Source organism: Saccostrea echinata, unplaced genomic scaffold (assembly GCF_033153115.1).
Source record: "Saccostrea echinata isolate AGI-Se365-2 ecotype Australia unplaced genomic scaffold, CSIRO_AGI_Sech_v1 ptg000012l, whole genome shotgun sequence".
Lineage (NCBI taxonomy): Eukaryota > Metazoa > Mollusca > Bivalvia > Ostreida > Ostreidae > Saccostrea > Saccostrea echinata.
In genome coordinates this window covers 16,023,642-16,095,730 of record NW_026889761.1, presented here as the reverse complement: position 1 = coordinate 16,095,730, position 72,089 = coordinate 16,023,642, and the positions used below count along the sequence as shown (strand labels likewise).

The 72,089-nt window shown below is 31.9% G+C and overlaps 2 protein-coding genes across 2 annotated transcripts; both read right to left on the bottom strand.

Moving 5' to 3' along the window:
• Positions 1-15,457: 15,457 nt before the first annotated feature.
• On the bottom strand, positions 15,458-37,814 carry LOC133186023 (uncharacterized). The gene is made up of 3 exons (XM_061321303.1): positions 37,518-37,814; positions 20,006-20,066; positions 15,458-15,731 (listed from the first exon to the last, which is right to left on the bottom strand). Exons 1-3 carry the CDS (start codon positions 37,609-37,611, stop codon positions 15,569-15,571), a joined length of 318 nt encoding a protein of 105 aa, XP_061177287.1. The 5' UTR covers positions 37,612-37,814; the 3' UTR covers positions 15,458-15,568.
• Positions 37,815-56,100: 18,286 nt separating this feature from the next.
• On the bottom strand, positions 56,101-64,253 carry LOC133186022 (retinol dehydrogenase 14-like). The gene is made up of 8 exons (XM_061321302.1): positions 64,116-64,253; positions 61,412-61,497; positions 61,092-61,299; positions 60,949-60,983; positions 60,616-60,816; positions 60,112-60,262; positions 59,590-59,716; positions 56,101-56,556 (listed from the first exon to the last, which is right to left on the bottom strand). The coding sequence occupies exons 1-8, from the start codon at positions 64,189-64,191 to the stop codon at positions 56,460-56,462; spliced, it is 981 nt and encodes a 326-aa protein (XP_061177286.1). The 5' UTR covers positions 64,192-64,253; the 3' UTR covers positions 56,101-56,459.
• Positions 64,254-72,089: the final 7,836 nt, after the last annotated feature.

The window sequence follows — 72,089 nt, the reverse complement described above, 5'->3', positions numbered from 1 at the left end:
CCTAGCGAAAAAGGCGAGACTCCTTTAAGCGTGTCATTCCTATGCACAAAACACAGCATAATGAATTTAGTACACTCTCTCGATGAAAATCAAATAATGGCATTAAACAAAGGTTTCGAATAGGTATTAATGGTATATGAAACATCAGTAAATAATATTCTGTTTGATGATAAAATGCATTTTTCACTGTCAAAAAATTACCTGATCCGCTTCTCGCCTCAACGTCGACAAATGCATTGCCAACAGTTGTGTGATAGAATACAAATAAGGTGGTAAGTTTTGTCTCTATTTTTTCTTAAAATTCTCCATGCTTAATTTATATTTCAATTTTTTAACAAGTACCCTTGCCACCTTTGAATCTTTTGTCATAAAGGTTTACCTCAGTCTAAACTTATCCTTCCTGCTAGGTCATTTTTCTTACGACAAATGTTGAGCATTTAAATACCCATACGGTTTTAAACTGTAAATTATTTCATTTTATGGCAATATGAAGAATTGTTATTTTTGTGTGTGGTGTTACAGTAAAATTAACATTTTCAGTATAAAATTAGACCCCTCCTCCTTTATCAAGCCTTAACGTACTGCGAACAATTATCTTCCAAAATATCTCTGTGAATCTTGAAGTTACAAAACAGATAAGACAAGAGATCGATACTCCAAGATATAAAACGATTTTAATATTTCTTCACTACAGCTGCCACTTTTTACATCACTGGGGTCATTATTACTTTGTTTTTCGTTATTAAAAATTAGTCATTCTTAATTGTGTTTAAAAAATCCACATTTTTTTCTTCAGTGTCATTTGGTCAATATCAACCAACGCTGTCTTAAAGCATTGTTGATTAAGTGAAGATTTATTGAAATGAGGAGCCACAAAATATCAAACAATTAAGGGGATACCAAGGATGAGTTGTCTTTTAAAATCTCATTTCTTTGGCTTGAATAAGTAAGAATAAAGAGCATTTTGATGCCTTACTCTGATAATGGAATTAATAATTTATTCCTATTCTTGGACCTCTAACATATATATTACGGATAAAACTTTTTTTTTTAAATTGGAATAACCCCGAAATATGCAATTATAATTTTGCTATAGAAATTTCTAAAGCAGTTTATGCATGCTTAATCATCAATGAATCATGTTTATCACGAGATTTCACTAGCCTTATTCTTTCATTTTTTCCATATCAATACTTTCAAATCTATATTGAAATTCAATTCAAAAACATGAAAAAAATAAAATTATCGAAAATAAATACAAATAAACTCTAATTTTTCCATTTCAGAAATTAATCTAAACCTGAAAACGACAAATAATAAAGTTATTGTCAAATCCCCACTTCCCCCGGATTTTTTTTTTTTTTTGGAGGGGGGATCCTATGACCATAAATTACAATATTTAAACACGTCAAAGAATTGGCACATTTGTAAAGAAAGAGGAAGCTAACCTTTATATATTTTCCATCCATATTCGTCTTCTTCTACCATATTATTTAGATGGGAAAATAATATGCAAGTTCTTGTTACGCTATTGAAAGCGAAATACTGACACGTTCCAAGGCACATTCCACCACAAAGAGATTTGGAACTTGTGTTGTAAATGCCAAGATTTTCACCATTTAAAAATTTGTTTGTGTAAGAAGAATTTTCAGTATAATTTGTTAATTCACAAGTAGCCAGAATGGTACGAAAACAACACAAAAGTACTATTTTCCTCTGCATTGCTTTCACCTATTTGAATGTAATGAAAAGCGAAATCCTGGAGACTTTCGTAAGTGTCGCTAATTGGCATCTCATCTACCATAGCAAACAGGCTATAAAGGAGAGATGGAACATGATTTTTCATTGTTTACATAAATTAGATTCTTAAATGTGCAAAACCGAAGCTTAAAAAAGTATAAATATTTTATTGGCTTCGATTTTCTTAACATACATTAAACACTTGATCAAGCTATTAAGAATTGCGTTTTTCTTTGTTTATTAGTTGACGTACTTATGATGGAAACATTGTTTAGAGGAACAATGAAACAAAAGTTCTGTAATGATCTCATGTTGACTGAGTAAAGATAAAGATACAACGATGCGAGAATCCGCGTGATTATATTATTTCATAAATATTCCATGGCTAGTGTTTAGTGACATTAAAAAGCCGAACACTAGCCATTGAATATTTATGAAATAATATAATCACGCGGATTCTCGCATCGTTGTATCTTTATCTTTACTCAGTCAACATGAGATCATTACAGAACTTTTGTTTCATTGTTCCTCTAAACAATGTTTCCATCATAAGTAGGTCAACTAATAACAACAATCTCGTTTAAAGTCAGCATTCCGTAAATTCTATGGTCGTTATGACTATACGACATGACCAGAAAACCTAAGCATACTCATCTTTAGGGATGCCTTAAAGGCACTGATGAATAGCACTTTCCATGATATACCTGAAATTGTAAAGTCTTCCTTTGATTGCTTTCATGTGTTTTTGAAAGAAAAGAATCTCATAAAGGCGAATATGGCGGATGTCTAAGCTCTGTAAACTTCCCTTTCTTCAAAATTTTATTTATTTCTCTATGCTTATTTGCAGCAGCTTTGTCAGGTAATGTAGGGACCGGTATTTGGGCTTGCTTTGCAGGAAATCTGCTTAACTTTCCTGAGTGAATTTTTAACATAAAAGTTACCATTGATAGTTCTTCCTTTGGCTCTATGTACATGTCTTACTGGACCTCTTGAATAAAAAGAAAATTAATAAAACCTATTTGGAGTCCTTGCTTATCTTTTCTATAATAGGTCGACAGCTTTCTCTTTGATTCCACATTTTATTCTTGAACTTCCTTTTCGGCTATACAAAGTTTCGTCATCCATCACTCAAGTTTATCAATTCTTCTTTTTTTTGTAAAAATATTTATTTTTAAATAGACCATTGGCACATTTTTTATGGCGTGTTTTCTCTTGGGCATTAATAAGGGAACAAGGCACCCATCTGATAGAATTATTGCTAGTTTTTTTTTATTTGTCAGAACTCTACATATAAACTGTTGTGACGATGAAATGTTTCGTGTCTTAGCAATTTCTATCAATGTAAATCTGGTGCTTTCAGATATCATGTGGCTGACAGCATCGATATTTTTGGTGCCCCTACAGATTTCCATCGACCAATTGACTGCAATCTTTTAATTTAAATCATATACGGTACCAATTTTGATGTTGTACTATTTTACTTTTGAATTTCCGAATCCATTTGAAAACTATACAGCGTGAAATACTAGTCTTTCCACATATCAACATAATTTCTTTAATATGGGTTCTTCAGCTATTTATGTAATGAAGCACAGTTTTCACATACGCCCCCATTTTCAACTTCTTGGCAAAGATCGTTTTTAAACTGTAGTGACCATGCTTAATTTGAAAGTGAATTCCTTTGCGACAAGAATAGGACGAAGCATGGGGTTTTCTGTGATTAGGAGTTCTTTGATAGAACTTTTAAACTGTTAAAAAAGAAAATTAAATATTTCTACATTTATAATGATAAACTGTATGTTGCATTACTTATTGAATGACCCTTAGTAAGTAAAACATCCCAATATGAAAGAGACAAACTCTGTGGTGTCTTTTATCTGGGATATATCGAGTTGACATATGAATGGAAGTAACTATATTTGTTAATTGATAATACGTCATCTATCTATCTAAACGTCCACCAGCCAAAAAGTGATTTCTTCTTCTCATGTAGAAGTTTCTGAATAAATTCTGCTTCATAGGAATATAAAAACAGGTCGGCTAATAAAAGAGCATGATCAGTATCTATCGAAATTCCCACAGTTTGTTAAAAGACTAGTCTCCGAAGACTACTAGTACATAGATGTTGTCAATGAGGAACTCCAGTATCCTCTTGATTTTAACTTCAGATCTAGAGTACTTATGTGTAGAATCAGAGTGATTTTTAACTAAGTAATTTTGTTGGTGACCAATCACAAGATACGAAAATTTCCGACTTCCACTTTTATTGAAGAAGCAGTAAATGATATGAAAAAGCCTAGTTTTTTTATTTATCGTGAGGAATGGTTGTGTAATAAGAAAGCCTATTAGGATCAATCTATGGAGAAATTTTTTTAAAGGAGTTATTACGTCTTTCTAAAAGACGTTATTATGCCTTTCTAAAAAAGCGTTACTACGCCTTTTCAAAAGGCGTTATTACGCTTTTCCAAAAGGCATTATTAGGTCTTTCGAAAAGGCGTTATTATGCCTTTTGAATAGCCATTATTCTGCCTTTGACAGGCCCGTGCTTGTGAAACGGGGGGGGGGGGGTCCCAAAAAATTGATAAGCAAACAAAAAAAAACCCAAGAAACACCACCCTCCCCGAAAGAAAATCTTTTTTTTAAATGCAATAATTTGCCAGAGTTTGACCCTACTGCAACAAAAAGTTCAGGGACCAAGAAGCCAATAAATGAATTTTTATATTTAAACTAAGCAAGACTATTCTCCCAAAAAGCGGGGTGTGGGAGTCCCCCCCCCCCCTCCCCCACTCGCACTCGTACTACCGGCCTGTTTGAAAAGGCGTTATATCCAAAAATGGATTTAGATGTTATTCTATTTTAATAAATATATGAAAGATTGAATCAAAGCCTTCTTTATTTATGCAATATTTAAAAGTATTTTCTATATACCTGCACATCTCACAGACAAATGTTTGCATGCATATTAAGAAAAGTCAACGCTCTATTTGTGAAAATCCAGGATCTAGTCAGATGCAGCTTAGGCTTAGCTGGCCATGTTTTTAAAAATTCATGTCAAATTTGAAAATATTTTTCTCTCCTCTAGGAAAAAAAAGCAGGCAAACTATTTGCATGGGTATAATAAGCAATTAGATTCAACCAAATTTGTGAAATCCTTGACCCTTGGTAGAGGTGTCTGGCATCAGAGAGAAGACTAAGTTGGTTTAACATTGAAAATATATACATTTAAAAATCTTTTTTCCTGGAAATCTAACTACAAAATGTTTAAATTATTTTTTTGAGAAAATAGCCCTATATTTAGTTGTGAAATTCATGCCGCGAGGGTAAGATTTCAGCCACCGATGTGGGCTAAGTTACTGGGAGTATAGTCATGTATTGAATATAAAAGGCGTATTAATGCCTTTAGAAAGGCGTACATGTAATAACGCCTTTTGAAAAGACATAATAACGCCCTTTTTTTCAGTTATTACGCCTTTTTCGATTTACCCGGTATTACGCCTTCCGAAAAAGCGTTATAACGCCTTTTAAATTTCTTTTCTCCATAGATTGATCCTAACAGGCTTTCATAGTATAAAGTGTAGGAAAGGTGTACGTTTGTTTTTACCGACTTCTTGAAAAAAAAAAATGTGATTTTATATTTTCTAAATGTTCATTTGAGTTCTTGAGAATCCATGTCTTATTTACACAACTTCTAGAATATGCTGTAGGACACTGCGTCTGGAGTTTCTCCTTTACAGGAGTTAATATTTTTGCAAGGAGTAAAGATAGGGGATTGGTAGAGCAATGAGCATGGAAGAGGGCGTGTATGTGCCATTTCAATTTGCAAAATATACAAATAAATAAAATTGTATGTACGATTTAGTCTTGGCCTAAGTCGCGTATTCTTATAAAACGCAACTTTGTCCGATTTTCAGGTTTAGTCACTGATCTAGTCCGGACTAAGCTTATGCCTGGTCGTCTGCCTTTTTGAGAAACGTACCACAGCAGCTTAAATGTCAAAAGGTCACTAGACAGGTACGTGGTCACCTAAGTGGTAATCAATCAAGCTTATTTCCTTCAGAGAGAAAAGACAGTGCGTTCTGATCTAGCTCTTCACATATATATGTAGGTATACAGGAAGATGTAGATAGGGCTAGCATTTGTTTACCCCCTCTCCCCACAACCACCCCACCCCACCCCCTCAAAATAGAAAGAAAAAGGATAAAGGCGAGAAGTAAATAATTTCGATGAATTAATTGAATTTACTCATAGTACCATACTCTACGGTATATGCACAAGATTATTGAAAGATTTCTTTTTTATTCTTAATATTGTGTAAAAGTCTTCGAGTCTATTGCATTCTGTACTTTGATAGGACTTAAATACAACCTTACAAACTAACATTTAGCTATCGCATGCTATGAATATTGCTCTACTTCATCTTTTTTGTATTAAATTGATGCCAAAGAACCTAATTGAAATTTACATTCATTCAGTAAATGACAGTTATTGTGGAAATAATGAAAGTGAGATTTACCTTGCTTAAGTAACAAACGTATTTTCTTTTGAACTCGAAGGAGAAACTTTGAAAATCCTTTGAACTTTGTTAAATCATTGCTTTATGATTAAAATAGCCAAATATATTTTCCTTTCGATTTAATCCAATTAGAAATTGTTTTCGATGCGTATTGGATTGCATACCGCGTAAATCGTCCTTCTTCAAATGAGCATCTGCGTGCTATATGATACTGGATTGTCATAAAAATTCTCCCAAGAATGTGCTGCTGACGTTAGTTGGATTGCCATTTCGGTACAATAAGACGATTTGTTGTTCCATTCACGCATTTTCTCAGAGAGAGAGAGAGGTGGGGGGGGGGGGGGGGGGGGGAGAGCAACGTGTACTATTGACTGTGCACCTAATGTTAAAAAGTACTCTTTAATTTATAAAACAATGAAGTTCTCAGCGATAAATGTACCTCGCCTTGATCAGAGTTGTGTTTCTTCCACTGTCATTTCCACTTAGAACTATTAACCGAAGGAAATTTGAAAATCGGATACAAAGGATAAAGACATTTATGGTAATGCCTTCAACAAGATTTTAAATACCATTGATTTTTCTGTTTTTCCAGCCAATAATCATATTTAATGGAGGGTTGATACGATAAGGAGGATAAATGTGTTTCTGTGGGTTCCATAGCATTCCTGTATGGACAGTGATTCAAGTCAAAAGAGTTCTTTATTTTTATAGAGAAAGCAATTGTCTTCAAACGAGTGGTTTTTGACAAGTATTTGTCTGATATTAATCAAACCTGGTCCCATCTTCTTTGCCATGTTAGGTCATTTATCAATTATTAAATACAAACTGTTCATAATAATGATTGTTATCTATTATATATTACTTTAAATTTAATATAAATGTATTTCTTTTGTTGTTTACACTTTTTGATTATGTTGGTTTTGGTAACATACCGGTATATTATTCGACAACAGTAAGGCTTTTATTTTCAATGGCAATTGTTAGAAATGCTCATCTTCAACACAATGTAACTTTTTCCTTTGGCAGAGAGAGAGAGAGAGAGAGAGAGAGAGAGAGAGAGAGAGAGAGAGAGGCTCTTGTAGAGGAAAAGCAAAGGACATGGTATATTTAGAAAAAGCACAGACGATTGCAAAATGTATATTTAGTTAGAAAGCTTGAAATAAGCTTTCTTTTTTTTTTCTTTTCGACATTCGTCAAAGAGGTGTAGAAATCCGCAGTTATGCGCACCAATCTCTTTATGATTGGAATTAAAATATATACTGTTTATCACAAAATTTTCGCGTCCTGTTATTTTTCCCGGTATAGTCATATTGTAATTGTAAGCGAGACAAAATTATGGCAAATTCTGGTATTGGTTCTACATATTTTGTGTGAAAACCATCTATTCTTCTGTGTTCAATAATTCAGAAGTGAAAAAAGAATTAAATAAAATACACGACCAGTATGTACTGGTCCCAGTTACAAAAGCAGGTAACAACATTGTCTTTGTTTGTAAGGCTTAGAAATCCTCATCTTAAGAATTAGATAGAATACACGATCAGTATGTACTGGTCCCAGCTGACAAAGCAGGTAACAACATTGTCTTTGTTTGTAAGGCTAATTATTATACCCACACTTTCTAAAGAAAACTCCTCTTTTTATTTAAACAACCAATAAATCTTTTGGAATATGATAGGCGGAGTCCTGTAGATGTGCAATAAAGTTTTGGAATTTTAAATATTACCCCAGGAGCAAAACGGGGGCCAAAAATGACGTTCTTTTTCTACAAAAACCTGGTTCCCAGAACTCCTCTTTTATTTTACGCAGTAGCCTTTTCACATTTGGAAGATGATTGGTGGTGTCCTTTAGATGTGCAATAAGGTTTGACTTAATTATGACTTTTTTAAATACTGTACAAAAACACCCTGGTTCCCAGAACTATTACATTTTACACAATAGCCTAATCATCTTTTGAAAGATGATTGATGGTGTCATTAAGGTTTCGGAATTTTCATTTTCAAAATTAGGGTCGAAAATGATGTTTTTAATACCAAATGCCCTGGTTCTCAGAACTCCATGGAAATCAAAAACTGATAACAGGGATGGGGTAATCGTAATCGATTGTAATGATTACCTTTTTCCAAGTAATCGACAGTAATCTGTAATCGAAGAGATTTTCGATTACTTGTAATCGTAATTTAATCGATTACAGCTAAAATTTTCAATGTAATTATAATTACTTTTTCGATTACTTTCGATTATTTAATACATAAATGGATGTTATTTTGGAGAATTATTTCCAGTCAGTCCAAATAAATATCAAATTTAAACCACCTAGTGTAATGTTTGGATTTCCTAACTTTTATTATCATAAGTTTAATAATGTTCTCAGTAAAATTTGCATTACAGACCTTCTGGTCTAGTATTAAATAATTCAGGAGTGTATTTCAACCATTTATTAATAAAATATACAGATTTTTTGTGTGCATTTTACATTTGACCCACTGTCCTCTTGCTGCATGTCCTTTTTCATATTTCAGATATTGAAAAACTTTGTCTTATAATAGAAAATTATAAATAGCAAAAACAGATTTAAGTGCTGTATTAAATATAAATAATTTGGTAAATAAACTACATTGTACTCAGAAAAAAAAGAAGATGGAAATTCTTATTCAATTTCATATCTGAAAATGTTTAAACAACTTCAAACTTGTGTTTTAGTAACTTTAAAATTTGCAAAATCCTTCTCATGTTTTCATTCAAAATTGTAAGGTTACTTTTATATCAGTGAGAGGTTATAAGTGTCTGTAAGAGAGGGAGTAAATGTCACTGTGTTTGCTTATCTTGGCTAATTAATTGACTGAGACATCCCTGACTTGCAGATAATGAGGTGTAAACTGTGAACTACCTAGTGTTTAACTTTCATTCCATGGAAATCAAAAATATTATTAAAACAATTAATAGCTCTCAAAACACTTATTTCAATACAGAATGAAATTGTGCTATTAGTTTAATTACTTGAAGACACATTTAATTTACATGTTTATTACTAAGAGTTCTAATTTACTTTTCTTTTCTTTTTTTTTTTTGAAAAAGACACATACAGGAATGTTTAATGTGTACTGTCAACATACGGGCAGCCCAATTACTTCTAATGAAGTAATTCACAATAAAATATTAAAATAATTTTTGCAACAAGTCAATAAATATGGAGGTTCAGATCCAAGGTTGAAAGGAATAATTAATTCCTTGGCATATTTTATTGTAGGAATCATGTCTCCACTTTCCATGGTAGAGAATCCTTCATTTAGACATTTAGTGAGAATATTAGCCAGAATAAAAACCTTAAAAGAATCTGCACTGAAACTGCAGGAACACATTCAAACTTCAGTGAATATCATCAACATTTACCATTTAAATATTGCTTTGATATTTGAAGGGATAAAAACTTGAAAGTAATCGATTATTAATCGATTACATCTTCCAAAGTAATCGATTGCAATCGATTACAGGACAAAAATGAGTGTAATCGATTAATAATCGATTACACAAAATTCCTCTAAGTAATCGATTATTAATCGATTACATTTTTCAGTAATCGTGCCCATCCCTGACTGATAAACATTGAATTATGTACATTTTTAAAGGTGGTTCGACTTCAGAGTCATTGCAGTCGAATCAAAACTCTAGGTGGAGTAGCGGTTTGGATGAACTTTACAAAAAAATCTTCTTTTTTTTACTAACAAAGGCTACAGTGTTCAAGGAAATAAAAACCCGACAAACAGAGTTACGTATCTTAGTATTGTCTACTTGTGCTCCAAGTATTTATGAAATCAAGGGCCAAAGCTGTAGGAGGAGTAGAGTTGTGAAACACAAATTTGATTCTAAACTATGTTATGAAGTTTTCACATAAGTTTATTTTTTTCTTGCGAAGTGGTTCCTGAGAAGATTTTTGAAGATTTTTTCCTATATATTCCCATGTAAAAGTTTGATCCCCTATTGTGGCCCTACCCTACCCATAGAGGTCATGATTTGGACAAATTTGAATTAACACTATGTGTTGAAGTTTCACATAAATTAAAACGTTTTGTAGAGGCCCATGTATGATAATTATAAACTGGCTGTCTCAAAGAATCAGTTGAGGGTCCAGTGAGTTGTTTTCAAATCATTAAACATTCCGGTAATTTAATTCATTTTTGCATACTCTGAAGACAGTCATGCGTTTTCTAAGGGATTTAAATGAAGAACTTACATGTTCTAGAGTAAAAGGAGTTCCATATGACATTTTTTAGAAATCATGAAAAAAGACTTCTGGCTGTTTCTGGCTGTGTTCTTTTGTAATAAGATGTAGATAAAAGACACAATTGTGAGTAAACTTATTTCTTTAAATATCTGGAAGGGATATCATTCTAGTTTGCAATATGAATAACATGTAGTATAAAATCTTAAAAAGTTGATAATTGAGAAAAAACCTTTTTTTAATGTTATTTCATTTTAATTCTTGGCCTAAGTAGATGTCCGAAAGAGAGAAAGAAAAGGAGAGAGAGAGAAATACCCCAGGTTTATTGCAAAACTATATGCAAAACTAAAAACTTATGATCGCAAGTGCTAGGAAAGAGCTACAATAATTAAAAAACAATTTTTCATGCATTGTTTTCAGAATAGTTCAAAGCCGCAAATGTATTCCATGTCACCAAGTATGACTTTTATCTATGTTGAAAAAACAGCATATTTTAGAGAACAGTATGATTATGAATAGCTAATCAAGGTATTTTGATTACAAAAATCAAGCTATACCAGTATAGCGAATTCAACCACAGAGCTTAATCAATTTTAAGATGCAACACCTGTTCAACTCTTAATCATTTTCAAAATATTTATATCATAATTCCAGATCTAGATTCAAGGGAGAACTTGGAATATGACCAAAAGTCTATATTTATTGACTAATAAACATATACAAGAGTAAATAATGATGACAGGTCAGATGTGGGGTTAATATTCACAAATTGTAGGAGTTTTCAACAATTAAGACATGCAGAGATAACTCCTTTCCTTTCCTCCCTTCCAAGCCCCCCGTTTGTTCATGTATGCAAATTAATACTTTGTTTTGACATAAAAAAAAAATTGTGAAAATATACAAAAATGTGCACAAACTTTAATAGTGTGTCTTTCATTCCTAATTCTAGGAGGACGGGTTGACCCAAAATCATGAATGGAATGTCAATCATTGATGCACTTTTGAATTTGATGCAGGTCATATTGTGAACATTTCCAGTTCAACAGCTCTTCAACGGGGTGGGGATGACCTCCAGGGGTTCATAACATTAATACCATTAGACACATAATGACACAAGAAACAAAATCATACATGGTCAAGGGGGAAAGTTTTCAACCATTTTGAGTTGTCATTTTAGGGAGAGGGGATGGCCAGGAGAACCTCTGGCGTGTCATGACCCCTTATACCATTTAATCTGTCATTATACAAAGACGGCTTTGGGATTTCCGATTTTATTTAAAGCTATTGATTGTTTTCATACCCAGGGAATGGGAATGATCACGAGGGACTTCGTTCAAAGTAAAACTTGCATGTGGAATCCGATAATATTTTACCCTTTTTAAACTATAACCTAACCATTTGCATTTCACCATTCTATACTTAAACCCGTAATTACCGCCTGTCATAGGTACTTTCAACGTCATTAAATATAATCCAATTAAAACACACAATGAATTAGTTCCTACTGATATAATGATGTGTACAGCATGTGCAATCCAATAATGATAATGGTAAAAATAGTTCTAGGGTGACGCAAGTCCAATGTGAGGCGCGGGTCTAGAAATTTAAAAAAAGGTGCACTCATGGTACATGTAAAAATTTTATTTTATAATTACAAAGGATGTTAAACATAGCTTTGTGCTATCTATTTCCAAAAACAGGCAAATTAATATTGTGGGGAGGGATGGTTTTGACAGAATTGATTGGGTGTTGGTTTTGGAGATGGCTTTTGCCTACCCAAATACTGAAAAAAAGGTTTGCACAATTTGATCAATTCTGAAAGTTGGCATCTAACTTTTTTTTGAGTTCATCAAAAACGCTTTGCACTAAAAATAACAATATTTGTTGATTTGAAAATAAATTTAAAAATTTCCAATTATGGGCCAAAATTTACATCCCCGGTCTTTTTTTAAAAACATAATTTACATCAACAATTAAATTCTGTAATTTCAGACTGGTAATGAATTTAGTATATGAAATACTTACATAAGAGGCTCATGGGCTACACGTTCACCCGTGTATTTTATGCTCGATTTGACAAATACATATACTGTGTAAATTAGATATCATTGTGGCTTTTTCCTTGGTTACCCAAATATGAAGGAGTGGGCATTTATAGGCAAACACCTCAGTGCGGGTATTACTGTCTTATGACAGCATCTAGTTTTAATTGCATTTTAGAGGAACTGGGATTTAATTCTACAAGTCGCAGGTAGGTTAAGGCTTCCCGTAGAATATCACAGTGCACTCTGTGCATTCACTTCACTGAACTACCAAAATATGACGTCATAATGGAAAATGGCGTCAAGTCACTGCCAACTTGAGGTGTTATGACGGGGAGAGTGTCATGAACTTCACACTTTATTTCAAAAGATAGCTATTGCAAAATTAACGGATCGTTAAAGGTTTTTTAAGTCTTATATGTCCGAATATTTTTAAAATACACCGCTCATCTACCCTTGATTGAAATTCAGCATGTTCAAAATGCTTATGAAAAATATACTTTTGAAATGTACTCTGTTTTATACCCGTGGTTGGGGGTAGAATTTATTTTGTGTGTATAAAAGAGTCTGGCGCAGGTGATTAATGAGGATTAATCTGAGAATTTTTGTGAAAATCTGTAAGAAGAGGTTGTTCTCTAACTGAATCTAGCTTGGGAAATATGTGTGTTGGCTTTGTTTTAATACAGATTACGATATTGTGTGGAAAATACCTTCAAATTTGTAGGTAAGTTGATTTTCTCACGAAATATTTTATACCCAAGTAATACTGTGACTTTTCCTTAGCACATTTCGGGTAAACAAGGACACGATGAGTTTATTTATATAACAATATGTTAATAATTATTGTGTTAATCAGCTGCGCCAAAGCGATTTATATGAAACACTTCAAAACATTATAAATGACCGTCACGTGATCAACAAAGTCATGTGATATCATAACAAATATGTTGATATATAGCTGAGGAAACCCTCTATATAAATTGGAAGTACTAAAGTTCAATACTTATAAATTAAAACCAAAACCGTCCTTGCAATGACATATTATGTTTTGAGCGCATTTTAAAGCTTCGGGAAACCTTAACATAGCTGCGGTGGTAATCCAACTTATACACATTGCTCCCTTTCTAAGGAAGAAATTCTCAAAATTATATGTCAGTTTTGAATATCCTGAATATTCCCAGCAACCAAAATGAATTTGTATTACCATACCTATACTGGATTCCGAAAGTTCTTAAAAACCCTTACAAACAAAGATACATTGCGGGTGCAAGTAAATGTTCCACCAAGCCACTTTCCTTATTCTCACTAAAATATTAGCAGCAGGAGAAGGAGAAACTTTTGGAGTACTGTGCAATAAAATATTGGAGAAGTGGTATAAATCAGATGTGGATACTTAAAAATTCAAAGGAACTTTTGAAAAGGTTGAATTCTATAAATTTTACCAAAATCAATAATATCAAAATTTTTCAACTCTATATACAACCATTTCTCGTCGTCCGCGTGGCGTAGTGGTAGAGCGTCCGCTCTAGAGTTGAGGAGTAAGGAATTGATCCTTACGTAGCGGGTTCGAATCCTACTGTTGGACGTGGAGACCGGTCTTTCGGATAAACCAAGATCCCGTGTCACAGTAGGTGCTGGCACGAAAAAGATCCCTCACTGCTCAATGGCCCTCAGTGCCGAGTATAGGTCAAAATTTGCAGCCCTCCACCGGCAAGTGGTGGCGTCTCCATATGAGTGAAAAATTCTCGAGAGGGACTTTAAACACTACACAAACAAACAAGCAAACAACCATTTCTCAAGATAAATTAAAGTCCAAGTTTTTTGACATCAACATCAGCTGCTTTTTCAATAAAAATGGTACTCATAAATATACTTACTTTGCCATTGGTAATTTGCAAAATCATTTTGTCATTTTGTTAAAAAAACATTCTGATTGTACACGCAAGGACTCTGAAGTTGATATTAAAAAGATGCTTTGAGTTTCTGATTGACAATATATATGTGATTTTTGGAGACCACATCTTCCAACAATCTGTCGGAATATCTATGGGTACCAATTGCACCCGTTTAATAGCGGACCTATTTTTGTATTCATATGAAGCATGATTTATTCAAAATCTTATACACGAGAAGAAGAAAACACTTGCTGTGGCCTTCAAATTGACATTTAAATAGATATATGGCGATGGATTATCACTTAATAATAGTTATTTCCATTCATATGTCGAAAGATATATCCGAGTGAACTTGAAATAAAAGATACCACAGAGTCTGGCACATATGTTTCATATTTGAATATTTTACTAGAAAAAGACGTTAAAGACGTTTAATGGTATCCTAACAACAAAGCTTTATGATAAACGTGATGACTTCAACTTTTCAATCGTCAACTTCCCTAACTTATGTAGTAATATACCATTATCACCTGCATAGGAGTTTATATCTCTCAGTTGCTTCGATATGCAAGAGCATGCTCTACGTACGAACAATTTCTAAAACGAGGTAAGTTATTTAAAAACAAGTTGAGGAAACAAGAATATCAAGAGTCTCGTTTAAAGTCATCATTTTGCTAGTTTTATGGTCGATACAATGACTTTGTCAGCATATACAATATATCATTAAGTCAAATGCTGACTGACGTTTTTCATACTAATTGTTAGGCCATTATCTAAGCAATGAATTGTCTACGGATTTTTCTGTTATTTCCCGATAATGACAAGGAGCAGACGGCGGGTGTGACTGGTCGGCAGGGGATGCTCACTCTTCCATGGCACCTGATCCCATCTCTGATGTTTTAGAGGTCCGTATTTGCAAATCCACACAAGTATTCAAATAATAAAATATAACAGAACGCCGATTAAAACTCTACCGGTTTCAATTATATCATCAGGAAATGTTTAACGTTCTAAACTTCAAATAATGATGACAAAAATAATGAACGTATTGGTTATAATATTTATTCTTGAGCATGAAGAATTCTGAAACGAAATCCATTTAAACCGTAATATCATAAGCATATTTGTCTAACATGATTATGTGCCAAGGCTTAGTCGGTCATCGACCCCACAGCTTCGTCGTGCACCTGCAGTTCTGTCCCCACAGATTACACTTGCAAGAAAGTCCGCTACAGCAACTATGCTGGACCTGGGATGACCAAGGTAAACAGTGGTTATTCCATCCATTGCACGTGGGTTGTCGCAGTTGGTAATAATTTCGCCTACACAATAAACAAAATGTAATGATCTCAGTCAAGAATAAATATTCATTAATAATAATTATTTTATAATACCATTATATATATTTTTCCAGAAGGGTACATGAATGTTTCTAGAAAAATGATAATAAGGATGTTATATGCACTGGACTTGTTTGTGCCCCCTCAATAATTTTACTAGTTTATACTATGCAATAGAAAACATGGCTTATTTTATTGTGATATTGTTGTACCTCCTTAATAGTAACAACTCATGACCTTTTTGTATTTTTTTTTTTTTTTTTTTTTTTTTTTTTTTTTTTTTTTTTTGCTTTTCAAGAAATATCTGTAAGGCGGTCATCCCCCTTTAAAAAGTATCCGTTTGATATTGTCTGCATCGTATTGTCATCCGGATGTTTGATAGGCAATATTCCTCACTCTCATGCAAGTGGAAATGAATAATGTAATAGGAATGAATGATAATGGCTTGGTCAAATCAATTTCTCTGCATAAACATTGTAAATGATGAACAACTTGAGGGTTGATGTTTAATTTGGATGAGAACATTTTATATTCTTTGAATTTGATAATCAAAAGTATCAGGTTTTAAGGGCCATGAAAACTCTTTTTCAACAACCATAGATAGAAAATTTCAAGTATTAATTTTTAGCAACTTGCTTTGTTGTACTGAATAGCTCATGCAAATAGTGCATGAAAAAAGCATTTTGATTTCATTCTAGATTAATAGATGTACAATTGTTCTAGAAAAAAAAACAATTTATTGAATTTATTCAAAATTCTTAATACAAGTACCTTGAACAATGTCTTTTTTATTGTTGGAAACAATCGCACGATACAAACCCATAAGTATACACAAGCAATTAGATAGGCACTATGAAACGTGACTAATTGCAATTTTTCACTTGATAATGAACTCTTCATAACGTCTTTCTCTTGTTTGCTTTTTTAAAAGAATGAAATTGTTTGCCTCAAAATACAATTGTACTACCGGTAATTTCGTACAGTGAATAACCATAATTATCGTATTTGTCCTCAATAGGACGTTTACTAGAAAAGATTTAATCAAGGGACGTTTTTCTCAGGATACAATAAGGGTCACTGAACTTGACATATCCAGTTTTTCATATACCCTTTTTTAAAATGAACAATTTTACGAGGGATGTTTTCTTTTTTTCTGAAACGAGCACTTGCTACCTCCATATATAATAACTGTGACACTAATACGACAGATTAACCAGCAACTAGAAATTTATTGGGCTTCCAGGCAGACTTCATTTTCCGGTGCTCAATTTATATTCAACGACAAGGGCCTTTAATGATGAATGCATACAAGTGACGTCAAGTTTTGAGTAATGAGAGATTCGGAAAAAGTCAATATAGTACAGTTCTTGGAAGATGTTGTCGATATAAAGCGATGAAATATTTAAAACAATAAATGCTTTGTTTTTTTTTTCTTGTGTGTATGTCAATTGTACACTCTAGATAAACAGAATATTTTTAAAAACAAATTTAATTTTTAAATATATATATATGAAGCGATAGCGCTCTTGATAAATATACTGCATTGTAGTTCATGTACCTCATGAATTTTCAAAAATTAAATTCATATCTTATATTTACATCATTTTTACGATGAGTTGCCGCAAATTATGCTATTCAATTGTCATTTTTAAAATAGAACAGTTTGCATTATAGTTTTGACGTCAAATACTGTATAGTGACGTAGCAATAGGTCACATGAGTGTAACACAACACTATAAATGTTCCACAGAAGTATAAAATAAAGCATAAAATCTGATAGATGAAGATATGTTGCCCAAAAACTAGAGAAATCAGACAATCATGGATCAACAAAATAATTAGTTTAGCTAAATAATTAGCTCAGTGACAAATGTTAAAGTACAGTAGATCTATTGACTTGTCTGTACTTAACCCCCTCCCCCTTTTGTCGCCATCAACATAGACTAAACAAAATAACAGTGCTTGGGCGTATTAGTAAACCCATCTCTCTCTCTCTCTCTCTCTCTCTCTCTCTCTCTCTCTTAGTGACACATTTTTAGAGAAATTATGAATTTTCACTATAGATTCAACACAACAACATCCTGACACTAGAACCCCGACGCAGTGGCAATGAAATTCACAATTATAGAAGGAGCACACTAGCTCATCAAAACCATGAACTTGGTTTATCTGCTAAATATCAAGGAGCAGAGAAGACTTTTTCAATTTTCAAAGAATTAATGCCTTTTTACTATACAATGTATAATCAATAAAGCCCCTCCCTAACACCAGAACCCCTAACCAAGGGCCATGAAATTCATAATTTTCGAAGAGGCACCCTTATTCATCATAACTATGCATTTACTTTGTTTGCATAGTATACATGTACGGGAGCAGAGAAGAGTATTTTCAAAGAATAATGCATTTTCACTATGTAATCAACAGTGCCCCCCTCCCTGAGTCCCTGCTCAAGGGGGCCACAAATTTCACAATTTTGAAAAATGCACCCTTGCTCATTACAATCATACACTAGTTTATCTGCTGAATAAACGGGGTAGAGATAAGGCTTATTAAAATATTTATACTTTTCACCATATGATCATTAGAAAACCACCACAACACCAGAACGCCTGACCCTGGTGCCAGCCATGAATTTAATAATTTTGGTAGAGGATTCAAAACTTATCTCAATCATTCCAACAGTTTGACTGCTTGTTGTCCAGGAATAAAGAAGAATTTTAAAAAATAGCACTATTCTGCATTGTTTTAACCCACCCCTCAAGACCCAGAGGGACGGGGACATTGATATTGTAATCTTTCTCTGCTGTTTAAATTTCCTCCTCTTTGTCATCACCCTTATAAACCTTTACAATCTTTTTTTTATCATTTTATAGAGAAACTGAATTAAAAATGAAACTCAGTATGGTTAAAATTATTCATTTTACTTTTACTAACATTACATTTAGTTGCTATTTTCATGATTTTTCAAGAAAGTTTGTAGTATCTGTCCTAAAGAAGTACTCAAATTATTGCAACACCTAATGAAAGTATCGAGATACAAATGGACTGACAGGCAGATAGACAGGAAGAAACACAATGTTTAATATATTGCAACTGCGTCAGTCTTTTCAATGTGTTCATATTTGAAATGACCATTAGAAGACTTACTTACATTCCTAATTATTTAATTTATGTAGATGATTGATTTATAGTACATCTTTACTTGTTTAATTGATTATTTGAACGACTGGTTGATTGATCAGTGCAATAGTGCCAAAATACTACAATAATGCAGTAGATGGATTATTTTTACATTTAAATATGAAGAAAACTCTCCAAAAAATGCATGCATTGATACTTTGGATGGATGGACAATAATACTCTCTTGCTCCATAAGACTAAATAAAACACATCACATTGTGAAACGCAGAGTATAGTGTTTTTCCTTATCTACAGCTATAATCAAAAAGAAGATTTAAGACAGAAAGAGCGTATCCATTTCTTTGACATTTATGTCCAAACGCTAATGGAATATTATCGATACATATCGTTATAACACATTTATATTGAGAGAAAACATGAAAAATTACTATGTTGTTAGATAATTATTATGATAAATTTTTACTGCAACACATCACTTCATTTTAATTACTCATGCTAAAGCAATATGTGATGAAATTTTTGAGAGTTTTATTTTTTCTTCATATAAAAATGTGCTTTTCTGAAAATTTACATGTACCTATGATCAGTACTTGAAGACAAAACAGTGACGTCAAATAAGATATCTGTAGTATAACGCGAATGTGTATTCTGAAGTTTTATACAAGAGAAGACGTTTTGTAAAGGGCCACAATAACACAATAGCAATAAGGCAACAGTAATTTTTCAACCTTCATGACCCTAAAAAACTAGAATGGTTAGACCTGATACAATGAAAAAAAATATACCCTAATTAAATAATTACTCTCAAGTTCTTAAGCTTCACTTATAAATTTTCAATAATTACTCCTAGGCTGATAGGCTTGCGAGGGGATAATAAATATGGCATGAATGAGGTGGAAGAAATAAATTTTTACGCTTTATTTCTTCAGACTCTGCATCAGTTTTCTGAAATTAAGATAAAGATGACCTGAAATAATTTTTTTTTTTTTTTGAAAAGTCAAAATACAATGACCTTCATATTTTCATACAAAGCTCTTTAACAACTGCTTTATTCCAGATATTCTCATTATGCAGGCATAACGTAACTGAATGTAACTGAGTTTACTATTTCTTACCTTTGCATTGTTTTGAATAGATCTAGTGCTCTGTGTTCATTATAATAATCATCGTCATAATCTGAAAGGAAAAGCAAAGCTTTGATTTTATGGTAGTAATTTATATCATCAGTGATCAAATGTTCCCCCCCCCCCCAAAAAAAAAATCAAAATAGAAAAGAAACAATTCTGAACGACGAAACATTTTTAACATCATGTTCTGAGTCTTTTTTTTTTATTTTCCACATCTCTCTCTCTCTCTCTCTCTCTCTCTCTCTCTCTCTCTCTCTCAGTTCAAATAGAAATCCATCTTGCGTGACACATAAGAACACACAATTAACTCTACGAGGAAATGAAACGTAAAAGATCAATAATGGGAAATAATTTCACTATAGGCTACTGCACAGACAAAGACGGGGACTTAAAACGCAGATAAAACTGAAAACTGAAAGAAAAATTGATCTCAATATTATCAAAAACACTCTTGATTAACAATCTCCAAATATAGATTTTCCATTTGATTTTCAAAAGTCTGTCAAGGGTTCCAAAGAGACTTGTCTTTTGTTTGATCCTTATTCAAATCTATAGCAATCAAAGCTTACATGAAATGTATTTGACAACAATTTCCTTTTTATACACTGTACAATTTCATAGGAGTTTTAGAATCGGCTCTTATTCATCTCATTCATGTACAGAATATGACCTGTTGAATAAAGAGAAGCTTTATACTAAAGGTTGTTTTATTAAAAACTCATTTAAAACTTTGTGATAGAAAAATGTCATAAAATGTTTTCAACAAATCAATAAAATATGAGTATGAAGTAAATAATATTTTTTTTTATGTAAACTTTAAACAACCCTTTGAAATGTTGTACAGTGGCAAAGTTAAACCACTTTGTAAAACCAAGCGATTTAGATGTAATCTGTACATTAGTTACATTAAAAGTTTACAATTCAGAGAATTTTAACCTAACGATAACGAAGATTGCTGTAGTTTTTTTTTTTCTAATTTTCTGAAATGCTCCTCTAGTGACCTTTATCCAAAATATTACATGAAGATTGAAATTTAACTTAAAATGAAAATTCTTGAATAGAGATTTTACTCCTCCATGGCACCTGATTCCACTTCTGATGTTTTAGAGACCCATGTTTGTTGCGCTTACAATTAGTATTTTTTCAATGGACTATTGAGCTTGATTTCTGTTCGTTATCTTCATATTTCATCATAAAAATATATGAATCAATAAATACGCTTAAAGCCCCCCCCCCCTTCTTAAAATAATTTTTAATTTTGTTTATATGGATTTTCAACAAGAATTTCATACTTATGGATCGAAAACAAAATAACGCTTTGTTCTCAGGATTGGATTTGAATTATTCTATGAAGGAAACTCGAGTAAAACTCATAAAAGGATATCTAAACGTCAAAGTATAAAATGTAGCACATAAACACAGCCAAACTTCCCATATAAATGTCGATTGATGGAATTAGTCTCCTAGCAAAGTGGACCCTTTATTGTGAAGAACGAACTTTTCATCGTAAAAACCATTGAAAGCGTAGCTTACTTAATGGTTTCATACGCGATGAATTGGTTTTAGATATTCTTGTCACCAGTAAGAATTTTATAGTTATTGTATTCAAACCCTCTGCATTTAGAAGCTAAGAATATTTACATGCCACTATATTGCCTACAAAATAAAAAAAAAGATGAAGATAGCAAACTGTGATCAACCTCTTAAATCCTGTATAAAATACGAATCGTAAACGGGGCACGAACACGGATCCAGGGAAACACCAGAGGTGGGATCAGGTGACTAGGAGGAGTAAGCATCCCCTGTCGAACGGAATAATCAGGTAAACGGAGTAATCCGTATGTCAGAATTAGTTTAGCAACATTGGCTTATAACAACTGGTATGAAACGTGTCAGTTAACTACATCCCAATTGTAGGTTTTATTTGCAAACAAGATCATTATAAAGACCATGCATATGGAATTTGCGAAATGCTGACATTTAACGAAATAATTGAAAACCATCTAAAGTTATTTGTCAGTAGGTTGACTTGATTTTAATAAATGATTGTATTTAGAACATGTTCCTGTGTACCGAATGAGTTAGGAGACAAATCACAGACAGAATGCAGACTGGAATCTGTGATTATGGATGTTGCCAATCATAGCCTTTTGCGGCCGCCCCGTCTTACTTAAAACAAAACTACTTAAAAAATCCGTCTGTTTCTTCAATTTGCCAACAAAAGAGTTGACGTAGTAAAATTAGTAATATTCTTAATCTAATCAAAAAGGTCCAATCTTGTATTCCACCATATTTCAAGTTGAAGTCCACACCTTGCATGCCTTGCCTTGTATTTCTTACAAATACATGTTTTCGTCGACTATTTCTTCCAAACCTATTAACTATAAAAAAAAATGTACGGTGCCTAGATTTAGAACAGCAGTAACATAATCCTCCCACGTGTTCATGTTTTTTTCTTCAGCCTACTATATAGACCTGCTGGCGTCCTACTGGTGACATGAATAAAGTTAAGAATGAGGACCTTTAATCCCATATTTTGAAAGGACCGAAATTTAGGAAACCCCGTTTTTCAAATGGCGAAGAATTTCATAAATGTTATGAATTCTGTCAAGGATGAAAGGAAACACCTTAACACTTTGTCAGAATGGATTTAAAGTATAAGATGTATGTTAAATGGGTTGAGGGGCAATGTGAAAACCATGTATCCTTCTGTTTTTTTAATAATTCAGAAGTGAGAAAAGAATTAGATAGATTTCAAGATCAATATGTACTGGTCCCAGCTGATAGAACATTAACAGCAAATCCTTTGTTCGTAAAGCACATTATTACAAATTACATATGTATTAAATTATTACAATTGCAGTGAAGAGGAATTTGTTCACCCAACTTAAAATCTTCATTCCCTTCTTAAGTAGGAAATTCTTCAAAATCTCAGTTTATCCCCCCCCCCCCAAAAAAAAAAACCTGAACTTAAATTACCAAACCTATACTGGATTTCTTAACTTCATCAATCCTTATAAACAGTAACATAGCGGGTTCCAGTAAAATAATGCGCTACGAAGCCACTTTCTTCACTACAATATTAACAGCAGTGAAGGAAAAACTTCAGGAGAACTGTACAACAATAGGAGGGTTGATCCAAAAGTTTGTGGAATTTCTTTCTAAAATTTTACTGTGACGTGTTAAAAGCAAACAGACGACGTATCTATAAAACACAGCCATTATGCAACAGCATTGGAAAATTTCACCATATTCCAATTACCATTAAGGTCACAGGAGCTTTCCTAATACGGACAGCTGTAAAATCCGGGGGAGACTTTGACGTAACGTCAAGTTAGGTCTATCACGTCACGTTCTACAAGCATCTCACTCTCACGTTCAAATCGAATTAGAAATTCTACTAAACACTGCATTATTTTCTCCATTTTACCTGGGTGCCAATCTCGCACCCACTTTCTTCTTATTACAATAATTCTTTTTTAAAACACGCTCTATCGTTCTATATGATGTTCAGATTTCAGTAGCAATGTCAAGCACAGTGCATCTGTGTTCCACGTCCATTAACGCTCTCAATTTGTCTACGAAGAAAGAACGATCTTCCAATAGGCGGCTAGACCTTTAATCAACATCGGAAGTTCTATTTTCCTTAAATTTCACTTGAAAACCTGTTGGTTACTGTACTTTTGTTCTGCTTGAATCATTAGTATATTTAGTCAGAGAGTTCACGAGATTTCCACAAAACTTATTAACTGACCGAATTTCGACGTTGTCTAATGATGTCATGATGATCAACAAATCATAAATAGAAAAACTAAATATCCAGTAAAATGGATCAATTTTTCACACAAAGGTTTATAAGAGTTCAAGCAATCGTAATTATGACATCATATCCATTTTTATGACACTCAGCGCATTTTTTTCACAGTGAGTATCAAGAATTGAAATGATAATGAACAAATAAATATGTCCCCCGCAATTTCAAACATCTGTTTCCATGGCAACTGCCAAAGTGTTATTATAAAGAATTTTTAAAAATATTTTTAATTAAGTACAGTTCTTTGTAAAAATCATGCAAAATAGGCATGTAGGTGATATATGAGGGTTCTCAGAATTCGATGATTTTCCACAAATAGTTTTCTTTTGCCCTATGAACCATGTATGCAAAAGGAAAAATGGTTTGATTCACGGTTACCATGGAAACATGGGTAAAGAATTTTCCCTAGCAACCAGCCGATTTTCAGCTTTGATGGACTAAAAAATCTCTTATCTTTCAGGCTCAAATTAAATGTAAATACTAAAAGAATTTCTTTTTCATAGCTGTTATTCTCAAGATAATGATCTTAACAGTTTTCACAATCAAAAATATAGAAATAAGATTTAAAGATATATCTGTGATAGATGTGGGAATATATGCATGTTTTTCCTTTTTTGCTGACTCAGCATTTTCCTTGATTTTGGAATTATTCAATGCCTAATAACTCCAGTGATGGACCTCATACAGACATCCTGTGTATATAACATTAAAGCAGAGGATTTTGAATTTGAATTCAGAAGCGTATAATTTTTAAACATTCCTATCGTTGCCTAGCAACAAAAATGGATGTTTTGAGGAATGAAAACAGAAAAAATGTAAAATGCTAAAGTCATAAATCACATACCTTGTTATCTTTGATTAATCAAAACAAATTTTACAATAAATTAAAATTTTTGAGACCTCTCTGCAAGCTGTGGAATGTTTTACAATTTGTAATCTCCATGGTAACAGCGATTTCCCCTTAGCAACACATCATAGAATAATAATTTTAGCATGTTCATGTACCTGTTGTTAAGGATTCTTCAAAGCATGCTGTAAAATTGTGATTAGGCAAATTTTACAATGTAATTAGCATCTTATAAAATTTTATTTTTCACTTGATTTTCCCATGGTAACGATTCTGAGCACATAGCAACCAATGTAACCTATGTAGAGTTAAGAGATTCTCTGTAGGAATTTCAACTGTTTTGATACTCAGAATCAAGATTACAGGGCATTTTTATGTAAAATCATTGCTGGTACAAAACATAAATAAATATATACATTTGCAATCAAGATTTAAAAATTCAAACTAAGAATGTTACCATGGTAACGGGTATAAACATTTTTAGTTCACCTGAGCCAAAGGCTCAAGTGAGCTTTTCTGATCGAAATTTGTCCATTGTCTGTCGTCGTTGTCGTCGTCATTGTCGTTGTAATAAAACTTTTCACAATTTCATCTTCTTCTCCAGAACTCCTCGACCAATTTCAACCAAACTTGGCACAGAGTATCCTTGGATAAAGGGGATTCAAATTTGAACAAATGAAGGGCCATGCTCTCTTCCAAGGGGAGATAATTACAAATTAGTGAAAAATGAATAGCATCTTTTAAAAATCTTCTTCTCAAGAACCACTGAGCCAGGAAAGATGAAACTCGTGTGGAATCATTCTCAGGTAGTGTAGATTCAAGTTTGTTCAAATCATGACCCCCGCGGGTAGGGTGGGGCCACAATGGACGATCAAAGTTTTACATAGAAATATATATAGGAAAAATCTTCTCAAGAACAGCAAAGCCATGATTGGTTATTAACTATTAGGAAGTATCCTAAGGTAGTTTAGATTCATATTTGATAAAAATCATGACCCCCTGGTGTATATAAATATCCCCTGGGGATATGTAGGGGTCACAATTGATGGTTAAAGTTATGCACAGGAATACATAGGACATTTTTTTTTTTAAAATCTTGTTCTCAAGAAGAGCAAAGCTATGATTAGTCATATTTATATGGAAGCATCCTCAAATAGTGTAGATTCAGATTTGTTCAAATCATGACCCCAGGGGACAGGATGGGATCATAATGAAAGTTCAAACTTGTAGTGAAAAAAGTCACAAATAGTCAAAGAAATATGAAAGCATCTTTAGTTAGTGTAGATTCAATTTTGTTCAAATCATATCCCCCCCCCCTCTTTTTTAGGGGTAGGTTGGGACCACGTATGCATTAAAGCTTTTCAATACTGAACTGATTTTTGCTTTTTTCCTAGCCAGGTGAGCGATGTGGCCCATGGGCCTCTTGTTGTTTATATCATTTCAGTTTTATTTCTCTATTTTCATTCAGAGCTCATTGATCTTTCTAAATTAAAAAAAAAAAAATATGCAAGCACGGGTTTTCAAGTTTTGAAAAAAGAATTAATGCACTTTATTAATTATTATTTCATGAAAGAAATAAATTCATTTTTTTAAAATTAATATACAATTATTGCTGCTTTTTTCGAAGTACAATATTCACCTCGCCCTTCGGGTTCGGTGAATATTGTACTCCTCAGGTGTCTAAACCCAACAATAAATATTTTATTATATGATTATCTATTTTTGGTCCAATGTAGAATAAATAATTCCCTATATTGACCTGGAAATAATTCCTTATATTGACCTGGAAGGTCACGTGCTGGTCAATATAACGTAGTGTTTTTCTAACATTGTTGGATCTCAGCCAATCGGAGAGATGGGAATTATTCAATCATATAATAAAGTATTTTATTAAATGAATGTTTGCACTTTGGCATAATAATTTTTCCTTACATTTTCCCATGCTTGTACCGGAAAATGAATCTGATGTGGGATTTCCGTGGGAGGAATTCTACTCTGGAGTCTATTTTCTGGGGGGAGGGAATCCTACTCTTGAGTCAGTTTTCTGGTGGGAAAAGATTTTAGAGGGGAAATCCTACTCTACAAGACCGGTAGATAATGAGCTGATTTATGGTATGTCTCTTGATATTGTTGACTTACAAATCAGGTTTCGAGTTTCTTTGGTCCATCTTTTGCTCACCAGAGCAGATGGCTCAAGCATCTTTTTATCGTTCAAAAATCATAACACTTAGGGATGGTGTGGAGCAACAACAATAATCAAAGTTAAACAAAGGAATACAGAAAAACATGCTTATAGATAAGGAGCTTATATATGAAATGACGTTTACAGCTAAGAGATCTGTGGGTTAAGAAAATATTTGCTATTGTACTTTATCAAATGAGTTGAAATGATGTATATTCCCGATGTTTTCCGAGCGAATATACACAATTTAAACGACATGGATAAAGCAAATACCACATCACACAATTATATATGTTTTATTAATCGCACAATTATAGATATTTTAGTTATCTCATAAGATTTTCTTTTTTTCACAAAAATTAAGATAATCCCCGTAAAATGATGTTAATTGATTTCTATCCAAATCGACGACGCGTAAATTGATGACGTCGCACTGTTCACGTTGAAATGCTGAAAGTTTTTTGTAAATCTATACAAAATATGAAATCTTGGAATGATATTTGCTATGTCTTTTAAAATATATGTGACAGTTTGTTGATTTATTTTATACAAACTTTTGATTTTGAAGTTGTACACGTTGTAAAGACCGAGGAATCATTAATTGTAGTCCTACTCTGAAATCATTCTGTGTATGGTGACAGTGCTAAGCCAGCTATTTGTAGAATCATAGTAAGTTATATAGTATAATGTAAGAAAGTATTGATGAAAGTGGCCAGATCACTTTCCTGAATGGTAAAATGAATCATGCAACACCAACTTCACTGATAGGCCTAATGTTTCCTGTGAGAACGTGTTGGGGAGTGGGGTTAACATTCATATATTTACAGTGGTCAGTTTAAAAAATGAAATATCATTGGAAAAAAATAAAAGTTTCGAAAATTTTACGTCTTAAAGCATCGGATTGTTTCAAAACCGGAAGTGCTATTTATAAAGCATACGGAAGGATAAAACATAACTTTATCTTATGGGTAGCATCCACCACAAGTATGGGATTAAACAATTAGTTTAATCTCACATGTGTGGTGGATACTACCTATAAGATAAACTTATAATGTATTAAAATTGTCTATCCCTGGTACTTCAATTCGATATAAGCATGTTTTACTATATATAGAAAAGTTTAAAAACAGCAAAGCCATGATTAGTCATTTTAATTCAGAAGCATCCTAAGTGCAAATTTTAAGTTTATTCAAATCAAATGTCCCCGGGCTTAGGGTGAGGACCACGATAGAAGATCAAATATGTATAGGGGAAATCTTGTAAAGATATGATTAGGTAAATAGATATGGAAGCATCTTTAGATAGTTAGGCCTTTGTTTTGTCAAATAATTTTGGACCAATATTTTATTTTAAGTTTTCAATACTGAACTGTGTTCTGTTTTTTAAGCCCAAGTGCTTAGGTGTGTAGTGTAGCCAATGGGCCTCAAAAATTATAGCCATTAGACTTAGTTTCTAATTGTCATAAACAAGGCTATAATTATAGGCAATGCCTGCTGCCTAATATATTTATGCAGATCATATTAAAATATTCTCAAATGAAAAATTTCTAATAATTTACTTTTTTCAAATGTTTAGCTGTAGAGCTGATTTTTAGTTTGTCTTATACTATTGATGACTGACAAATCAATTCAAGTTTATTGCTGACTGACCCACTTTTATGAAAGTACTTGTATTAGTACCTTAAATGTAAAAAAAATCCTTTTTATTCACTGCTCAGTTCAATAATAAAAATTTCAAATCTTTTTTTTTTCTGCTATGCCTGCAGATAATTAGCTGAAGTTTCTTTATATCAATGACCAAGATTAGGTTTGACAATCATGATTAAGATAGAAATGTATAGCCCTCAGACTTAAGAAATTCACAGATGGTCTTTTGTTTGTCTCTTCATATTTTATTTTCTAGTTTCGCATTGATTGAACCATTTCAATAAGTTCACCTGTACAGAAGTTTCATTTGTAAAAGGTGAAGATAACGAACAGTGATCGATCTCATAAAATCTATAAACATTACAAAAATGTGAAGAGGGCATAAAACACGGACCCCTGGAAATTCCAGAGGTTGGACCAGGTGCCTAGGAGGAGTAAGCATCCCCTATTGACCGGTCACACCCGCCGTGAGCCCTATGTATTTATCAGGATGACGGAACTTTCCATAGTCAATTTAGTATAAAAACAAAGCCTTAACAATTGGTATGAAACAAGTCATCCAAACACGACCCAATGATAGGTTATATATATTTGCTAACAAGGTCATTATAACGACCATAAAATTTACGAAATACCAACTTTAATCGAGGTTGTTGAAATCCCTATAACATCAACTTATCAGTGAGTAGCATGCCTCACTTTAAAAATTGATCGTACTCAGAGCAAGCTCTTGAGTACCGAATAAACACCATAAACAAGTGATACTGGAACATTACTTTAAAAATAAGGAAAGGTTAAAGTGAGCTTTTCTGATCACCTGTCTTCTGCCTATCTGTCCATTGTTCATTTCTTTTTTTTTCAACTTTTTTCTACAAAACCTGTTGGTCAAATTCAACCAAACTGTCGCAAACTAATGTATTCTAACAAAACATATGTATCTAAGGGAGAGGAGAATAAAATCAAAAATGATTCCCGATTATCACAATTAAGGTTAAAATGTACAATTTTTAATAGCAACATCTAGATGATTGATAGATTTTTCGATATTGGTCATATTGTACGAATGCAACATAGGTTTTATGATTTAAGAATCAAATTGCACATTACAGGAAAAAGTTATATATGCAAAAATATTAACACAAGTTTCCTTCTTAGTTTTGGTTTTTAGACTTGATTGCAGAATGTATAACATTTATATTTATTTTCTACCAGTAATCATTTTAATTTTCAATGTACCGTAATCTTGATTCTGTGTAACAAAACTGTTGAAGTGCTTAAGGAGGGATTCTTGTCTGGTTTCTGTCTAGATGAAATATTCAAAGTACATTTGCTTAGGCCAAAATAAAAAATACCTTTGTTTCCCCTAACGCGACTGACTCACTTAAATCATGCCGGCTGAAAAGTTTTTTTTAAATAAGATTATTCAAATATTTTTTTTTCTTTATCAACTTTATGAAGTACAATTTCATTAAAATCCGGTTTTTTATCAGAACGGCGGCTTTTGTTTTACTCTCATTTGGCGCCCACAACATTTGGCCACAGAGGGTTAGTTCGTGTTATAAAACAACGGCGATGTATCAACCTTACTATATATCTTTAACTTATTAGAATCCCACACTCTTGAAACATTTCGTGAATTAAATATACCATGAGTAAGGAGTGTTAGGATGGTAATTGCAAATATGTCTTCTAAAATTAACGTACGTAGTAAACATGGCAAAGCCTGCCTCATAAGCAGATGTGTTTGCATATCAATAAATTACACTGAATTTCATTCGTTTTGATCTAATAAACACTTCATGTATGATTCTATTTTTACTATATAGGACCATAGGAGTTGTAAATATGTCTTTATATAATTATTTCATCTTGATAAATATAATTCAGATGTTTTTTCTTCGTTTGTTTTATTTATGGGGTAAACTTCGTGACTATAACATTAGATATATGAAACTTTAATCATTTTAGATATTGTTTGTTTGAATTAAATATTGTTTATACAGATACACTCTTTTCAAATAGTGCTGAAATCTTTAAATATGGCTTATGGTACGGCTTCCTGAGACGTCCAGTTTATTTTTCTTTAGTTAGGCCCTTGAAAATAGGTTGTTTCTTTGCTTTAAAATACCTTTAAAATTGTTGGGTCGACAACATTTGAACATCTCGTTGGTGGAGGGCTCCTAATTTAGACTTTTTCTCGGCATTTATAATCATAAAGCATCAATAAGGGACATTTTTCGTGCCAACATCTTCATGTATACTGCAACACTGCATGGACGTACGTTTTTTACGGTCTCATTCGACTGACCAGTCTTCACGTCCCACGTTGGGACCTGTTACTTAGAATAAGCTCCTGAATTACGTCGTGACTCCAAAAACGAAACATTAGAATCACGCGAGGCCCTTGACATTTTGTCTGTGTAAGCACTCGAAAATGATAGTAGGTTTGAAAAAAATATACAGATACAATATGGCAGATGGTTGAGTGTTTGCAAATCTTGCCTTTTTGATTTCTATAAATTTACTCTGGCCTGAGAAATGAATAATATTTGTGAATTAATTTACCATACATGTTGCTTTTAAATTTCATTTGTATGATACTGGGTTAAAAAATTGGTTTCTTTTGTTCTTTCTTATTCAATTTTTCAGCATGCATTTTCAAAACTGCTGTCAGAAAAAAAAAATAATTTACCTACCTACCTACCCAGCTTGAAATTTTAGGGTCGGGTTAGGGGAAACAAAGATATTTTTAATGATGGCCTTATATGTCTTATATATTACATGTAAGTGATTCAAAAAATCATATTTTTCTTTCCTCATCATAGTTGTACAACTTTAAATAGAAATGGTAAACTTAGTTTGAAATCTAATGGGGACTATATTTTTGGCGCAATGACGGCGTATGAAAAAATCTCCTTTTCTGCTTCTCAACATTACAATAGAATAATGAATTTACTTAAAATTTTCAAACAATCAAAGACTTTTAAAAAATTCAAATGTAATTAAAATTAATAATAATGGATTTAAGTTTTAAAATATATCAAATAAATATGATTTTACAAACAAACTACAATTTTATTAGATTTTAAAAGCTTTTAATCTAAGTAAAAGATCTGAGCAAAAAATATTTTAAAAGCGTTTTTTCTCCCTTAGTAAACCATCAAAACTTTTTGTTTTTGTATCAATTTGTATCTTTATATGACTGCTTCATCATATGTAAAAATAAGAAAAATTTAAATTTACGAAGCATATAAAAATGACCAAAATATCCTAACAATTTAAGAAAAATTGAGGAAATTCGGATTAGCCAATATCTATTTTAGTTGAATTATGCATGTTGATTTGGTGGTATCATCTGAAAGACCCTATATGGTAGTATCTTTTTACGCAAAAAGAAAAACATTTTAACTTTTGAAATAGAAGACGGCATCACATGATTGGAAACGGTGTTTTTTTATTGTTAAAGTGAAGGAAAAAGATATGACCTAGACCTGACCTTTGTTCTAAAATTTAATCTTACTGATACCATCACTTAGTGATTATGTCTTCTTGATTCTATGAAAATTTCCTCAATTTTTAAATACAAAAATATGAGAAGAATCCCTCCTTAAGAGTATGACTCTCAACTCTTCATAGATTACACTGGTTGTTATGTTCACATAATCGTTGCCATGGGTTAATCAATTAAAAAAAACTTTAATAAGATGCTAATTGCATCGTAAAATTTGCCTAATCACAATTTTACAGCATGCTTTGAAAAATCCTTAATAAAATCTTTACCCCCGGAAAACAAACTGGCTCTAGAGTAGGAATTCCCTCCGGAAAAATGACTCTAGAGTAGGATTTGCCCTACAGAAATCCCACATCGGATTCAATTTTCTGGTACAACATAGCAAAATAGTATGAAAAATTAACTATGCCAAAATGTGAACATTCATTTTATAAGATACTTGGTTAAAAAAAATGAATTTATTTCATTCATGAAATAATAATTAAAGAAGTGCATTAATATTTTTTTCAAAACATGAAATCCTGTGCTTGTATATTTTCTTTTTTAAATTTAGAGAGCTATGAATGAAAATAAAGAAATAAAGCTGAAATGATATAAACAAAAATGTTTATACCCGTTACCATGGTAACATTCTTAGTTTGAATTTTTAAATCTTGATTGCAAATGTATATATTTATTTATATTTTGTACCAGCAATGATTTTACATAAAAATGTCCTGTAATCTTGATTCTGAGTATCAAAATAATTGAAATTCCTACAGAGAATCTCTTAACTCTACATAGATTACATTGGTTGCTATGTGCTCAGAATCGTTACCATGGGGAAATCAAGTGAAAAATAAAATTTTATAAGATGCTAATTACATTGTAAAATTTGCCTAATCACAATTTTACAGCATGCTTTGAAGAATCCTTAACAACAGGTACATGAACATGCTAAAATTATTATTCTATGATGTGTTGCTAAGGGGAAATCGCTGTTACCATGGAGATTACAAATTGTAAAACATTCCATAGCTTGCAGAGAGGACTCAAAAATTTCAATTTGTTTTGAGTGTTCAAAGATAACAAGGTATGTGATTTATGACTTTAGCATTTTACATTTTTTCTCTTTTTATTCATCAAAACACCCATTTTTGTTGCTAGGCAACGATAGGAATGTTTAAAAATTATACGCTTCTGAATTCAAATTCTAAAAGACAAAATCCTCTGCTTTAATGTTATATACACAGGATGTCTGTATGAGGTCCATCACTGGAGTTATTAGGCATTGAATAATTCCAAAATCAAGGAAAATGCTGAGTCAGCAAAAAAGGAAAAACATGCATATATTCCCACATCTATCACAGATATATCTTTAAATCTTATTTCTATATTTTTGATTGTGAAAGCTGTTAAGATCATTATCTTGAGAATAACAGCAATGAAAAAAGAAATTCTTTTAGTATTTACATTTAATTTGAGCCTGAAAGATAAGAGATTTTTTAGTTCATCAAAGCTGAAAATCGGCTGGTTGCTAGGGAAAATTCTTTACCCATGTTTCCATGGTAACCGTGAATCAAAACAATTTTCCTTTTGCATACATGGTTCATAGGGCAAAAGAAAACTATTTGTGGAAAATCATCGAATTCTGAGAACCTTCATATATCACCCTTTGCATGATTTTTACACAGAACTGTACTTAAGAAAATTCAACAAGTGTATATATTTTCACCTGTGATTACCAATCACTTCCATTAAAAATAAATAAAATATAAAGAAATTCCACGAACTTTTGGATCAACCCTCGTATATTCGAGAAATTACATTCACTTTAAAACTTCTAGGGACCTTTAGAAAATTTGGAATCAAAAAACTTTACCAAAATGAACAGCATCGAAACGTAGGATTTTTCAACACTTCATACAACTATTCCCCGTGTTAAATTAAAGACTTGACTTTTAACATCATAGACAACTGCTTCTTCAATAAAATGATACTCAAATTTGTATGTCTTGTAAACAGAAATTTGCAAACTTATTTTGTTAAAAATAATTCTGATGCTATTCAAAAGTACTCCGAGGTTGATATCAACAGATGCATAAGTTTCTCATTGACAATATCTATATATTTTTCGGAAACCGGGTACTCCAGCAATTTTGTTGGAATTCCCATGGGTGCTAATTGTGCCCAATTATTACCAGACCTATGAAGAAGACTTTATTCAAAAACTTCTAAATTTAGATATATCGACGTCTTTTTATAAAATAAAAATATTCAGTTTTATTCTGGCGTTGATTCCATATATCAAATTGAACATGTTTTATGATTAACGTGATGACTTCATCTTTCCTATCGTCAACTTCCCTGAATTATGAAGCAATATACCATTTTTATCTGTATATGGCGTTTATGTCTCCCAGTTAATTCGATACGCGACGGCGAGTTCTACGAACAAACAATGTCTAAGACGAGGTAAGCCATTGGCAAATAAGTTGATGATACAATGATATCAACATTCTGGTTTAAAGTCAACATTTTGCAAATTTTATGGTCGATATGTTACGAGAACATCGTTTGCAAATACGTTCTGTCGTTAATTTGAATGTTCACTGACATCCTTCATGAAAAAAAGTTAGGCCATCATTTTCACATTGAATTGTCTACGAACCTGATCATGACAACAGGCGATGCTTACTCTTCCATGGCATCTGACTCAACCTCTATTTTCAGAGGTCCTTTTTGGCTCTGCTCATAATTCTTTTTATTCAAATCGACTTTTGAGAATGACATATGTTCATAATCTTTACATTTCATTTTTGTTAAGATCTATTGATCATGCTAGTATTCCTCAGAATTTCATTAATTAAAAATAGGCCTCAAACTGGATATAATAACAAATATCTCCAGCAGCATTGACATTTTTTCTTGAAAGTAGATTTTTGTAATTTTAAAATGTTAGATTTTACTAAACTCTAATTTGTTAACGTCTAAAACCCCACCTTGGTACGAGTCGAACAACTACATGTATTTGAATCAATTTACGACAGTATGGATCCTGTGTATCTATTTTGTAATTATTATTTATGTAGTTACGTCCACCTTTTTTTACTCGTTGTCAAGTCAGACAGTTGCTGCATTATCTCTTTATCAGGTACTGTCTGAGACACCACGTTTCACAGGTATGCACGTGACTTCTAGAACATCCTGCTGTTCACACAACCCTTGCCAATAATGTGTTTCCTAAGATGCTTTTCCAGCAGATACCGATTATAATATTAGGAAGTTTTCTTTAAGAAAGTTTATTTTTCAATTTTTATTTCAAAGTTCTGAGTAATGTTACATAGATACATGTAAAAAGTAAAAAAAAATCTGAGAATTTGAACTTTAAGCTAGTCCAGACCCGGTATTGGAATTAAATAGTTAAAATTGCTCCTTTGCTAAATGTTGATAGATGAGTAAGTCAACTGGTCTTTTAAAAGACATCAAAGAAGGAGAAAATAAAGTGTCGCTCCATCATACATTATAATCCTGTCTGGAGCTACATGTACATCGTGTCATTATACATATTTATTTATGTACATTGATGTCACAATCTCAGGCCTTTTATTTATAACATCATTGAAATAAAGTTACTGTAACATACCTGAAGTTCTCTATAATGTACACATAACCATAAAGTGATAAAAGGACATCAAAGTGTTTTTTGGTTAGAGACACTCCTTTCCCCAAAGATGCATCAACATATTTGATCGTAGAAGGCATCATAGTGTGAAAGATATGAGCCGGACATTATTTGACTTTGGATAATTAAAGCTATATATGGCGTATCTGAGCTAAAAATAAAAATACGAGATTGAATGTAGATAAACATGATATGTTATTTACGTTCAAATTAAAAAAAATCACCGATTTTGAACTTGAATAACCTCATTTTTCCATAGTTAAATTGACTTTAAACTGTGTCTGGTATTTAAATGCGGAGTCGGTAAATAAATCGGTTTTTGTTTTAAGTTTCTTCTATCTTTGAAACTTGATTGATTTAAATTGTGTAATTTACAGGAAGGTCCTATCTTTATATAGAGCAATAAAATAAATAGAAAGATCTTTTTTATTTTAGTTAGTCTGAACTCCTAAAAAAAATACACCATATATAACTTTAAAGAATTCTTAAATGAAATGAAAATGGCTGAAGGACCTTAATTGAATATTGAAAAATTATCCATGTTTAGAAAAACTAAGAATTCCGGAGAAGTATTGGATTTTTATCTCTGCATCAATAATGCTACAATATAAGGGTCTTTGATCTGGTTAACTTATTTCTGTCAATTAGACGCTACGAGCTTGAAAAGTACATCAATTACTTAAGGAAATCCAGAATGTGTTCTCGGACAAATATTGATCTAAATAGAATAAAGGATCAGAATAAATATCTTGGTCAAAATTAAGGCATTTTTTTCCTTCTAAATTTGCGTCATTCTTATAATGTGAACACTCCTTAAAAAGTCTGGTAAAGTGCAGCATCAGACAAACATAGAATATTTTAAAATGCTTACAAAAGAAACAAATCATTGATTTAATGATAGATCTGTCTGACTTTTGTATGCTATCCAAAGTGATTTCTTTTTTTTTCCAAATAGAGATGATAAAATCACTTAACCAATTGGTAGTGATAATGATTATGTAGTGACACGAATGTCAGGACAATGCTATTTTTATTTGTTCATGGCTTCTTAAAAATTGTTTTCTTTTAAATATTCTACTTTTATATTTGCAAGATATGTTTTAAAGTATCTTTTGAGAAACTCAAACTGTGTTCATGATTTCCTTGGGATTGTGAAAAAGTTCAATTCGTAACCCCTTTTTTAATGTTTCCTTTATTTGAAGAACGTTTCCATGCATACAAGGAACCCACTAAGCTGAAGATACTTCCGCATTAAATTCCCTTCAATTCAGTACAACATTACAAATTACTGACATTTATTCTTCCTTATCATTGTATTAATGAGTAGCATCGTGTCACCAACCTGCCTTTGCAATTGGATTTCAATTATAGAGACGCTGCTGAGGTCAATTGATTCTGTATTATACGGTACTCAATCAGTGTCATAGAATTCCTGTGATATAATATGACCGAGTCCTCTCATTTCCTACGAATTACCAATATAGATTATCTTATTAAAAATTCTGTCATCGTGTCTTTGAGGAGAGTCGGTTTTAATTTTTATTTATTACATTTTCGATTTTTCCTCCGATGGCAGAATTTTTTTGAGAAATGTTGTTTACAGGAATTTGTGTTTTCTTTAACAGGTCTAAATCTTAGTTTTAATTTAATTACATTTGAGGTATGTTCAAAGCTTTTAATTTATCACATTCGAAACCTTTTACGTGTACTTGTTACACAAAATACAAATCGATCTAGGATACCTTCTTCAAAAACTTATTATTAATTAAAAAAAAAAAAAACAACTTCCATCCGTTTCTTGATTCGTAAGAATAAAGTTCTACGTTATTAACTTACCTGCATAATACATGCCAGTTCCCAGACTTAGTGAAATAAGAAGAATCCATGCCACACCGAAGTAAAAAGTCATTCTCATAGAACTGCACAACATAACAACACTGTTTTAGAGCTTGTAGTCAGTAGCAATCCTGAAATTCTTATGCTGTAGAAGGAAGATATATATCTTACAAAATTGAATTAATACCATTTATTCACCAAGGTCTGCCTGGAAAAAATAAGCTTATTAAACCAACCAATTTAGATTGTAAAGACAAAGGCAATTGAAACACTTAAATTCGAGCTCTGTCATTTGCTTATATTTATCATATCTCCCACTCAGTTGACTCCTCCACCAGGGGGCGCGGCATGCAAATAATTAACTATGACGAGGGAATACGATCGATGAGGTATTTATGACAAGTACTCAAAATTATATCAATTTGCTGCGATTTATGGATATAAATCAGGAGGGAATCAACTGGAAGGTGGCTATTGCAAGCTGGCCTTCTGGTTAATTCATCGTCATTTTCTTCTGATCGGTACAAGGAATATAATTATCCATATAGCGCTGATATTTGTATTGGACATGAATCAAAATGCCCGTTGGTGTATTCCTAACAAATGAATATCCTTAGAGTCCTAATGAAACTACTCGTCTCTGTTTGTTCAGAGGCTGGACGTATTTATTTCAAAGAAATGATATCTCAGACGCGATGATTAAAGATACTGCTTGAAATCATCTTGTAGTATGGTTTTGTTGAATTTATGAACAAGTAACAAAATTAACTTGGAGAGAATAATAAATGAATCAGGTTTGCCTGGTAGGTTATAACCATATAATTTAATTTTGGTTGTAACGCGTCATTTGATTGAATAAAAAAAAATAGAATATACCGTATAACCTAAGTTGCCTACGTCACAAAAACTTACGTCAAAAACGTATCAATCCGCTTGACGTTACATATAAAATACGTACAATTTGAAAGAATTTTGAAGGAGAAATTGTTTTATTTATTGCACTTAATGATGGGAAATTAAATTATAAGGAATGAATTCAATAGCTTCCCAAGTTATACTGGTATAACCTGGCTGGGAACAGTTTACGTTTTTTTTATAAACTGCGAAGCTGTTTATAAAACCTAAACTGCCCCATTCGTTAAGTAGCTTATCTATTTCTAGAGAATATATACAGTACAGTATACATGTATTCATCTTTTCTTAAAGCAAAATATATTTTCTGATTTTATATGCTTCATGGCTTAATTGAATTAACAAAATCGCAATTTTGGTGAAAAATATATCATTAGAATACACACAAAATGTGTTGCCATGTATTTCTTAATAAGTCTCTCATAAATAATATGCAATTGTACCGAAATAAGTGTATTTTGAAATATATGAAATCACAATTAGTGTGTTTATCTCGTTCAATCAAGTATAAGAACCCTGAAAATCAATTATATTCATTTTTCTCCATTCATCTATTTAACAATCGGGCCTGGCACTGATTTGGCTGAAATAAATATTTGATATCCGCCAATCCTACACTATAAATATTCAGAAATATCTCAATAGAAAATTTCGTCTTTAGTCTTATTTTCTTATACGGGCGTATATGGCTAGAGTAGCCTTATGGAATAAGATTAAATATTTTGGGGGGATATATAATATCTTTTATTACATTTTCAACAGTGAAATACTGTGATTTATTCATTGAATAAAAGTGATATTCTCTCACAGCGTGAAAGGATACATACGTGGTATTCTCTCACAGTGTGAAAGGATATCAAAGTAAGTAAAATATAATTTCTGGTATGTAATAATATTGAAATAGTAACTAAACCATCTTGACAGAGACTAAAACTGCTGATTTCTTCCCAAATACAATGTCTTGTCATCTTACAACTGCTAAGTCATGACGTCTCAACTGCTCAACTATGACGTCACACAATTACATTGTGTTAAGAAAAGACGGAGGCAAAGGGAAAATCAAAGAAAATGTAATAAATAGAAAATTCAATGTTTTGTATTTGGATAAGGAATTTATTTCACTCGTGAGACAGGATTTTTTGATATTTTCACTCGTGCTTCGCACTCGTGAAAATATCAAAAAATCCTGTCCCACTCGTGAAATAAATTCCATATCCAACTACAAAACATTGAATATCCTCTATATATCTTTGGGATATCATGCGTAACTTTAATCATGATTCTATAAGTCCTCCATTATCCCGTAATCAGTAAAGTTTCCTAACATATTGACTAATTGATTTCTTTGAGAGAGAGAGAGAGAGAGAAAACCGAAAGTCATAATTAGATACGCAAAGCCTTTTATATTATTGAGATTGTGAAACAGAAGTTTTTTCTTAATCTAATTTCAAGGATAACATGTTATGTGCATCCCAAGGACCTACATTTTGTGACCCTGAAATAGCAATTCTAAAAAAAAAAAGTGATGATGTCTCATACTAACATCAATATGATCTTCTTAACCTTTATAAGACACCTAAATATTTTACTAGTATTAAAAAACTCATGTTTATTTAGCTAATGATAATACATATCATACAAATGTATCGAAAAGAATGCATTTTGCAACCTGTGATATCACAATAGTATATTTATCGTGTTCAATCATGAAAGGTCAAACCAGTCAGAGAGACCACCTGTGTTTAGCGACTTCCTGACATATGCCACCATCAAATTTCCTCCCGAGCGATTCTCGTTTTTGCCTTTAATAAGAAAAGTAATAAAATCCTGATTTTTTTTTTACCCTTGCCCCAAATTGCAAAAAGATGTTTGCAAAAACATACCAATTAATGGAATATTTTACAGTGTGTTACGAAACTTCTTGAAATAAGAAACATTTTAAAAGGAACTATAAATTTAAAATGGTTTTGATAATTGAACATAAAAAAATCATTTGTATTCTTGGTGAATATAGTTGTATTGTACTTTTTCGCTTTCTTACATAACCTTTTCAAGTATAGTTGTTATCCTAAAACTGTTGTAAAAAGTAATAAAACGCCACAAAAACAAACCTGTTTTGGATATCATTTCAAAAAAAATAAATTTACACTTAACGCGATTGGGAATAAAACAATTATTTTGTAACAAATATTTATTTAATATATTTTATTTATGAAGAAGAATGAAAATGATTAAAAACTATAATAGGGAACCAGGGAGCAGCTAGGGGAAAAAATACGTGTATTACTATTTAGTATTCATGCATGTACTTCGAAAATTGCAAGATCCCTGATTAAGAGACTATCTGTCATATGCTACCATTATAGAATATACGTTGATAGGTCGCTTTATGCATGTTTGACCTCTTAACTTCTGTAAAATCACTTATTTTCGCGGGGTTAATTTTTCGTGCTTTGAGAGAAATATTGATTCGTAGATACAGACACGATACTTTATCTTGAAATGTTCCAATTTCGTGGAGACTATGTACATTCAACGAAAAGTCGAAAAATAATCCCCTACGAAAATAAGTGATTTCACCGTATTCTATTTATTCATTCATCCATTTGATAATCATAAATGACTCTGATTTGGTTAAAATAAATACTTAATGATCGCCAATCCTAAAGCGTACATATATTCAAAAACACCAGTTTCATATGGCTAGGATGGCCTTCTTCAATAAGTATTAAGTTAAGAAACATTATGTAATATCTGATATCTTTGATATATCATGAATTTCCTAAAATGGATGTGTTACATGTTAATTAATAATGTATATCATTTACCTATTTCGTGAAACCCCTTTATACCTTGTTGTATGTTTTTTCCCCAGCTTATTGACTGATTTCTGCTTTTCTGACTTCTTGTAAAATCTAGAGGTAGTTAATTCCTAGTAAAAGGAGACAAACAAGAAAAGACTTCAATTTGTTTCAAAATGGAAAAAAAAATTATTTTTCAAAAATTCTTTTCTTTCTTTTTTTAAATTAGATTTGAATTTTTTTTTTTTTTTTTTTTTTTTTTTTTAATTAACATGAATTATATTTTGTTTTATAAAGAACAGTATCTTCTATATCTACGAGGGGTGATCAAAAAGTTCGCGAACTAATTGAATAACTTCCTTAAAAGACATAAAATGAGATTTCAGTGTTTATCATTTTTAAAGTAGTCCTCTCCGATTTTAATGCACATCTGCCATTGTTCTGCCCATGCGCGAATCACGTGATCCAGGCAGTCACGTGACATGCCTCGTAGCAGTCTGTTCAAAGAAGCTAAGAGATTTTTCCGAGTCTTATATTTCTTACCATGCAATTTATTTTTTATAACAAGAACAGTCCATCTGTCAGAAATGGCCAAATCTCGCCAATAGGATGGGTGGATAAGGATATCCCTTCCCACAATTAGTATGGTGACCCATCACAACCCGAGTTCCCTGTCTCGGGAGCGTCGTTTATCCAATGTGGATAAAGTATGGGCGCATTCTTTTTATCATATCTCATATGTTTGAAGTCTAAAGTAAATGATATTTTAGGGATTTAATGATTATAGTATTGTTAAGATATTCAACCATTTTTCTAATTGTAACTTGACGATGTTTCATAACAAATTGCTCAGCTAAGGACACATCTTTTCCCCGGCTTGCTTTCGCTGGGAAACAGAACAAACATCATATTTAACCATCTCCCTGCCTTCACTAAAACAATCCATCCAATTAATGATTGAACTTCTGGTAAGTTTTTTGTCTTCATAAACCTTGTACAAATCATCATCTTCTACTGCAAAAGAATTTCCAAGATATACGTTAAACTTTACAGCGGTTCGTTGCTCGAGTACGACTGAGTCAACCATTTTTTGTCACAAGTGACCTACATATTGACGTCATCTTCACATTGTGACGTCACAAACACGGAGCAAAACATTATTTAACATCTGTTATTTATAGAACACGTGTATGACTATATGTGTGCCAAATTTCATTCTGATCTAAACTGTGGTTTTGTAAATATAGAATATAGATAGTTCGCGAACTTTTTGATCACCCCTCGTATATAGCATACTGATATAACATAGTGACCGTGGATAATTAGAGCTTGTAAAATGAAACTTATCTATGAAAAGACGCTTTCGGATCACACTAATGATAATAATATTACTTAAAAAAACATCTTTGACACAGTCAATCTCCTCTCATTCATTCAAAGGAGTAAGAAAATATTTTTCCTTAAGGTTTGTAACGCAATTAAGAATTGAAAGTCAAGACTTTTGATTGATGAGCGGAAATTGATTTTGCTGAATGTTGTAGCCAAAATCTTGAAGTTTCTTGGTTAATAATCTGTAAAGTTTATAAATAAATATGATTTTAAAAAATAGTCATTTATATTTTATCAATATAATACCATAAAGCATAATTAATTTACTTGAATTAATAAAAGAATACTGTACATTTAAGCCTACCGGCACCAAACGAGCTGCCGAGTATACTATATCGATACTCTTCTGAATTTAGGAACTTCTTGAGCAGTTTGGTTTTTTTTTTTTTTCGGAAACCGATAAGTTAATTTAGTGTAAATACCATTAAATAAAAATTGGAAATCGAAAAACCTTCTGTTTAAACATTAACGTATTTCCTTTACTGATTATACCATATCTTTTACTGCATCTGGCGTCAGAAGATGACAGTGGTTTAGAGATTTTAGCTTAAATTCATAGGGCACTTACTCCCGTGATTCATGACAGTCGTTAAATTGTGAGTGTTTATTGATATAATTACTAAAAAGATAAGAAATAAAAACGATGAAAGTGAACATGCTCAGTTAGGTATGAGTTTCGAGAAGCACATTGTATTTTGCATCATATACTCCTATGTGCATTAATAGGTTACAAGGTGAAGGTTAATTAAATTTGTCAACTGTAAGATGAATTTTAATTCGATTCAAGAGTGCTTTGAGTAAAGGAAGAGAAAATGATGAAATTGAAAGGTACTATTATCTCTCTCTCATTGAATTATTGGTGCATTCAATTGTTTTGAGAAGTTTTAAGCAAGGTGACAAGATACAGTAGCTAATATCTTTGAGGTGTGTTTGAAGAGCTAAAAAAAAGTTGATCAAGATGTAATTTAGGACCATAATTAGTTTCGATGGTGAAAAAAATTCATTTGATACTTTGTTATTCATTATTTGCACATTTCCTTTAGTAAGTCATTTCTTTCTGCGCAGGTGAGAGAAGACAAGTCTAATATAATTATGGTAGTATTAATAAGTAGAGGAAAAAGGGGGCGAAACGGCTTCAAGTTGCATATTGATTAGACATTATCAACAATGTTAATATTTGTTATGTTATTATTTTACTTATATTTCTCAATAAATCTCTTTTTATGATATCTTTGTTTATTGAATAAAATCAAAATATAACATCGATATATATATATATATATATATATATATATATATATATATATATATATATATATATATATATATATATATATATATATATATATATATATATATATGTATGTATCAGGCTTGGGGCAATGCTAAATGTAATGGTAATGCATTACAATGCATTACTTGAACTCGAAGTAATGCTAGTAATGTGATGTGTAATGCCAAAAAATTACATGTAATGGTAATGCATTACTTTCTCAAACTCAGAGTAATGCTGGCATTACATAGCATTACAAAGCATTATTTTGTATATACCTTTTTTTTAAAATTAAAAATGGACATGGAAATTATTTTTTAAATATTTTTTTAATGATAGAGATGAATGAAAAAAGTTTACCAATTTAAATAAACTCTCTATATCTAATTAAATATACTTTTATTCTGTTGAAAGTATAATTACCACACATTTTAATTTTCATACTTATTTCAGATTCGATTTAATTTTAAAGAATATTTTGAAGATTTTTGTTTCAAATATCCTTTAAAAGATAATTCCGGTATGAGGTACACTAATTAATGTACACTGTAAACTGATAATTGCCACCTTTTAAATAGAGGGTCATCAAAACACACAATGCCTCTAAGGTTGTGTAACAATTAAAACAATGTATTGTATTGAGAAGTATTCTCTTTCTTCTGACTGTGTTTATGAAACATTAATTGAGCTGGTCTAGCTTGAGCTGACCATGACAAATCAATTGCATCAAAAGGAACAGAGGACAGACATTCTACTTGAAGAAGAGCAAAATGTACATACTCCTCCCACCCTTTTTACAAGTTTGTCAATGCATTTAATTTTTGTCATTATTTAAGGTACTAGATCTACATAATCTTTAAATGTCTTATGAAATTTAATTTTAGTTTTGGGGAGGGAGTAAATTGCCCCAAAAGTTAATTGCTTTAATATGACATCAATAGTTACACAAAAAGTGCATATATATATATATATATATATATATATATATATATATATATATATATATATATATATATATATATATATATATATATATATATATATATATATATATAATTTAATTTTGTTTGTATTCTAGCCTCTGATTGGTTAATATCCAAAAGGAACACAAATTATTTCTGTATAACCTGGTTTGGTATGGGGACACACCCCCTTGACAACCAGCTGAATCATCTGTATCCATACAATCCTCTCATTTCCAGTCCTCGGGATTGATGGAAAATTCCAGATTTAATAAATGTACCTTTAATTTCAAACGATAACTCGATCTTACCACATGTAACCAAACAACATGGCTGCTAGGCCTATGTATCAGTTTTTACCTCCCCTCGCTTCCCATCACTTCCGTTACTTCCGTTACTACGGTTGTATTATTGAGCGGCAAATTTGAACTAATAAAAAGTAACGAAATTTTACACCCATAGTTATTTAATGATTTTAAAATTAAATTATAAGGAATGACTCTAATTCTTGGCCAAATTATTCGAGTATAACCTGGTTTGGGTCAGTTTACGCTGTTTTATAATCCGCTTCGCGGATTATAAAGCGTAAACTGACCCAAACCAGGTTATACTCGAATAATTTGGCCAAGAATTAGAGTCATTCCTAATATATATATATATATATATATATATATATATATATATATATATATATATATATATATATATATATATATATATATATATATATATATATCTTATTGGCAACTGAAAAGTTTGTACTTCCTATGAATGATAAAAAGATATGTAAATTATTTACAATATTTAATAATTTAATTTTGTTTGTATTCTAGCCTCTGATTGGTTAATATCCAAAAAGGAACACAAATTATTTCTGTATAACCTGGTTTGGTATGGGGACACCCCCCCCCTGACAACCAGCTGAATCATCTGTATCCATACAATCCTCTTATTTCCAGTCCTCGGGATTCATGGAAAATTCCAGATTTAATAAATGCACCTTTAACTTAACAATAATTCGATCTTACCACATGTAAACAAACACCTATGCATCAGTTTTTACCTCCCCTCGCTTCCCATCACTTTCGTTACTTCCGTTACTAAGGTTGTATTATTGAGCGGCAAATTTGAACTAGGCCTAATAAAAAGCATCGAAATTTTACACCCTTAGTTATTTAATGATTTTAAAATTAAATTATAAGGAATGACTCTAATTCTTGGCCAAATTATTCGAGTATAACCTGGTTTGGGTCAGTTTACGCTGTTTTATAATCCGCTTCGCGGATTATAAAGCGTAAACTGACCCAAACCAGGTTATACTCGAATAATTTGGCCAAGAATTAGAGTCATTCCTAAAATAGATACAAGTTCTTGAAATAAAATTGAATTATCATTCATCATGTTTAGATTTGAAGGGGCAGGATTGATGGATGTTTATGAATATAGTTTCAAAGTTTTTTGGGTTTTTTTTTTTTTTTGAAAACCTCCAAAAGTAATGGTTATGGTAATGCATTACTTTGCTAAAGTAATGGTAATGTAATACATTACTTTAAGAAATTAGAGTAATGGTAATGTAATGCATTGCTTTTCAGTGTAATTCGCCCCAAGCCTGTTATATATATATAATTATGTATATACACCTTCACCTTTTAATTCAAGGTTATATTAACTTTAAGGACAATAACGTTGTTTTAGATACACTTATCGTATACAATTAATTGAACCTTCCTCCACGAAACAGAATCATATGTAGATATTAGGCCTTTTTTAATGTAATTTTTTTGCCCTTAAAGATGATATCATATATCCGTTATCTACCAATGATCAATAATTAACAATCGTGGTAATCGATATTTTTGTTATCTTAATTGTAACAATCAGATCATTTAAGAAAATAATTGCAATTTTTTCGGTGAAACTGACTTTCCAAAGATGTCTCCACAGACGAAAATAGATAGGGTTGTAATAGACAGCATAATGTCTGTATTTAAAGATAATTAAACAAAATGCATCATCAAACATTGCTCAAATGACAATTCTCACGAAAACTGGACTCAGGAGATTAAATTCATTAGACCCATATCTATGCTGTATTGAGTTTGTATTATTTACATCCAAATTATCCGACAGTTCTATTGAATAACGTCAATCATAAAAGGCCTTTTGGGAAACACTTCCACCTGCCTGACGTCATGGTTTTGAAGTCTATGTCATGCAGTTTGAATTAATAGTCATCGATTTGTCTCTTAAACGCTATTTTATTTTATGCAGGAAAGCAGTTGTTTCAATATACAGCTAAAATAAAATTGAGTTATCGTTTGTTCCGGCTTGAGAGCACGATTTTAACCACTTGTGTAGGTATTGAATTATTTTTGATCACGAAACATAACAGAACATATAAAGGAATTTAATACATATCATAACATTTTCACACCAAACTGGTACTCAGTATTTGTTTTAGAATTGTAGAATTTTGCAAGATAAACGAGGGTTTCAAATTCAAAGTCTGTATGAATAATACTGTGATATGAATGATACTGTATGAGTAATACTGTATTTAATTAAGGAATAATTGCAGATTGCTGTTGTAAGATTGCAATCGACCAAAAAGCACATGTTAATTTTGTAAGCGGCTTATGCAATATCAGGACTGTTTCATCCTTTTTAAATCAAATAAAGAAGACGCATATTCCTTATGATTTTGTAATCAAATTTCAAATCATGTCTTTTTCAAGATGTCCCACCTAGATTTGATTTAGAAGTAAACCTTGCCTATTGACGTCATACAATCTCATTATGAAGATATAATCTAAACTTTACTGTTTTCATTTGTTTTTTTACAAACCACTGGCAAGTATATATAAACTGAAATATCAGTTTCCAATATGAAATATTGTATAAAGTGTTTCATAACCTGTTAAGTATATATATAAATCTAAAATTGACTTGGTGATCGTAAAATTACTGAACTATAAAATTATTTCTTTACTTAAAATGATAGAATGTACTTGTACCGAAGAAATCATATACTTTTATATAATAAAGATTTTTTTTTCTTGACTGCGGTATTTGTTTTGTAAATGAAATGCCCGGTATACCTCTGGTTCCGTGCTAAGAGAGAGAGAGAGAGAGAGAGAGAGAGAGAGAGAGAGAGAGAGGATGTGGGATAAATTTGAATCACGTTTTGACAAAAGCTCCTGGGTTTCAGCAAAGTAGAAGACACAATAAGTGTATGAAAAATTTCTTTAAAAGGAAAATTAAAAAAAAAAAAAAAAAAAAAGAGGAAAATTTCACCTACCTTGCAGTATATATATATTGTTTTGTAACCCTACAAGATAGATACTGATTAACTATAAACTTGTGAAAAGACACTTTGATTGCCTTTTTTGAAATACAATAATTAAAGGATACGAATTGGAGGAACATTGATCGTAAAAATCATGAAATGGTATCTGCTTACCTGTTCACACAGATCCAAACCCAAGCAAACTATTTATGTAGTCTATTAAAAGAGAAATAGTACTGAAAGAGAATATATTCTTTCTACCATTTTTAGCTGCCAATCCTGAGAGATATTTGTACATATATTTTGTCAATTTATTACACTTTAAGCAACATAAAATATGGAAGCAGGGATTGTTGTTGTCCAGAGCCTGATGTACTAAGAAATAGAATTCTCTGTAGCGTCTTTCGACATGTTTGAGGAAGTAAAGGAGGACTATTTTGTAGAATTAATGGAATGGTCAGCAGTGACAGGAACAAAATACACGTCTCATTTTTCAAAAAGTTATTGAAATATATTCCATGATTAGTTTCCGGTAGTTGCATTAAATGACAATTTGACGGAAAATTAAATATTATATATTAATAGGTATATATGAGTCTTGTTCAGAGTCAACATTTTGCAAATGCTATGGTCGTTACCATGACCTTATTTGCGATAACAGCCTGCCGCTGGGTCGAATACTGACTGACGTTTTTCATACTTATTGTAAGGCCATTTTCTTAACGCCGTTAAGCTGATCAAGACAAAGGGCGTACTGCTGGAGTGACTGGTCAACACGGGATGCTTACTCCTCCATGGTATCTGATCCCATCAATGGTGGTTCAAGAGGTCTATGTATGGCGTGGGACAGGTGTATTTTTATTTTGGTGCTACTCGGACAAGAGTATTTCATGGATTTTATTTCTGCAAAATATAATAAAACCAACTAAAAATTGAATCTAATGTTGTTGATCCGACTTAAACATTTCCAAGCCTTTTTTTTCTTAACTGACGTCCTCCATGCTAACATTTCAATACGTTAATTCATGTTTTATTATGACATTTTCCTAAAAGGACTAAAGTATTTACCATTTATATGTTTTCTAAAGTCTGTCTGCTCCATTTCCCGTAAAGGAGAAATCCTAGCGAGAATGTGCTTGGAATACAATGGGAGTAAATTGAATGGCCCATATGAATAAATGAATGTTTCTTCAGATATTCTAGCTAAATTATTCCAAAATTTCAAATTAAACTATTCCAAAATTTCAAATTAAACTATTTCATTCTTGGTATAGATAAATGAAAAAAAAAAAAGAAAAGGTTTGAACAGACATCCAGAGTATAATGGCGAGTTTTATTATGGGAGTCCAACTGATTTTAACATTGAAGGAAAATGTATTATACTCATGTAACTTGCTAAGTGGAAGTTTTTCATTGCTAGATAAAATTATAAAAAATATTAAAATCTCTTTTAACTGATATATCAATATCTTTGGTAATCAAAACTATGTATTTGAACACCACAAAGTGCAATCAGAAATAATAATTACATTGCACAGTATAGAACAATAGCAAAAAAGACTTGTTTTATAACTTGCTTTCATGTCTTTATCTAATCACGCATGCTCAGCTGATGGAAAAAATGGAATTTCCTGATCCAATAAATGTTTATTTATGAACACTAAAGATCCATTCTTCTCCCTTTATAGTGAACTCATCCAGCTAAAATTTGTTTGCTTTAATCCCATCAGAACATTGCTTGTAAATCAGTTGTTAAATGTATTGTGAATATTTAATTGGCGCCATAGAAAGACAAAAGGTATACTCGTAGTTTTGTTAAGATATAGATTCGTTTGACTTTTTTATTGAATTGTAAATTTAAAGAGCTCAATAATGCTTCAGTTTCTGTAGATCCTGATCTTTTTGATAATTTCAAGATTAACAGTAAGTATTTTGATAGGTTATCTCGGTACTCCTGGTTTCTACAAATTAAAATACGGTCAGGTTAAAAATACTCCATAAATAATTTTTCACTATTGCTACCATGATTGAGGAATAATGGTCTATAAATCTATGTTTACTGGCTCAAATGGCATGTAAAACTACACTTCCAAAATTAAAAAAAGAGTGATCGATATCTATTTAATGTAATAGGAATATAAACAATAAAACAAATCTTGCAGAACAGTGGCCTAACTCGTTCTTATCTGATTTATGGCCTTATTTTCACGATCGACGTAACGATATAAAAATGGCTGCAGCACGAAATACTACCTCTTCTTGTTTTAAAAAACAATATTTTCATGAAATATGAACTACGTCATGAGAAGAAACCCGACCTCTTGTACTGACTGAGGTTCTACTATTTTAGGCATAAACTATTGTTAGGAAATAAGTTAGCAGATAAAAATATACAAATATTTTAATTTTTAATTTCGACTAACCGATTACAGATTATCCAACCGATTACTATCGTTCCGGTCGTCTGTGTGGAGCAGTGGTTAGAGTGTTTGCTCTAGAGTCGCGTAGCAAGAAGATGATGGTCTTTCGAACCAAGATCAGGTGTCACTGTGGGTGCTTGCACTAAAAAGATCCCTCACTGCTCAATGGCCCCCATTGTCTAGTATAGGTCTAAAATTTGAAGCCCTCCAACAGCAAGTGGTGGCGTCTCAATATGTGTGAACATTTCTTAAAAGGGACGTTAAACACAAACAAACCATCGTTTCGACCGAGTAACCTCTTACAAATTGACATCACTAATACATCCAATATCTTGAATATCTTAGAAATTGAAAATATTCTGCACCCATGGTTCATGAACTAAGCATCTGACAAAGTATGCAAAGAATGTCATAGTCCTGACAATTTGAAGGCCAAATAAAACAGATGATTCTCACGCTTTTTGAATGAATCCATATCATTTACTAACTTATCGTTACATATTTAGTCTTTAGTCACAGGATTAACGATTAATAAAAACTTTGAGTGTATTTGAACACATACAACTAATTCTGTAGAAATATTAAACATTTTCTTGTAGTCAATTTACTTTCTACAGATTATCTCTGAAGTTTTATCAGTATATATTGTTGTGTTTTTTTTTTAATCCTGGACAAAACTTTACTTTAACTCTTGTCTCTCTAGTTTATGCACCAAAACTCCTGCATTTCGAACTAGGAGGTAAAGTTTGATTCCTTTGTTGTAAAATTCAAGATATTTTTTTTTTGTATTTTTTTCAGAGAAGATAGATATAAAGTCATGAACCTAACTTACGGTTAATGGTTAATAAAAGGAAGATGCCTCTAACAGACTGTTCTTATTATCCTTTCCATGATTTAATTCTTCTTGCATTCTTTGAATAGCCAAGGAATAAAGAATCGTCAAACATGAAGAGTGAATATTTACAACCAAATGAAAGCATATTAATGTTGTTCTAATAGCATGAAACGAAAATGTAGTTTTCGAATTATTTTAATTATGAAGATTTAGTACACAATTGATGGCTTATTTCTCTCATTTAAATGATGTCCACATGGTAACTTCAGCATGGGATAAAACGTTTTAAGAAATGATTGTCACAGATAAGTTTCTTGATGATACATCCATTTACCAAGTAGAAGCATAAGTTCATAAGTAATAACATAACATAGGCCTTTCAACTGCCGCTGGGGTTCGATGAAAAGAACAATAACCCGTTACCGGAACTTGTTTTCGGCGAGTCCGAGGAAGCTAACTGTTTTTAAGCATGTCAAATTTTAGCATTTCCAAAGTGTTCCTTCACTGTCAGCGGAATCCAGTGTTTTTAAAATTTAGCTCAAATGTTTAACTTATTTATCATGTAGTTACCGACACTTCACAATAATATATGTTAAATTTTTAATAAAAATAGAAAGTGAAATCCATCCCTCTTCTTAATTTTGACCTGATTTAATTTTTATACTTGATGGTTCTTCTTCGTGCTTAGTGAAAAGAATAATATAATTTATTGTTGCATTTAATTGTAGAAATATATATCTTTATAGATGAAGCACAACAATGCACACACAAAAAACATGGCATTATATTTTCTTCTTCATAACAACTGTCGGATAGAGTTAAAAATCTTGAATATAGTCCATTCCCCATTCATTGATCCCGTTATTTCAGGTATAGAGTGAAGACATTCTCCTTGTTTTGGTCAATCCTTTTGTGTACCAAAGAATATAAGGAACCCTTTTGTGAACATAACAATACCAATTGAAGCAGCCTATATGTCATTCCTATAAACGATAACTCAAAAATCGGCACTTTGTTGATCGTTTTTTACACTTGAGTTACCTGTCCTTAAAACACAACATCTTACAAATCAAATATTAATAATTAATTTTTTTATTATTTAATTAAAGGTATGTATAGTTTATAATCTTCTTTTGAGAATTTCATGTACCTACAAATCTATCTATCAACTGTTTTTTTACCATATTTGCCTATTGAAAAATTAGTTGAAAGGCCTACATAACATAGTACTCCGATGAGGAAAAGAAGAACTGCCGATTTTTACTTTTCCCAATAATGTATTCTCTCTTTGGGAGACCGGTGCTTTTATTTGATTGTAATTAATTAATCTGATCCGACATGGAAATAGAACTTGCTAACTTTGATTTTTCTGTGTTGTAAAGTACTTAAGTTTGCTCGCATAATTGCAATCAAATTTCAAGAACTTTAAATGTATTGTGATCCCGCATTTCAGATGAAGCAATCTTTTCTGAATTTCAAGAATTACTCCTGTTCACAAAATTGATATAACGAATAATGGCTGCCTATATTTTGAATTTTGCTACATGTTTCCAAACTCTTTGAAGGTTTCATAAGTTAGCAGAGATGTTTTTCCGATTTTAATTAATGATTGATGATTTTTATATATTCAGCTCACACATTGCACCTACAAGTAGTTAAAACATCCATCTTTGCCATCAATTTAATTGCTCCATATCCCATGACTTCCATACAAGTAATCTAAATGCATTAAAACGTAAAAATTATGCATATTGTTTAATTCATTTTGGTTTTTGATCTTAACCTAAAGCTCTCAGATCACTTAAATGTCAATAAAAGCTATGTTTGTAGCTTTTGTCGTTGAATGTTGATAAAGTTAATTAATAAGGATAAGTATAAAAGTAAATTGATAAGCCCAAGAATTGTATTTTGCAAGAATTATAAATAAAATCATAAGGGTGTTTATTCTACTCTGAAAGACATAAATCTGTCCAGGAATTAAAGGCAGATGATCTTTCAATCTTCTTTGGACCAGTGCTTTTTTCAATCGAAATTCCAAGCCTTCAATTTATCACCAATTTTTTACGGAAATAGCTAGGACTATCTCTCGGGCTGAGAAAGACTTTTGAAACTGAATTAAGATGACGAAGGAGATAGGCAGCAGGCAATCAAAAACTGTTTCCTGTGTAATACAAGTAGACCATCTTCCAATAGACATCTTAATATGTGTTCGATTATCCACCAGATCTCATTTTTCTACCGAAAGACAATGGCTTCAATATTTTACAAAATATCTTCAAGAACACTGGATTGTCAATGAGACTGACTCAGGTATAATAAGACGGAAAATACATTTATTTTAAGGCTATACACCACTGGGACTCAAACCTTAATTGTGTACAGTAATACAGCAATTACCAATAGGAGAGGGTAAGGACAAGTAACAATTGAGGAAATTTCCCTTGAAGATTAAACAGAATGGAAAGGATGATATTTACTAATTTTTACTTCACATTTTATTCATGCATGTACGCCTGTTATCAAAGTTACAACAATGTAACTTTATTACACAACAATTTAATTTCAGGAATCTTATTTGTTTCACAGGGGTGTCATTAAGAAGATGGGCGAATGCCACTAACTCAATCGGATAGAAGTCAAATTCATTTTTTGGACTTAGTATCTAATACAAGAATATCAGCTGTCTCGTTTAAAGTCATCATTTCGTTAATTCTATGGTCGATACAATGACCTTGTCAGCAAATACAGTTTATCATTGAGTCAAATGCTGACCGACGTTTTTTATACTAATTGTTAGGCCATTATTTACACACTGAATTGTCGACGGAGTTTTCCGTTATTTCCCGATCATGACAAGGTGCACATGGCTGGTGTGACCGGTCGGCAGGGGATGCTCACTCCTCCATGGCACCTGATCCCACCTCTGATGTTTGGAGGTCCGTGTTTGCCCTGCTCCTATTTCGTATTGTTTAATGGACTTTTGAGCTTGAATACTGTTCGTTATCTCCATATATTTCACACAATGTTTTTATCATTAAAAGATATGAAATTTTACGAAAGAATACTATTTTACAGATTTTTTCCCCTTTCAAATTATTAATGATAAAAAAAAAACTCAATTGCATTGCTTTTCAAAACCGTCTGTGGAAAACAAGGACAATATGCTTCTTAAAGTCAATGACCAAAGCAGAGTGAGTTGACTATTTATACGTACTAATATTACTAAGCTGTTTGAATTTTATTATCGATAAAATTATTGATTACCTAATTAATATTTAATTTTTCAAATTAAAAAAATAATCCGTGGAGATCGTTATCAATTGTGCAACGAATTTGACTGTCTTTTCTGTTATTTTATTAGGCTCATCATCAAATGAACTTTAAATAATATGCAAATTCGTTTAAGTACCTTTACTCTTTTGAAGTTGTAACCCAAAAGTTACATGAACATATGACATTTTTCGATTGTCTTAAGTGTTTCAGGCATAGAGAAGCCATGCACAAGAAGCAGTTATGAGGAATATCTTTATAGGAGTAGCAAAATAATTTAATATAGTGTAGCTATCCATGTTGTACTTTTATCAGTGTAGAAATTTTTCGAAAGAATTTTCTTTGCTCATTCAGAAATAAAACATGAAAATTCAAAATTCGGATGAAATATGGTCATATTTTTAATGAAATCAAGAGGGCTTATTATGTGTAGATGCAAAATAATGCATGCTAAAACGCAGTACTTAGGAAACGAATTATCAGTTAAAATCGGCTTACAAGTTAATAAAGTCATGAAATGAGTGATGGGTGCTTTACTGTTGCGGATCTTTTAAAACAGAGTAACTCGGTAAGAAAAAAATGAAAATACTGACAAAAGAGCCTATGCTACTGAAACAATCGTTAACAAACGATATGTTGGGATGTATAGAAAGTTTTTTTATGGGTATGGCGTCAGACTGTGTGTGAAATGTATAGGTAGAGTATTTTTAGGAAACTCATTACGTTGTTTTGACGCTACAATCTTCGCATATCAACAAAATAATTACTTTTACATATGATATTGTGTTGATCTTGAATTTCTTGATTATATCAAAGATTGACTCCTCCGTCCGCAAACTTTTCGGACCTCCCTCGGATATGTCTCCCAACTGATTTGGTGTGCAAAGCACATTCTGAGTACGACCAACTTTCAAACCGACGCAGGTTTCTGAAAAATAAGTTAATGTTACAGGGCTTTCAACAGTATCGTTTAGATGGTCGTTATAATTACCTTATTTGCAAATACATCCTATCGTTGTCCATTTTTGACTAGTATGTTTCATACCGTCCAGTGCTAATATTCCATTGTTTTTATTCTAGTTTTGACCACTGAATACTCCGTTTAGCTGGTCATACATTTGGCTCTCGGAGGGTGTGACCGGTAAACCTCGGACACTCAATTCTTTTAGACACCTGTTCTCTACTCTTGTATTTCCAGGTATCCGTATTTATTTTTTTTACCTGTACTTTAAAATTAGAATCAGGTTAACCAAGTATATGAGACAACGGATATATACATGTATCTGCAACAACCATTAGCCTCTGAGTTTTTGTTCCGACGTTATAGTTTCAGGAAAATAAAACAAGCACATTCTCAATCATTTACTTTCCTTCTTTATATTAGCTATATCTTTGATTGTTATAATAACTCCGTTTAAAACATGAAATTCATTTTTTTTTATTCTTAGACAATTTACGCTATCTAAATATACATATATTTGATAAAACATTAAAACAACCATAAAACTATTGGAGCAATAGATTTGTCCATACACAGTATTGATTAAGCATTGTTCTAAATCATAGTCTTCTATCTGATATGTATAAAAATCATTTGCATCATTTTGCTCAAATATCATTATGATGATAAATAACCTTAAAAACACATATATTTGTAAGAGATGACAGGACATACAATAATGCAATGTAATCTTCGTCATGGTCATTTCTAATGTGAAGTGCATTTACGTTTACTAATGAAGAGTAAATTTACGATAAGATATATGAGACAAAATAAAACCAAAGAAACAAAAGTTAATCTTTTTCTAAATATTCCATGTCTTCTTTCTTCAGAAAACCTTTCAGACAATCTATCGAGTACTTCCAAAGGGCCTCTTGCTTCTGCTGGTCTCTAAAATTTAAATTTAATTTTGTATTTTGATAAGTGATTTTAATTTTATTTCGTGTATTATTGTCATCTGCATATGGAGTTTATGTCTCAAGTGATTCGATACGCAGGAGCATGCTCTATGCAGAAACTATTTTAAGATCGAGGCAAACTATTGACAAATAAGTTGATGATACGAGGATATCAGCATTACTGTTCTATGTTTACATTTCACAAATTCTGTGGTAGATACACTTGAAAGTAAACATAATTAATCATTAAGAAACCATTTTAAGATCGAGGCAAACTATTGACAAATAGGTTGATGATATAAGGATATCAGCATTACTGTTCTACGTCTACATTTATCAAATTCTGTGGTAGGTACAATGACCTTGTAAGTAAACATAATTAATCATTAAGTCGAATATTGACTGATGTTTTTCATAAGAATTATTAGGCCATAATTTTCACACTGAATTTTCTACGGATTTTCCCGTTTGCCCAGTGATGACAAGGAGCATACAGCGGGTGTGACGGGCCAACAGGAATGCTAACTCCTCCATGGCACCTGATCTACCTCTAATGTTTATTTGATTGATTGCTTGTTTGTTTTTTTAAGGTCTGTGTTTGCTCTGCTCAAAAATTGTATTGTTCCTATGGATTTCTGATCTTGATTACCGTTCGTATCACAGACTACTGTTTCTTCAATAAAAATAGGAGCTCAGAAATTTTCATATCTTGTGATTAGTAACCAACAAAATTAACAACAAAATCACTCTAATTCTACAACATAAATACTCTAAAAAGGATGCTGGAGTTCCTCATTGACAAAATCTATGTAGTCTATGGAGATCAAGTCTTCCAATGAACTGGTATTCGGTCGGGCACTAATTGTATTCCTTTATTAGCAAATCTGTTTTGTATTCCTATGATACAGAACTTACTTAGAAACTTCTACAAGAGAAGAAGAAGAAAAGACTTGCTGTGGCCCTCATATCGACGTTCAGATATATCGACAACGTTTTGTCAATTAAGGAGGAATGCTACACCAAAATTTGATTTAATGAATAACATCCCTTTTGAAACTAAGGTGTCAGCATTGAAAGACTGAAATTAGCTCTTTATTATTCTTTTTTTTTCAGAGAAAATGAAAAATTGTTTTATTTGCAAATAAGATGCTTTAGGGTTTAAATTTGATGTAAATATATGCCTTATATGAATATCAAATAAAACATGTCAGTAATGGTCAGAGAGACCTTTCATTAAAAAAATATTTATGAAAATAAAACATATTTTCTTTCAAGTTTTTAAACCTACGAGAAAAAACATCAAGAAAAATGTCACAGCTATTAAGGATATGTTAGCCAATCTTATTTTCAAAAATGAAATTGCGAAATTCAAGAGAAATTAATTATTTTAAAATTTGGACCGATCCCGATTAAAATTAAACCGATCCTAGTTTAAATCACTACAAAATAAATAAAATAAAAATTTAAAGTTTTTTTTTAAAATTCATTTGCCGCTGAGATATCTATTTGATGTAAAGTTCAACTGTTTTGAAAACCATATTATACCCAAGCAACGTAGTATTCCTGCAAAATTGTTATTTACGTCCATTTAATATGATTCTGGTTGAGATTCAGTTTAATTTTGATCTGGATTGGTCAAAAATTTAAAATATTTTAATTTCCTTAATATTTCGCAATTTCATTTCAATTTCTTTTTAAAATATGATTATCTAACATATCTTCCCTTGCTATGACTTATTTCTTAAAGATTTCATCCATAGATTTATAAACTTTAAAAATATTCAAAATAATGTGTTTTATGTTCATAAAGAATTTAATTTTAAAAAAAAAATATTAAAATGTCTTTCTGACTTTTCTTGACATGTTTTATTAGATATCATATCAGGCATCAAATTTTAAACCCCAAAACATCTTATTTGCAAATATTTGCAAATAATTTTCAAATAAAACAATTTTTACAGTTTCTCTGGAAAATGCGGAAAAAAACTTATAGAATAATAAAGAGCTGAAACCAGTCTTCAATGTTGAATGCTTAGTCTAAAATATTCATCAAATAAAATTTTGGATTAGCATTCCTCCTTAACAATAATGACTTTTATTCTTAAGTCGACTTGATATATCCCAGTGAACTCAAAATTAAAAGCACCACAGAGTCTGCTAAGTCTGTTTCATATTTGTATGTTTAACTGACTCTAGAAGTTAACAGACAACTTACAACTAAGTTATATGATAGACGGGATATATAATATACTATATATAGAACTATATATGATTAGGGCCAACTGACAACTAAATTCTAGGACAGACAAGATCACTTCAGCTTTTCCGTCATCAACTTCTCTTAATTATGTAGTAATATTCCCCTGTCAGCTACATATGGTATTTATGTCTACCAACTTGTTTGATACTCAAGAGCATGCTCTGAGTATTATCAGCTTTTAAACCGAGGCAGGCTACTGACAGGTAAGTTGATGTTAAAGGGATTTCAGCAACCTCGTGTAAGGTCAGCATTTCGTAATTTCTATGGTCGTTATAATGACTTTTTGCAAAACAACCTATCACTGGGTCGTATTTTGACTGACATGTTTCATACCAGTCGCTAGGCCTTTGTTTTTATACCAAATTTGACTATGGAATATTCCCTCTTCTTGATCAATACATAGGGCTCACGGCGGGTATTACAGGTCGACAAGGAATGCTTACTCTTAGGCACCTATCCCACCTCTGGAATTTCCAGGGGTCCGTGTTTTACATCCTGTTCACAGATTTGTTTTTTTTTAGGTTGTTTCTTTTTAGATCAAACTCCGTTTGTTATCTTCACCTTTTTGATTTCTTACATTGCATTTTATATACAATATGGCATTGGTTTTAAACTGTGAATTTGATATGTGTTGTTGAAACATTCAACAACAGAATTATGATACATTATTTAAGTTTCAATTCGTAGCTTGCTGCACTCTGTTAATTCAAGGCAAAATGGTTGTTTTGCTTAATTAATGATGTTAATTTACCACTTTGCAAATACCTTGCCAGACTGTTTGCTTGAGTTATTTTCATGTCAATAAAATATGCATCTCTCGTGTCTTTGAATTTTGGGTTGATTGCTGCGGTGATTAATGTTTTAGCGCCTTCGAATGGAGTTTTTGTCTTACCTGTAAACAGATGTACAAGTAAAGTAAATTAACTAAGTACAAATCGACACACTTTATAATCCAGCTTGTTTTATTACCTGGGTTATTTTCACATCGTATTATTTTTTTCCTTTCGAACTTGCAAACAATTAACCCTATTCTGAATCCACCAAAAACAGCTGATATAGTGCTGTTTTCTTCGAATTTGCCGCACTTTAAATTTCGCCCAATTGGAACTAGGGCAAAAGGAGCGAAAATAAAACGAAAAGGGCGAATTTGTTTTCTGTATTATCATATAAATATTTATTGTTTTTAATACAATAAATTTCCTTGGGCTTAAGATATTTTCTATTAAAATTTCTTTTCCTAGATCAGTGAGCAGTAGTATTAAAGGTATTATATATACACATACATACCAACTGCTTTTGATAACTGAAAGAACACTCTCCAGAGCTGTAATTCTGTAAAACTCCTGCTGATTTCTGTTTCAACAATACCTGGATGTATACAGTTGACCGTCACATTGGTATTCTGTAGTCTTCGGTTTAAAGAATACATCTGCATGATCTACAGCAGGAAAAGAACTTCTTAATAAACTATAAAATGTTATAATCTAACGTTGTTCTAGCTGCATTTGCCGTCGCTTTATACAACAAGGTAAAGGCGTATATGTATGTTGTTAAAAAGTTCATTTATGAAAAGTCTTAAAATTAAGCTCTCGTTTGTTGAAAAAGATCCCATACTGAAATCATTGTCTTAGACTACAACTGTGAGGTAATCATTAATATTTTGTGGCTTGATTTAACATGAAAATTGATAAAACTTTATTATTCATATTTTTCACTTTTTTTTAAAGTTTACTCTGTGAATTTTACAAGAAACTAACTAGCAAAGACTGATAATGTATTTGGTGGCCATACCTGGTAAAGCTTAGAATTTCCGTAATACAACAGTCTCTTGAAGTTTTCCTTTGTGTGATGCTTTCCTTGTGCTTTCTCCAAATCAAAGCTAGCAGCTCGGTGTGCCTCACTGGACACTAAAACAAGGCGACAGTCGTCACCTGAGCCCAGCATTACAGGTAGCAATTTGGAAATCAACAGAAAGTGTCCCAGGTAATTAACCTACAGGAGGGGAACAAGTAAATATTGACTTTGGCTACTCTTTAAAAAACTGAATCTGCGAGAAATATAATTTTATTTTTTTTAATGATATCCAATTTTTCTTAATATAACAATCAAAATTTCATACGTAACCTGAAACATGATTTCATAGCCATCTTCCGTGTACTCTGAAAGAATATTTTGATATTACTTTTTTATAAAAAATATTATTTCAGATAATCACAAAACAAGTAGGGGAAATTTGTTTCAAAATACATATTAAGATATAACTCTACCTTGCTCATGTAGAGCAATTCCTGCATTGCAAATTAACAGGTGCAATTTGTTTTCCTTTTCTTTAAAGTTGTTTATGAAGCTTTCCACAGATTTGAGCGATGCAAGGTCTAGAGCCATGAATTCCACAGCCAGAGTCTCACTAGAACAAAGTCCAGGCGTACCTTTGGTCTTCTCTTCTCTAAACTCTTTCTGCATTTTCTCAATAGCCTATATAAACGGAAAGATATTCTCTTTTTCTAAACTTTCATTATACATCTTGTGAGAATTCTCCTCCTTCCCTACATTATACAAGTTGTATGATATATTTTGTCAAGCTTACTCTCTGTGCACGTTCTTCAGATCTGCAGGCGATGATTACTCTTGCCCCCATCATGGCTATCCATTTGGCTGTTTCATATCCAATACCTAGAGAAGATAAAAAGCACAGAGCAATTGTCTCCCAGATTATATAAAAGAATTTAATTGATATTTTTTTCTATCACGTACATTTTCTACCACTGTGCTATTTGAATGAAACTTGTAAGGTTTATTTACATTTCCTTCAAACCATTGCAATCGTTGCGAAATTAATATCGTTACTTGCAGTTCAACTATTTTAATGTTTTTTAAATGATATTTTCTTCTAAAATATCCTTTAAGTGTTTTATTACCCTGGAAAAAATATTCATTTGAAAATAATAATTTTTTTTATGTGAAAATACTCAAAAATAAGTTTCGCATGATACGATGAAAAAATACTGCTCACAAATGAAACAGGCTTTGGGTAAGTTTCTGAGTTCTAGAGATTTTAAAAGAATTAAATGGAATATTTGAGAAAATACATAACAAAAAACGATAAATGATAAATGGTAGAACAATATTAATAAAAGCGAGAGGTATATAGTACTCTCTGTTCAGTTTCAATCAAAATAGTTTTTTCTGCTTATTTGTGACTGTCTTGAATATCATACACTTCTTGACCCAAGAACCAAACTGTTTGCCCGAGTTCTTTAAGCCGAAGGCAAACAGTTTGGTTAGAGGGTCCTTTTTTGTTAAACCTTTTACTATTTATCTTCCATATCTTGCGCTGGCTTCCATGTATGCGAAACTTTATGTAAATTTTGTTTACCGCACTGGACGGATTTAACTCGTTCAATTCCGTAACTGTAACATCAACGCATGCAAATAAGATGTAGCTGATCCCGCCTACAGAGTGACGTAAAAACCGTCATAGCGACCCACTATCTCATTGACAGGTCCAATAACTTAGAGTCCAGCATCGTTTTTTTTTTTTGGTTTTTTTGTTTTTTTTTTTTTGTTTTTTGTTTGTTTGTTGTTGTTTGTTTGTTTGTTTGTTTGTTGTTGTTTTTTTGACCGCTCAGTAAAACATTGGTAAGTTACACTTCTTTTTTAGTGTAGATTTATATAGGAAAAGATTTTTAAAGGTAAACCAATCTTATATCTTAACTGATAACAACATGTTTGTTGTAGATCGCCCGTTGAATCATCCGATGTTGCTTTATCATTAAGCAGCTCTAGTCGGAACTATATATTATTTTCTCCCTCCCATCGAACCAAAGTTTGCATTAGCAAGTCTAGAGTAATCTAGGAAGTCAATCTATTCATCCGGGAGTACTCGACTATATAGCTAGTATTTACAGTCATTCTACGATAAAAGGACCAATACATGAAAAAAAATTATTTCAAATAGTCTGTTGCATGATATAATTATCTCATGGATTACTGTACTTAAAAAAAAAGAATTATCCACAAATTTAGTATCGTAATTTTTCACAGCAATTTTGATATGTCAGTGGTTAAAATATAATGTTACGGGAGTTAATGCTTAAACAGAACTTTATATTAATTATTGTTGAAATTTTGAATTTGACTTATTTTTTGTTTTCTGATGTTGAGGATAAAGCATTATTTTTAAAGTCTGGTAAGAATCTGATATTAGGTTAAAATTTCGAGGGAAAAATCAGTAAGGAAGTTAATTGTTACGGAAGTTAATTTTCAGTTATAAAAGTTTGAATTTTCAGCATTAGATCACAGGCACTTGGGAGCTGGACCTCCCCCCCCCCCTCCTTTTCTTTTTTTTCTTTTTTAAATCTTGGCTCGACACGCCTTTTTCCTATTTTTGTACTCTAATGTGCACTACCAAATATCGATAATGTAACTCTTTTGTCACAATAAGATGTTTTTAAAAATACATCGTTTTCGACTGATACATATCTTTTAAAGTATAAATATTATGTTAAAAAGCAATATAAAGAATTGTTAATTGGATAAGTTTTTGTAGAAGGACTCTTTATGATACTCTAACATTATTATTTCGTTAATAAATCAGATTATCTGACCGAAACTGAACAACGGTCAATAAGATCTAGTGCCTTGATGAACTCTCACTCCTCACTCTGACCAAAGTGCATCCAAACATCAAGACTGAGCAAATTTTTCAAAAAGTTTCAACTTTCATCACACTAACATGGTTGCAATTAGATTCTATATGGTGTTTATAATAATCAAGTGATATATTTTGTTTCTGATCATATCAACTCGTGAATAGCATCTTAGATATTTACACATGTATGACTATGACTGTGTTTTGAGTATTTGACTTTCCCACTACCCTTGATATCATGGAAACAAATCATCTCCTTTGACAAGCTCTAGGACTGCTCTTCCCCTCCAAAACACTTCAAGTTGATAGAAAAATTCCGACAACAGAGATTCGTTGGTTGTAGGCCAAAAAGTTCCTATACACCTGTACAAAGTCTTTTCCTCCAGATAGCCGTTCATTACAATTAATAGCTCTGACCGAACGTAAACCTACATTTAAATTTACGTCTTTAGTGAGTTTCCATACTACACTTTAAGTGTTTATTTTGTATTTCTAGTTATATGTTAACCGACATGGGTGTATCATTCATCCGTGAGTAATAATAAAAATTCGTGCATTATTCTGAAACTAAGGCATGCTATCTTTACATGTATCTGAATCAAGTGATTTCATCATGCAGTTACTCTCAGGTCACACCTACCCGTATTTCCGCCGGTGACTAGAACTACCCGATCAGTGGTTAGTGAAACCTGAGGCAGCGATTCTGATCCTCCCATGATGAACCTTAAAGCATCTTATCAAGTCCAATTTCAGAAGGGGGATACTGAGTGTTCTAAATATTTACATTCTGTTTACTCAGATTGTATAGTCAATAGTGTTTACATCCGGATGATTTTCTATGGTGACCCGTTATCACCTGAAGTGTCTCTTCTTAAAAACAACAAGTTTTATTCATATTTCTTTATGAAATGAATTATATAGCCTAAAAACTCTAGAATTTTTTTTCGTTGATTCCTTTGCAAAGAACAGAAAGAGAAGTGATTAGTTTTCATAAAGATGACTAAATTAATAATGGATACAGATCTTTAAATAACAAAATTTCATGAAGATAATGCACTTCACGGCTCATAGAAAATTTAGAAATAAATGAGAGATTCAGTGCATAAATGATAAATTAATCCATTGTTTTAATGTCTAACCATTCAAATTTTAAAATCTTTGTTAGTGTTGAAGATTAATTAGACGTAATCAACAAATAAAATTTATAGAGAAATTATTGATGTTTCGATGCCAATACGATGATATAGCCTCCTATAAGGTGTACGATTTTCACCGCGTACGAAGTGTATGGCACGCCGATTGCTTCAAAATTATTTTCTGCACGACCTAAAACAAAAATTACACGAGTAAGTAAAAACTTACACAAAGTGAGGAAAATATATACGAACCTATTGAAATTTACACAAACTATAGAAAAACTGCACAATCAACAAAATATTTACACGATATAGTGAGGAAATTACACAAACGTAAAAAGGAAAACTGCACGAGTGAGAATACATCGACATAATATGCTACGCATCCTCATTGCGCACATTTCATTAATATTCATTAGAGAACAGTTCAATGTGGTTTGGATGCTTGAAACATACTATTAAATTTTTACAAAAGGAGGAGTAACGTGTTGGTAATCTTTTTAAAAAAGATTCTTTTAAAATTCCGCTAGACTCTCAAGAATATATGTACAACGTATATTAATGTAGATAAATTGACAGGCACACAGTCTTAAACTTGTAGTATATGAACAACCCCGAATAAAAAAACATTCTTCACAGATACTTGTATAGATAATGTAAAAAAAGGGGGATGCATATTACCAGTTGTGTGTTTAATTGTTGGATTTTTTTAAAGTATGTCATTCCTCTATATAGCAATTTCTTTTGAAAGTTTAAAACAATGACATTTAGGCCTAAATAAAAATAAATAAAAACATGTGATATAATACAGGAGAGTTAACAACAAATCAAACTCTTCTCCTCCACCACCTACTGTGTGTACTTTTGGTAATAATCAAGGATGTGCATGCGTGACCTTTTCATACAGAGATCCTTCCCTGCTGGTTCTGGAACGAAAGACACATGTACGCTACTCGATTTATAGCTATTTGACACACCAATAATACCTTTTGATTAAAGATTATATTACTAGCAATTCATAATTTTTTTTTTTTTTGAAGCAATGTTGCGATCATCTGGGTTGTGGAATTTGACCGAAAACTTTTTGGAAGTCAACAGTAAAGAAAATCGAGCAAATATTAATTGTGCAACTTAAATTTTAATATTGAAACGCATATCTCACTTTTTGGTATATGTATGTAACAAAGTACATGTAGTACATGTAGTCTTAACTTTTGAGCAACGTGTGGTGATTTCATAAAAACTCCACGAAAATGTAGAAAAAATATACAGTCGTTTTACTTATGTAAATTAAAGTTTAATTTACGTTGTTTTTAATGTATCGGCGGTAGTCTATTTTGAATAGTTGAAATGCATATAAAGGAGTTAAGAAAATTAAATTTTAAAGTTATAAAATACAGGCAAGTAGTATCGTTTTTGAAAGCGGGGGAGGGGGGGGGGGAGTCAGTTTTTTTTTTTTTTTTTTTTTTTTTTTTTTTTTTTTTGACAACCTAAATGAAAAAAAAAAAACAAGACAAGTATTTTCGAAACACATTATAATACCAAATTACTTTGATTTAAACTATCCTACAACAAAGGGAGGGGGCAACCAGCTTTTCAGTGGAAATTTACAATAGAAGTAGATTATGTTTGGAAAAAAAAGTGGGGGGAGGGCAGACCCCTCCTGATGCTACGTGCCTGAAATATTTTCTAAGAATTTAAGGGTACATAAAATAGTCTATCGAAATCAGGATTGCAAATCAACTGAACTGTAACGATATTGTAAGACCAAATTCAAGAAGACATACAAGATGAACTTAATTAGCTGGGACTTGGCTACACATGCACATTTATTTTCAATGCAGATTTTGACAATAATAAACACACGGTAATAAAACAAAGATTTCTTGAGGTTTATATTCATCATATGTTTTCTTATATTTATTCGTAGTCATCCTCGAAGTAAAACAAGACCTGGTTGATGCCATTGATGCACATGTACAATATTGCTATAAAGCAAACTTTTTAATTATTTGTACATGTATACGTACAAAATACAAATTGCATAGATTAGGCTTTTTAACTCATAATCTGATTTTTCAAAAAGGTTAGATATGCACATGAATAGTCTTTTAAAAAGTGAATCTTGTATCAAATATGTTCCTTGAATGTTATTGAAGATTATTTTCATTTTATAATTATACAGTCATGTTCTTTTTATAATGACTATAGATTTGGGTAAAAAAGTGTTAGCCTATTACAAAAACTTAGTGTTCGGAAAATAATTAAAATTTTATGCATACGAATTCGAAATGTAAAGAGAAATTGTTGTCTTGGAAAATATTTGTCAAACCTCGAGCTCCATAAAGAACATGATTTATTTGCATTATTTAAGAGTGATACAACACATTCTTTGTTCTTTCTATTTATTATAATATCCATTCCCATTTTCTTATTTGTAACATTGTACGTAGGTGTATTTAGTAATTCACTATGTTTTAAAATTTCTGATGTGTCATTATAGTCCAACGATTTGAAACTTTAATAAATATATAGATTCAGATGTTGCTACTCTATCAATCCACGAACCAGATCCGCCACTGATGATATGTTTTACCGGTGCCAGGATCATTTGAGTAGAGTTTTGTTATTTCATTTGGACAAATTTTAAGTAACAAAACACAAAACCGCATGTACTAAAGCACATAGAGTATATATATTTTCCCTTTATCTGGTCCTATTTATTAAAAGTGAAAACATTTATCAAGTAATCTCCATTACGAATGAGGGTAACGCTTACCCTTAGGAATGTCTTGTTTTTAATTGAGTAGTTTATGACTGAAAATATGTGATATCATGGAAGGAATTCATAACAGTGTAGGCTACAGATGTCCAACCAAAATTAATATTCTCATATTTTATAAGTAAAGATACATGTATAATTAGAAAAAAAACTAGATGAGATCTCGTTGCGAGCAACGAGTGGGTCTTCCGTCCGATTATTGATAAGATGAGATAAGAATTTGACTGAGATTTTCGTTCAAATACAATGATATAAATAAATTGTTAAGACAAACAATTTTCCTTTAGCATTGTTTAACAAAATATTGATCATTAAAGGGTTACAGATTAAAGACTTTCAGCCCTTCTTGACCCCTAATGTGAGAGGTCAGCCCCTTTTTCTTTATATCATCTTAAAGCTCTCATGATTTTGATTACTTTTGTTCAACAACTATTCAGAAATTCTTTTTTGTTTTCTGGATATTTGCAAAAGAAATATTAAGGGCCGGTCCTTCAAGTCCTAAATGGGAGCGTCTAGCAAAAATTGAAAGAGTGCATATTGCTCAGAATATTATTTTGATCGTCTTTTGTTCAATACTGTTTATCAAAATATTCTTCCTTTTCGAGATATATTGTGGAAAAAATTATGCAATCTGGCCCCTAAAGATCCCTTATTGTGTAACATATCATATCAACATCAGGTTATTTAGATAAAGAGTGTGAAGATGAACTATTTCGCTTCAGTAATATATTACAATATACTGATCATTAAAGGGTTATTGATTGTATACTTTCGGCCACTCTCGGCCCCTAATTTAAGGGGTCAGACCCTTTTCCTTAAATCACCTTAAAGCTCTCATGATTTTGAACACTTTTTGTTCAACAACTATTCAGAAATTCTTTTTCGTTTCCGAGATATATGCAAAAGATATATTTAGGGGCCAGCCCTTCAACTCCTTAATGGGGACGTTTAGCAAAAATCGAAAGGTTACATATTGATCAGATCATTATTTTGAACATCTTTTATTCTATATTGCTTATCAAAACATTTCCCATTTTCGAGATAAAAAGTGCCAAAGATTTGGCATTTGGCCCCTTATGGCCCCTAATTATGTAACATGTGATGTGAATATCATAATATATAATTGGAAATTGTTGAGATAAACATTTTTGCTTTAGTAATGAATTGCAAAATATTGATCGTTAAAGAGTTATTGATCAAAGTCTTTTGGCCCCTCTCGGCCCCTATTTTGAGGGGCCAGTCCCTTTTTCTTCATATCACTTTAAAGCTCTTATGATTTTGAACATTATTTGTTCAACAACTATTCAGAAAATTTTTTTCGTTTCCCAGATATTTGCAAAAGAAGCATTTAGGGGCCGGCCCTTTAACTCCTTAATGGGGACGTTAAGCAAAAAATAAAAGGTTGCATATTGTTCAGAACATTATTTTAAACATCTTTTGTTCAGTATTGAATATCAAAATATTTCACACTTTTGAGATATATAGCATTAAAGATTTTGCATTTTGGCCCCTTATGACCCCTAATTATGTAACATATAATGTGAATATCAATATATGTAGTTGTAAATCGTTAATATTAACATTTTTGCTTCAGTAATGCATTACAAAATATTGATCGTTAACGAGTTATTGATTAAAGACTTTCGGTCCCTCTTGGCCCTTATTTAGAGGGGCCAGCCCCTTTTCTTCATACCACTTTAAAGCTCTTATGATTTTAAACACTTTTTGTTCAACAACTATTCAAAAATTCTTTTTCGTTTCCGAGATATTAGCAGAAGAAGCATTTAGGGGCCGGCCCTTTAACTCCTTAATGGGGACGTTTAGAGAAAAATGAAAAGTTGCATATTGTTTAGAACATTATTTTGAACATCTTTTGTACAATATTGCTTAGCAAAATATTTCCCACTTTTGAAATATAAAGCTTCAAAGATTTTGCATTCTGGCCCCTAATGGCCCCTAATTATGTAACATATGATGTGAATATTATAATATATAGTTGTAAATTGTTGAGATAAACATTTTTGCTTCAGTAATGCATTACAAAATTTTTATCGTTAAAGAGCTATTGACTAAAGACTTTCAGCCCCTCTCGGCCCCTAATGTGATGAGTCAGCCCTTTTTCTTTGATATCAAATAAAAGATCTTGTAATTCTACACAATTTCTATTCAATATGTTTTTAAAAAATCTCCATAGTTTTAGAGATATGATAAAAAATGTCTCGAAAATTCACTCCTGATTCAGGTCCTAAATTTCGACCCCTACCGAGCTTCCATACTAGGTACTTCCGGAAAATTTGAAAACCCAGGTGCAAAACTTCAGCATGTCGTCTATAATCGCTGAAAATTTCAGCGCTCTAGCTTTTGCCGTTTTTTAGTTTTTGTGTCGACAAAATGGTTATCTGAAAATCGATTAAAGAGCGATAACTTCCGACCGGAAGTGAATTTTAAGGATTTGAACAAGAAAGGATCATCTTCAGATCAAAACGCATTACCCCTGAAAATTTCATGAAAATCGATCGAACCGTTTGCGAGATATCTTCTGCACAAAAATTGTAAAGAAAAAGTGGAATAATAATAATAAAAGTGAAAAAGAAACAATACAATAATAGAAGGGTCTTCCGTTGGAGACGGAAGACCCTAAATATTTTTTATGTTTGACTTTAAAAACATACTGTGTATATCTAAGGTCAGGTAATTCCCACTTTTTAATCTTTTTGAAAATAAAAAAATATATCCAGCCAATTGAATAATTTCCTATTCCTAAATGAAAAAAAATCTGCCCAAATGAATTCATAATTAGTACAAATGAGGTGTACCAAAATGAATTCTAAAATTTAATGATTATAATCAGCAATAATTCTGCCATCATTTTCATGAAGAATCCACGTTATTAATTGTTTTATTACGCATGTGTTAATTTTATATTTTATACAAGTACTTTCCGTTAAAGTTGTATGTTAGAGAATTTTAAAAGACCATAGAGCGTATTACTTTTAGTTCGGAGTCGAGTGCATCATATGCAATGGTACTTTTTTCCCCGCATTATAACACAAACATGTCACAATTTATGTCCGGCATCATAATACCTCCATATTTTGGCTAGGATCTCGGTCAATATAAGAAAAATACAATATCTCCGAACAACTTTTAAATTTTTTCACACAGTTCACAAGAAAACATTTCATTCGTTCGATTGGCATTAGCTAGAAATCGGATCGAGTTTTAGCAAGGAAATAAAGAAGCAAACAAACATGCATATCATCGTCTACGCCATTTTCTCTCGTTACACCCAGCATTCATGAAGAGATAAAGAGTACAGAAAGCCAAGAACACAATGAATATTCTATATGCATAATAATGATATGCACAGCTGTATGCGCAGTAAAATTGTTTGTGTAATTTTTAGTTTCCTCTGCTCGTGCAGTTTTTGATTTTACGTTTGTGCATTTTATACCCCTTAATCGTGTAAAAAATTTCGGTTTCGTGTATTTTTCGTTATGTTTGTGTTAAAATCTTTCAAACTATATGCAATTTTTACCGATACGTGCATTTTTATTTTACTCGTGTATATTTTTCATCAAGCTCGTGTATAAAATCGTGATCGTTGTGCAGAAAATAATTTTGAAGCAATCGGCGTGTGAATATTGTACTTCGAAGATGGCTTATATGATTCAATGAGAAAATGAAACAAACTCCTTTAGCAAACCTTGCCATCTTTCTTGATTGTTTACATTTTGTGGAGATCCTAGCCGAACGCCGTGAGAGAAGCGGGATTACAAAAAACATAAACAGTGGTAATGGTTTGGAATTTCTTAATCTATTTTTTGATGCGATGTAGAAAAAAATAAATGTTATGTTCACCTGGATGTTGGGTGGAAGTTTTCGATCTATTTTTTGTCCAATGTAGAAAAAATAAATGTTATGTTCATCTCGGAAGTCTCGTGCAGGTGAACATAACTTAGTATGATTTCTACAATGTTGTTTCTCAACAAATCGGAAAGTTAGGAATTATTCAATAATAAAATTAGTGTTTGTCAAATGGAAGCTCATTTTTAGTGGTATTTTGTCTGATCATGAGATTTGGTCTCTTCATAGTTATAACTAGCCTGCGATGTTTATACCCGTACATTCTAAAGAAAGTTCGGGTATATTGTCGTAATCCTGGTCTGTCTGTCTGTCAAACTGTCTTCTACTTCATACTTCTCTTACATTTTAATCGGTAGACAAATCGTCTTTCAGAATATGATTGGTGGTGTCTTGAAGATGTGCAATAAGGCTTCAACGTTTTCAATTTCACCCTACCGGTCAATTGTGGTCGAAAAATGGAGGGGGAAATGTATTGATAAGAAAATGATTCCCAGAACTCCTCCTACATTTTACGCGGTAGCAATAAATCATCTTTTGAAATATGATTGATAGCGTCCTATAGATGTGTAACAAAATTTCAGAATGTTCATCTTCAACCAGAAGGCCAACCGACAATCGACCCAGATTTAAAATCTTTCACACAATAAGGAGAAAGGCATTTCTTTTAACTCTAAATGAATATTTCTGTGGCATGAATGCAAAAATAAACAAAGATATGAAAATATTTTGTTTTCACTTTATTTTGCATATTGAAACATGATCATATCTTGTACGTATAAGTTGACCTAAAGCAGTGAACAATATTGATACTGTATGAAATTATTGTTGC

Coding starts and splice junctions, on each gene's coding strand:
- LOC133186023 (XM_061321303.1), bottom strand. CDS start 37,611: ATGTTGTGCAGTTCTATGAGAATGACTTTTTACTTCGGTGTGGCATGG. Junction 20,067..37,517: donor AACTGGCATGTATTATGCAG/GTAAGTTAATAA, acceptor TTTTCCTTTCAG/ATTATGACGATGATTATTAT. Junction 15,732..20,005: donor CTATTCAAAACAATGCAAAG/GTAAGAAATAGT, acceptor TTTATTGTGTAG/GCGAAATTATTACCAACTGC.
- LOC133186022 (XM_061321302.1), bottom strand. CDS start 64,191: ATGGGAGGATCAGAATCGCTGCCTCAGGTTTCACTAACCACTGATCGG. Junction 61,498..64,115: donor AGTCACCGGCGGAAATACGG/GTAGGTGTGACC, acceptor TATCTTCTCTAG/GTATTGGATATGAAACAGCC. Junction 59,717..60,111: donor TCAGTTATCAAAAGCAGTTG/GTATGTATGTGT, acceptor ATCTGTTTACAG/GTAAGACAAAAACTCCATTC.